The sequence below is a fragment of the Melanerpes formicivorus genome, unplaced genomic scaffold, assembly GCF_026170545.1.
Source record: "Melanerpes formicivorus ecotype bairdi unplaced genomic scaffold, bMelFor1.0.p_v2 SCAF_92, whole genome shotgun sequence".
Lineage (NCBI taxonomy): Eukaryota > Metazoa > Chordata > Aves > Piciformes > Picidae > Melanerpes > Melanerpes formicivorus.
In genome coordinates this window covers 2540544-2607867 of record NW_027142444.1, presented here as the reverse complement: position 1 = coordinate 2607867, position 67324 = coordinate 2540544, and the positions used below count along the sequence as shown (strand labels likewise).

The window sequence follows — 67324 nt, the reverse complement described above, 5'->3', positions numbered from 1 at the left end:
GGAGGCTGCTGCCTTGTTCCTGCTGATAGCCAAGGTGAGGTGGCCATCGATGCCCATCCTGTGGGCAAGGCAGTGGAGGAGTCAGGACTCCTTCCTTCAGCTCTCTCTCTTCACCTCTCTCTGCTTGTGAGCCTGGTGGGACCCTCTGGCATCTTATTCCTATGCAGGGTGAGGCCAGGGGAGGCCACCAAGGTGATCCAAGGGCTGGAGCAGCTCTGCCGTGAGCACAGGCTGAGGGTGCTGGGGATGTGCAGCCTGGAGAAGAGAAGGCTCCAAGGGGACCTTAGAGCTGCCTGCCAATAGCTGAAGGGATCCTGCAGGAAGGCTGCAGAGGGACTTCTCATGAGGGTGTCTGGAGACAGGACAAGGGGGGAATGGTTTGAAGCTGAGGCACAGCAGGGTTAGAGTGGAGCTGAGGAAGAAGCTCTTCAGTGTGAGGGTGGCGAGACTCTGGCACAGGCTGCCCAGGGAGGCTGTGGCTGCCTCCTGCCTGGGGGTGTTCAAGGCCAGGTTGGATGAGACCTTGAGCAACCTGGGCTGGTGAGAGGTGTCCCTGCCCATGGCAGGGTGTTGGAGTGATGATCTCTGGGGTCCCTTCCAACCTGGGCCGTTCTATGGAATCCCCACCAGCAGCACCCGCTCTGAGCGTGCATTCTGCTCTCCTGGAGCAGTTGGGCTCCGTGGTAGTGGCTGGGAGGGATAACAAGGCACTGGCCTCCCCCTGCCTGCAGTGCACAGAAGTATTTGGCAACCAGAAACCAGAGCAGGCAGAATGAAAAGAGCTGAAAGCAAAAAGTGTTGGATGCCAGAGACATTCAGTCCTCCTTGAAGCGCTGCCTGGCAACGGAGGTGGACTCGGAGTCAGCCGGAGGCTCCCGCTGCAAGCACACAGGACCAGGGGCTTGGCACACACTGGGGCTCAGCTCATCCCAGGGAGGGCATGGAGGGGCTGGAGCAGGTCCAGAGAAGGGCAGCCAAGGGGAAGGGTCTGGAGAACAGGGCTGGGGAGGAGCAGCTGAGGGAGCTGGGGGTGTTCAGTGTGGAGAAGAGGAGGCTGAAGGGAAACCTCACTGCTTTAAACACCCCCAGGGAGGGGACACCCACAGCCTCCCTGGGCAGCCTGTGCCAGTGTCCCCCCCACCCTCACTGTCATCAACTTCTTCCTCATCTCCAGCCTCAATCTCCCCTCTCCCAGCTCAAATTCATTGTCCCTCCTCCTGTCACTCCCAGCCCTTGTCAGAAGTCTCTCCCCAGCTCTCCTGGAGCCCCTTCAGGTATTGGAAGGCTGCTCTGAGGTCTCCCCAGCCCCTTCTTTTCTGCAGGCTAAACAAGACTCCCTTGGGCTTCAAGAGCTGCACAGCAGGCTAGGGGAGGTGGAGACCTCATTGCTCTCTACAGCTCCCTGAGAGGAGGCTGGGGCCAGGAGGAGCTTGGTCTCTTCTCCCTAGTCTCAGGGGATAGGAGGAGAGGCAGTGGCCTGAAACTGTGCCAGGGGAGGCTTAGGTTGGAAAGGAGGAACAATGTCTTTGCTGACAGAGTGGTCAGGGGTTGGGAGAGGCTGCCCAGGGAGGTGGTGGAGTCCCCATCCTGCCTGGAGGTGTACTAGAGAGCTGTGGCCATGGTGGTGTTGGGTTGGTGGTTGGACTGGGAGGATCTCAGAGGTCTCTTCCCAGCTTAATGTCTGCAGCTGTGTAGGATTTGATGGAGCTGCAGGAGTAAAACTCCAAACTCCCCACTCCTGTGCTTGCCTGCCTTCCCCTCTGGGTCCTCTCTGGGCTGTCAGCTCCTCACCAAAAGAAGCCCTTCTAGAGAAGTGCTGAAGTGGTCAGAGCTGATGTGGAGATTGATTGAAGGGGACAAATAGACAAGGATGAAACCCTGCTTGTGAGAAGAGCTTAATAGGCAGAAAATGGTCCTCCTGCAGCCCCAGGGCTGGTTGGAAAGCACAGAGAGGGGAAGGGAAGTTTCCTCTTGGCATGACAAAAAAGCTTAAATTCAGTAAAAGAGCCCAGAGTGGTTCTGGCTGTGTCCTGAAAAATGTCACCATGGCCCCACCACCACCTCAGAATGGAGGCAGCAGTGTGCCCAGGGGGACAAGAAGGCCAAGGGCATCCTGGCCTGCAGCAGGAACAGTGTGGCCAGCAGGAGCAGGGAGCTCATCCTGCCCTGTGCTCAGGACTGGTCAGGCCACACCTGGAGTCCTGTGTCCAGCTCTGGGCCCCTCAGGTTAGGAAAGATGTTGAGCTGCTGGAAGGTGTCCAGAGAAGGGCAACAAAGCTGGGGAGGGGTCTGGAGCACAGCCCTGGGAGGAGAGGCTGAGGGAGCTGGGGTTGCTTAGCCTGGAGGAGGCTCAGAGGAGACCTTCTTGCTCTCTCCAACTCCCTGAAGGGAGGTTGCAGCCAGGTGGGGGTTGGTCTCTTCTCCCAGGCACCCAGCACCAGAGATGCCCTCCAGAGTAAGAGAGAGCTCTGTGTTAGGTGACCTTGCCTGCCTGAGGTGCAGGAGCCAAGGGAGGGTGTTTAGAAGCATCACTGGGAGCAGCACGTTGAGAAACCAGGGGCAAACTCCTGCTGATGAGTGGGGAAGGGGCTGTGGGGCATCAGCACAAGTGATGCCTCCAGCCCAAGGCAGCATTGCCCAGCTTGATAGTGAGGGTGGGGAGACACTGGGGCAGGTTGCCTGGGGAGGTCCTGGACTGGAGCAGGTTGCCTGGGGAGGTCCTGGACAGGAACAGGTTGCCTGGGGAGGTCCTGGATTGAAGCAGGTTGCCTGGGGAGGTCCTGGACTGGGGCAGGTTGCCTGGGGAGGTCCTGGACTGGAGCAGGTTGCCTGGGGAGGTCCTGGACTGGGACAGGTTGCCTGGAGAGGTCCTGGATTGAAGCAGGTTGCCTGGGGAGGTCCTGGACTGGGACAGGTTGCCTGGGGAGGTCCTGGATTGAAGCAGGTTGCCTGGGGAGGTCCTGGATTGAAGCAGGTTGCCTGGGGAGGTCCTGGATTGGAGCTGATTGCCTGGGGAGGTCCTGGACTGGAGCAGGTTGCCTGGGGAGGTCCTGGACAGGAACAGGTTGCCTGGGGAGGTCCTGGATTGAAGCAGGTTGCCTGGGGAGGTCCTGGATTGAAGCAGGTTGCCTGGGGAGGTCCTGGACTGGAGCAGGTTGCCTGGGGAGGTCCTGGACTGGAGCAGGTTGCCTGGGGAGGTCCTGGACTGGGACAGGTTGCCTGGGGAGGTCCTGGATTGAAGCAGGTTGCCTGGGGAGGTCCTGGATTGAAGCAGGTTGCCTGGGGGAGGTCCTGGACTGGAGCAGGTTGCCCAGGCAGGTTGTGGATGCCCCCTCCCTGGAGGTGTTCAAGGCCAGGCTGGATGAGACCCTGAGCAGCCTGGGCTGGTGGGAGCTGTCCCTGCCCATGGCAGGGGGTTGGGACTGGCTGACCTTGTAGGTCCCTTCCAACCCAACCCATTCCATGAATCTAATCATCTCCCAGTCAGGACAAGTGAGGAGGCACTTGGCACTGTGCAGGGGGTGACTTTAGGATACTCAGTGATGCCACAAAGCCTCCTGGCATCTCCATGCACGGCAGGAGCTCTGCCAGCACTGAGCTGGGCAGGGCAGGTCCCGGCAGAGGCAGCCAGAGCAGGAGCTGGGCTGCTGTCGGGCTGGCCCTGCCAGCTGGTTGTGCCAGGACCTGTCTCTGGCTGTCTCTAAGCTCCCTGAGCTTTGCCTCTGCTGCTGGAGATTGATTCTTTGCCTTTGGGAACCCGAGGGGAAGAGTTGTGCTCCTAATTGGCCTGGGCTGAACTAGGGCAAGCTGCTGCTGTTCTCCCCTTGCACCAGGGATGTGTTTTGTAAGCTGCCTGCGGCTGAGCGCAGGGATGGGAAAGGCAAGAGGAGATGTTCAGAGGGGTCACCTAGAGAACCCCAGGCTGGATTGGGTGGGAAGGGACCTTCAGAGCTCCTCCTGTCCAACCTCCTGCAGACAGCAGGGACACCTGCAGCTGGAGCAGCTTTGCTCAGAGCCCCAGCCAGCCTCCCTCGAGATGGCTCCAGGGATGAGGCATCCACCACCCCCCTGAGCAGCTTGGGCCAGGGGCTCACCACCCTCAGTGTCAAACATTTCTTCCTTCTCTCTAGTCCAGGTCTCCCTCTTTGAGTTCAAACCATCCCCCCCTTGCCCTGTCACAGCAGACCCTGCTCAGAGGTCTGTCCCCAGCTCTCTGATCATCTCCTTTAAGCACTGAAAGGCCACCAGCGGATCTCCCTGGAGCCAGGTTCTACACATTGGCCACACCAACCCCAGGCAGTGCTGCAGGCTGGGGTCAGAGTGGCTGAGAGCAGCCAGGCAGAGAGGGACCTGGGGGGTGCTGGTTGATAGTAGGCTGAACATGAGCCTGCAGTGTGCCCAGGGGGCCAAGAAGGCCAATGGCATCCTGGCCTGCATCAGGAACAGTGTGGCCAGCAGGAGCAGGAGGTCATTGTGCTCTGTGCTCAGCACTGCTCAGGCCACACCTTGAGTCCTGTGTCCAGTTCTGGGCCCCTCAGGGTTAGGGAAGATGTTGAGGTGCTGGAAGGTGTCCAGAGAAGGGCAACAGAGCTGGGGAGGGGTCTGGAGCACAGCCCTGGGAGGAGAGGCTGAGGGAGCTGGGGTTGCTTAGCCTGGAGAAGAGGAGGCTCAGGGGAGACCTTCTTGCTCTCTCCAACTCCCTGAAGGGAGGCTGTAGCCAGGTGGGGGTTGGTCTCTTCTCCCAGACAGCCAGCACCAGAACAAGAGGACACAGTCTCAAGCTGTGCCAGGGGAGGTTCAGGCTGGATGCTAGGAAGAAGTTCTTCTTGGAAAGAGAGATTGGCCATGGGGATGTGCTGCCCAGGGAGGTGGTGGAGTCCCCATCACGGAAGTGTTTAAGAGGGGACTGGCTGAGGCACTTGGTGCCATGGTTTAGTTGATGAGATGGTGCTGGGTGAAAGGTTGGACTTGATGATCCTAAAGGTCTTTTCCAACCTGGTTAATTCTATTCTATTCCTATCCTATCCTATCCTATCCTATCCTATCCTATCCTATCCTATCCTATCCTATCCTATCCTATCCTATCCTATCCTATCCTATCCTATCCTATCCTATCCTATCCTATCCTATCCTACAATGATTCCAAAGCCTTCAGAGCAGCAGCAGCAGCAGCTGCAGCAGCACCTCCTGAGGCTGGTGGTGCTGTGTCCCAGCAGCTCCTGAGCTGCCAGGCTGGGGTAGCAGGGAAGGTGATGGTCACGGCTGGGGCAGGCTGGCGGCGGTGCTGATGCTCAAAGGTCGGCCGGAGGGAGGGCTGCAGAGTTCACCCTCCACACCCCCCACCCCCAGGCTAATTGCTCTGCTCCTCAGCTGTCCACCACTGAGCACACAGTGTTCAAGTCCAGAGATTAAGATGAAAATATGTTCCCCTTGCTCAGGAGAGGACATAAACAAGGGCCAGCAACGCCCCATTAACCTACAGCACCGCCGTAAAGAGCCTGTGGCCGGGGCAGCCACGGGGGACCTGTGACCCTGCATGGGCCTTAATGGGGCTCTTGAACCTTATCAGCTGGCCTAAGTGCACCTAATAGCTAATTAGCCAAAAAAAAAACCCCACCCAAAACCAACAAAGGAGGGAGGGCAGCAAGGGTGATGTCTTGTGAGACCCTCACCCGCAGCGCTGTGCCCACGTCTGGGCTCCCCAACACGTGGAGCAGGTCCAGAGGAGGCCACCAAGACGATCAGAGGGCTGGAGAACCTCCCCTGTGGGGGACAGGCTGGGAGAGTTGGGGCTCTATCTGCCTAGAGTAGGCTCTGGGGTGACCTTGGAGCAGCCTACCAGGACCTGAAGGGGCTGCAGGAGAGCTGGGGAGGGGCTTTGGACAAGGGCTGGGAGTGCCAGGATGAGGACAATGGCTTTGAGCTGGGAGAGGGGAGACTGAGAGTGGAGATGAGGAAGAAATTGATGACAATGAGGATGGGGAGACACTGGCACAGGTTGCCCAGGGGGGCTGTGGCTGCCTCCTCCCTGGAGGTGTTCAAGGAGAAGTTGGATGAAGCCTTTCGTGCTGGTGGGAGGTGTCCCTGCCCATGGCAGGGGGTTGGAACTGGATGCCCTTGAAGGCCACCTCCAAGCCAGCCCATGCTAGGGTTGTGTGTGTGCTGCATGCCCAGGGTTGTGTGTGCTGCCTCTCCTGATGCAACTCAGTGAGCCAAAGGCTGGGAGTGGTTGTGGAACGACCATCTGATGTGGGACCAAGCATCAGGGTAACAGCCTTCAAGTACCAAACCCACTTCAGAATGACTGCAGGGGGCTCATTCACCCTGCCTTCAGCAGCTCCAGGGGCTCTGCAGTCCCTTCTCTGCCAGCCTCCTCCATGCCCCAGCCCCTTGCTGAGCTCCACGCTGCTTTTTGAAGTGATCTGCTGTGGATTTCTTTGCTTTGGTAGAGGAATCCTAGTTGAGGATGCTGAAGCCTGTTGAGAGCCCTCAGTGCAGGGGGAAGCTGCAGCAGACTCACAGAATGGTTTAGGTTGGAAGGGACCTTAAAGATCAGCTGGTTCCAACCTTCTCTGCCAGCCAGCAATTGAGCTGTGCCTCCTTGGTGCTCAGCTGTGCTGGCTTTAGGGGAAGCTGCTGGCCCCAGGGGCTGCTTGGGGCTGACCCTGTGAAGCTGAGCTCCCATGTCAGCGTTTTCAGGCTTCATCCTTTCCACCCAGGTTTGTTTCAGACGTGGTTGAGGGGCAGGGCTGGAGTCCCAGCTTGCTTTTGCTAAGTGCAAGGACAGTTTGCATGCTGAAGGTTAGGTGTGGGCTTGCAGGTGTGTTTTGGAGCTGTGCTGCAAGGTGCATCTGCTACATCCAAGGCATCAGACACTCCCCATGGGATCCTGGGGGGCATTCAGAAGAGGGAGGTTCTCCTCCTCCTCTACTCTGACCTCAGCTGGAGCGTTGCATCCAGTTCTGGGCTCCCCAGTTGAAGAGGGACAGGGATCTGCTGCAGAGAGTCCAAGGGAGGGCTGCAAGGATGCTGAAGGGAGAACTGCAGCCAGTTCTGGGCTCCCCAGTTGAAGAGGGACAGGGATCTGCTGCAGAGAGTCCAAGGGAGGGCTGCAAGGATGCTGAAGGGAGTCCTGCATCCAGTTCTGGGCTCCCCATGTCAAGAGGGACAGGGATCTGCTGCAGAGAGTCCAAGGGAGGGCTGCAAGGATGCTGAAGGGAGTCCTGCATCCAGTTCTGGGCTCCCCAGGTCAAGAGGGACAGGGATCTGCTGCAGAGAGCCCAAGGGAGGGCTGCAAGGATGCTGAAGGGAGTCCTGCATCCAGTTCTGGGCTCCCCAGGTCAAGAGGGACAGGGATCTGCTGCAGAGAGTCCAAGGGAGGGCTGCAAGGATGCTGAAGGGAGTCCTGCATCCAGTTCTGGGCTCCCCAGGTCAAGAGGGACAGGGATCTGCTGCAGAGAGCCCAAGGGAGGGCTGCAAGGATGCTGAAGGGACTGGATGCCTTTGGGTCTTGGGATGGTGGCCATGGGTGTCCTCAGGTTTTCATTTCCAGTGATGTTTTGCTTCACCCAGCAGGGATTTCTGCTCATCTTTTACTCTGGAGCTAATGAACTTTGCTTGGGCCTTAATTTCCTTCACCTTAAACGAGCAAAGGAGCTTTGCTTGGGCCACGACAGGAGATGTCGAGCAGCTCTTGGGGCTGTTTGGTCTGGAGAGGAGAAGGCTGAGGGGGATCTGATCAATGTCTGTCAATAGCTGAGGGCTGGGGGGCAAGGGGAGGGGGCCAAGCTCTTTTGGGTGCTGCACAGTGATAAGCCAAGGACCAATGGATCCAAACTTGAGCAGAGAAGGTTTCAGCTCAACATGAGGAGAAACTTCTGTGCTGTGAGGGTGCCAGAGCCCTGGAGCAGGCTGCCCAGGGGGGTTGTGGAGTCTCCTGCTCTAGAAGCCTTTCCAACCCCAGCTGGCTGCCCTGGGTGATGCTGCCCTGGCAGGGACTGGCTGACCTCTGGAGGTCCTTTCCAAGCTCTGCTGTGCTGCTGTGATTTCCTTGGCCTTACCTGGGCAGCCGTGGTGGGTTGACATTTCCCTTCCCTCCCTACCCCCCACCATTAAGCCTTCTCCCACCTTGTTGGGGTGTTTTTTTGTGGTGCCCTCAGTGCACTGATGCCTGACCAAATGGGTTGAGTCACGCTCTCCAGGTCCAGGTGAGACAACCCTTCTGTTAAATATTCCTGGGCAGTGCTCCTGACAGGCCAATGGGAGCCTCAGCCTGCTTGGCAGGGAGGAGGTGGGGGGGAAAGAAAAGCCCCCCAGCTATGGGATGCTTGTGACAGCAAACCCCCCTCCAACCAGCTTGGTTGAGACTGGTTTTATGCCCTATAAAGCAGGGGGTGAAGGAGCTGGGGCTGAGCAGAGGGCCAGGAGGGTGCTGAGGGTGCGCAGCAGCCGGGGGCTCGGCAGGGCTCTGTGTTTTCCCCCTCTCGGGCTGGTGCCTGGTGCCTGTTTTTTCACAAGGGCTGCAGATTGCTGCAGCATAGCTCAGGACTGTAGGAAGAGGCAAGTTCCACCTGAACTTTACTCCCAGCTTGAACTTTTCAGGAGTTAAAGTGAGAGGCAGAGGAAGGGAGAGAGAGAGCAAGAGAGACCGACCCTCGCTCGCGCCCCTCCGCCGGCAGCGCCTAGGATGTCAGATGGAACGGCCAGCCAAGAGAAGCAGCTGAATGGCTTTGGGGAGAAGGGGAAGGAGAGGAGCCTCACCTCCCTGGTCATCTCCCAGGCTGTTAACCGCAGCATTTTCACCTCTGCAGTCTCCCCTGCCGCCGAGCGCATCCGCTTCATCCTGGGCGAGGAGGATGACAGCCCCGCGCCCCCCCAGCTCTTCACCGAGCTCGACGAGCTGCTGGCCGTCGATGGGCAAGAGATGGAGTGGAAGGAGACTGCCAGGTGGGTTTGGGGGGGGCTTGGCTCTGCAAGGGAGGGGCAGCTGGACAGGGGAGCTCGTGGGGGCACAGATGGCATCGGGCTGGAGAGGCCCCTCGGAGGTCCAAGCCCCTGGCAGGCAGCAGGGAGACCTCCAGCTGGAGCAGGCTGCCCAGGGCCACGTCCAAGTGATGGATTCACAGGATGGGTTGGAAGGCATCAGCCAGTTCCAACCCCCTGCCATGGGTAGGGACACCTCCCACCAGCACAGCTTGCTCCAGGCCTCATCCAGGTCTTGAACACCTCCAGGGAGGAGGCATCCACAACCTCCCTGGGCAACCTGTTCTAGTTTCTCTCCACCTCACTCTCATCAATTTCTTCCTCATCTCCAGTCTCAATCTGCCCTCTCCCAGCTCCAAGCCATTGTCCTCATCCTATCACTCCCAGCCCTTGTCAGAAGTCCCTCCCCTGGAGCTCCCTTCAGACACTGGAAGGCTGCTCCAAGATCTCCCTGCAGCCTTCTCTTCTCCAGGCTGAGCAGCCCCAACTCTCTCTGGGGGTGTTTAGCCTGGAGAGGAGGAGGCTCAGAGGAGACCTTCTTGCTCTCTGCAACTCCCTGAAGGGAGGTTGTAGCCAGGTGGGGGTTGGTCTCTTCTCCCAGGCACCCAGCACCAGAACAGGAGGACACAGTCTTGAGCTGTGCCAGGGGAAGTTTAGGCTGGAGGTGAGGAGAGAGAGAGATTGGCCACTGGGATGTGCTGCCCAGGGAGGTGGTGGAGTCCCCATCCCTGGAGGTGTTTAGGAGGAGCCTGGCTGAGGCACTTGGTGCCATGGTTCAGTTGATCAGATGGTGTTGGGTGGTAGCTTGGACTTGATGATCTCTGAGGTCTTTTCCAACTTTATTGATTCTTTGATCTTCTTTACCTGCAATTTGACTTGGTGCTTCAGCACCTCCCCCTTCACCCCCCCTTATCTCTCTCTGATTTGACTTCTTGGCCACTTGGGGAACCTCCTGAAGGACTTTTCACCTTTTACTCTTTAACTTCTGCCTTGGAGCTCATCCTTTTCTCCTTTTATTGCTTTCCTAACCTGGGGAGGCTGTGGATGCTCCCTCCCTGGAGGTGTTCCAGGCCAGGCTGGATGAGGTCTTGAGCACCCTGGGCTGGTGGGAGGTGTCCCTGCCCATGGCAGGGGGTTGGGACTGGATGAGCTTGAAGGTCCCTTCCAACCCAACCCACCCTATGGATCTCTGACTCAATAGCTCAATGCTTCCACCCTGTCCCCTGTCCCAGCCCTGCTGGTGGCAGCAGATGCTGCCCTGCTCTGTGCCTGCAGGGGTCCTTGGGGGGAGGTTGTAATGCCAGTGGCAGTGCTGGTGAGACCTTTGTGTGCCACTTCTTACCAAGCAGTCTTCTCAGTCTGCCCTTGAGACTGTGGCTGTGGGGAAGATGTTTTCCTCCACTCCACCAAGGTCACAAAGCTCTGCTGCTTCTTGAGGGGTGCCCCAGGGGTCCTCCACCCCAACCTTTTGGAGGACCCTGGGTGGCACATGGTGAAAGCACAGAATCTCTGGGGCTGGAAGGGACCTCTGGAGATCATCCAGCCTGACCCCACTGCCAGAGCAGGGTCACCCAGGGCAGGTCACACAGGAACACAGCCAGGTGGCTCTTGAAAGGCTCCAGAGGAGGAGGCTCCACAGCCTCTCTGGGCAGCCTGCTCCAGGGCTCCAGCAACATTCATAAGGTCTCCTCTCAGCCTTCTCCTCTCCAGACTAACCAGCCCCATGTCTCTGAGCCTTTCCTCATCACACAGAGCTGTTCCAGGCCCTTCATCATCCTCCTAGCTTCCCTTGGACACTCTCCAGTCTGTTCCTGTCCCCAGAACTGGACACAGTACTCCAGATTTGGTCTCCCCAGGGCAGAGCAGAGGGGGAGGAGACCCTGCCTTGACCTTCTGGCCACACTCCTCTGAATGCCCCCCAGCAGACCATTGGCCTTGGCCACATTCCTGTGCTCTTGGTACCTCCAGGGAGGTTTCTCTTCTTCTCTGGCAAGTGGTTTCTGGGCTTAGGTGTCCTCACATGTCTCCAGAAGTGCTAGGTGGAGCAGGTTCTCCCTCTTTGAAGAGGCAGCTTCATGAAGACACATGCCATGCTTGAAGCACCATGTGGTGCCCAAACTTGACCCAAGCTCCTGGCTTTGGAGCTCTTCTCTTCAGATAGGGATCTTGGCCAGGCTGAGGATGTTGTCAGTATCTTCCTGAAATGACCTCATCTTGCCCAGCCAAGCCTGCTGAAAGCTGAGCTGCAGCTCCTGCTGCGGGACACAGCCAGCTGCAGCTGGCCAGCTCTGCACTGCAGCAGGCAGAGGAGCTGCAGCTCTTCACTCTGCCACCTGAAGCAGTGTGGAAGGGAAAGGAAGGGGCTGGCACTGGAAGGGTCAGGCAGAGGGGGCCACCCCCTCCAGAGCCCTTCTGGGCAGCAGAAAAATGACTGCCACAGTCACAGCAGGGACAGCTCCAGCTGGAGCAGGCTGCCCAGGGGCCACATCAAGTTTGACCTGGGATGTCTCCAGGGATGGAGCCTCAGGCACCTCCCTGGGCAGCCTGTGCCAGTGCCTCATCAACCTCATGGTGCAGAGCTTCCTCCTGATGTCCAACCTGACTCTGCCCTGCTCCAGTTTCAGACCACTGCCTCTTGTCCTACCCCCACAGCCCCTTCTCAGCAGTTGGAGCCCCTTCAGGGACTGGAAGGTTGCTCTAAGGTCTCCCTGCAGCCTTCTCTTCTCCAGGCTGAACAGCCCCAACTCTCTCAGCCTGCCCCCACAGGGGAGGCTCTCCACCCTCTGATCACCTTCATGGCCTCCTCTGGAGCCACTCCATCAGGTCCATGGCTCTTCTGTGTTGGGAACCCCAGAGCTGGACCCAGTGAGGACCTTTAGTTGCCCATCCTGGTTCTTGAGGCATGTTCTGTAGTGCAGCCCCAGCTGCAGCTGTCCCTTTGCCCATGGGGACGTTGCTGACAGCAGGGGAAGTCACCCCAGGGGCAAGGCTTGAGGATGTCACCTTCCCCTGTGTGGGGCATGGTGCTGCTGGGGAAGGACTCTCTCTAAAGGTCCAGTTAGGGTACACAGAATCATAGAATGGTTGTCAGGCTTGGAAGGGACCTCAAGGATCAGCCAGCTCCAACCCCCCAGCCCTGGGCAGGGACCCCTCCTATTAGACATCAGAAACAGAGCAGGAAAGGGGAAGGTTTGGTGCTGCTGAGAGGTCAGCTGAAGCTCTGGGGCACTGGGGGGGGTGTGGTGGTGGTGCTCATAGAATCATCACAGTAAGGGCTTGGAACTAGGTGATCTTTAAGGTCACCCCTCCAACCCATCCCAACCCATCCCAAGCCATTGTAGGATTCTCTTGGTGGCAGGCACAGGATTCTTCCTTCCCCCCCACCCCACAAACAGTGTCTGCAGGGAGGCTGAGCCAAGCACTTCTGCTTCCCACTGGGGCTGGTGTCCCAGGCCCCTGGCTGCAGCAGAGCCACGGGCAGGGTCAAGGCTAGAGGTGGAGGTGACAGCTCCTGCTTGCCTGGGGGGGGTTAGGGCTGTAAAGAGTATTTTGCACAGGGGAGGATTTAACCTTTGCTCTCCTCTCCAGGCAGAGAGGAGCTCTGTGGGGCTGCTGTTTCAGAATCTGCTTTGTTAAATCATTAAACAAAAGCCAGAGAGTGGAGGGAACTTGACCACAAGAAGTTCCCTCTGAGCACGAGGAGCAACTTCTGTGCTGCTTTGAGGGTGGGGGAGCACTGGAGCAGGCTGCCCAGAGAGGCTGAGTCCCCTGCTCTGGAGCCTCCCAAGCCCCACCTGGATGTGTTCCTGTGTGAGCTGTGCTGGATTCTGTGCTCCTGCTCTGGCAGGGGGCTTGGACTGGAAGACCTCCTGAGGTCCCTTCGAGCCCCTAACATCCTCTGAGCTCCTGAGGTCCTTTCCAGCCCCTAACAACCTCTGATCTCCTGAGGTCCTTTCCAGCACCTAACATCCTCTGAGCTCCTGAGGTCCCTTCCAGCCCCTAACATCCTCTGAGCTCCTGAGGTCCTTTTTAGCCCCTAACATCCTCTGATCTCCTGAGGTCCTTTCCAGCCCCTAACATCCTCTGATCTCCTGAGGTCCTTTCCAGCCCCTAACATCCTCTGATCTCCTGAGGTCCTTTCCAGCACCTAACATCCTCTGATCTCCTGAGGTCCTTTCCAGCCCCTAACATCCTCTGATCTCCTGAGGTCCTTTCCAGCACCTAACATCCTCTGATCTCCTGAGGTCCTTTCCAGCCCCTAACATCCTCTGATCTCCTGAGGTCCTTTCCAGCCCCTAACATCCTCTGAGCTCCTGAGGTCCTTTCCAGCACCTAACATCCTCTGATCTCCTGAGGTCCTTTCCAGCCCCTAACATCCTCTGATCTCCTGAGGTCCTTTTTAGCCCCTAACATCCTCTGAGCTCCTGAGGTCCCTTCCAGCCCCTAATATCCTCTGATCCTCACATCCTGTGATCCAGCTGAGGTGACACACTGCAGCTGATGAAACCTTTGCCCCTCAGCCATGGCTTTGTGACCTTGGAGGGGTGTGGGGGAAACCCTTGGCCCTCCTCTGTGTGCTGTGGATGGTTCAGCTGCCTTGCTGCTGCCAGGGGAGCTGTCCTGAAGGAGCCAGCAGCAGCTCTAACAAAGCCTCTTTGCCCTCCTGCAGGTGGATCAAGTTTGAGGAGAAGGTAGAACAAGGTGGGGAGCGCTGGAGCAAGCCTCATGTGGCCACCTTGTCCCTGCACAGCCTGTTTGAGTTGAGGACCTGCATAGAGAAGGGCTCCATAATGCTGGATATCGAGGCCTCCTCCCTCCCACAGGTGGTGGGTAAGTAAAAGCTGCCCTGCACCTTCCCCTCAGCTCCTCCCTGCCTGTTTCTCAGGGAGCTGTAGAATGGTTTGGGCTGGGGAGTTCTGGGGCTCCCCAGCTCCAGAGAGACAGAGACCTGCTGGAGAGAGCCCAAGGGAGAGCCAGGAGGAGGATTTGGGGACCTGAGCATCAACCCTGTGAGGAGAGACTGAGAGCCCTGGGGCTGTTTAGTCTAGAAGAAGAGAAGGCTGAGAGGGATCTGATCAATGTCTATCAATAGCTGAGGGCTGGGGGCCAAGCTCTTGGTAATAAGCCAAGGACCAACAGGTTCAAACTTGAGCAGAGAAGGTTTCAGCTCAACATGAGGAGAAACTTCTGTGCTGTGAGGGTGCCAGAGCCCTGGAGCAGGCTGCCCAGGGGGGTTGTGGAGTCTCCTGCTCTGGAGCCTCCTTCTCTGGAGCCTTTCCAACCCCACCTGGATGCATTCCTGTGCAGACTGCCCTGGGTGATGCTGCCCTGGCAGGGGGCTTGGCCTGGCTGACCTCTGGAGGTCCCTTCCAACCTCTGCTGTGCTGTGCTGCTGTGAAGAGACCTTTACAATCCTGAAGTCCAACCATTCACTGGGCACTGCCAGCTCAGCACTGAGCCATGGCCCTCAGCACCACATCTCCATGGCTCTGAAACCCCTCCAGGGATGGGGACTCCACCACTGCCCTGGGCAGCCTGGGCCAGTGTCTCCCCACCCTGCCTCTTAAGAATCCCTTCCTCATCTGCAGCCTAAATCTCTCCTTCTCAAGCTTCAATCCATTCCCTCTCGTCCTATCACCCCAGCCTGTAAAACCATCCCTCCTCAGCTTCCTTGTAGGTGCCCTTTGAAGGCCAGGGGTCTCAGGACAGAGGTAGCCTAATAAGTCCCTCCCCAGCTTTCTTGGAGCCCCCTGCAGATCCTGGAAGGCCACAATGAGCTCTCCTGGGAGCCTTCTCCTCTCCAGCCTGCACAACCCCAACTCCCTCAGTCTGTCCTCATAGCAGAGGTGCTCCAGAGGTCCCCTTGGAAGGGCAGGGGTCTCAGGACAGAGGTAGCCTAAACAGTCCTTCCTCAGCTGCCTTGTAGGTGCCCTTTGAAGGGCAGGGGTCTCAGCATGTCCCACCTACTGCAGGACACTGAGCTGGCTGCTTGCAGCCAGGAGCCAGGGTGGGCACCACAGGCCAGGGAGCTTTGTTGGGGGGTGGTGCTTGCCTGCAGCCCTGATGGAGAGTGCAGAGCAGGCAGGGCACAGGCTGCTGCTGAATGCTTTGTGGTCAGAATAGCTGTGGCCTGGGATGACACTGGGTGACATTGCTGAGAGCTACAGCCTGTGTCTGGTGACGTGGGGGAAGGCATCCCAAAATAAACCTGGGAAGGGAGGCACGCAGTGGGGGGAGACACTCACCCAAGCCTTTGACTCCAGGAGCTGGGGGGGTGAACAGAGGCAGAGGGGCAAAAGAAGCAGTTTTGGTTTACTGCTGGAGCCCTCAGAGGCTGGAACAGGTTGCCAGGAGAGGCAACCTTTGGAGGTAGAAATGGGGAGACTCAGCTTGGATGTGAAGAAGAAGTTGTTCCCCAGGAGGGTGGTGAGAGCCTGGCACAGGTTGCCCAGGGAGGTGGTGGCAGCCTCCTGCCTGGAGGTGTTTGCAGCCAGGCTGGATGTGGCTGTGAGCAACCTGCTGCAGTGTGAGGTGTCCCTGCCCATGGCAGGGGCTTGGAGCTGGCTGAGCCTTGAGCTCCTTTCCAGCCCAAAGCATTCCATGCCCTGAAACACTGAAGATGAGCTCAGGGCAGAGACAAAGCTCACCTGCAGGTTCCTCCCTTCTCCCCTCTCTCCCTCTCTCCCTCTCTCCCTTCTCCCCTCTCTCCCTCTCTCCCTTCTTCTCTCTCTCTCTCTCTCTCCCTTCTCCCCTCTCTCCCTCTCTCCCTTCTCCCCTCTCTCTCTCTCTCTCCCCTTCTCCCCTCTCTCTCTCTCTCCCTTCTCCCCTCTCTCCCTCTCTCCCTTCTCCCCTCTCTCCCTCTCTCCCTTCTCCCCTCTCTCCCTCTCTCCCTTCTCCCCTCTCTCTCTCTCTCCCTTCTCCCCTCTCTCCCTCTCTCCCTTCTCCCCTCTCTCTCTCTCTCCCTTCTCCCCTCTCTCTCTCTCTCCCTTCTCCCCTCTCTCTCTCTCTCCCTTCTCCCCTCTCTCTCTCTCTCCCTTCTCCCCTCTCTCTCTCTCTCCCTTCTCCCCTCTCTCTCTCTCCCCTCTCCCCTCTCTCTCTCCCTTCTCCCCTCTCTGTGGGGCAGCACAGAGGGGCTGCTTTTCCTGCCTGAGTGGGTCACCAACTGTGCTGCACATTCTACCTCCTTTGCCCCCTTCATACCTCTCATTATTAGCACAAATGGAAGCTCCTGGTAGACAAATCAGAGCTGCCACTTGCCCTGGGGGGACAGCTCCCTAACTGGAGGAATCGAGGGGACAACTTAATGTGAGGTTTAATGGACCAGAGAGAGGCTTCACAGATCTGCCTGGGGTTTGGGTTGGGTTTGGGGTTGGTTTTTTTGTCCCTTCTCCTCTGGGATGGGGGAGTGGAGAGGAGAGGATTGATGGGGAGTGAGCAGCCTGCAGTGGGCTTCGTGCTGGTGATGCAGATGAAGGCAAAGCCTGTGACAAGTGGAGCAAGTTCTGCCTTCTGGAGTTGCCATCACTTTGCTCAGAGTCCTGAGGAGTGATTTAATTAGAGCCCCTCATCTCCAGGACTTCCTCCTGTCACTGAATGAGGCTCTACTGAGGGCCTGGGAGGTGAACTCAGCTCTGTATTGAAAGCTGATCCAAGTTTGGCTTGGAGGTTTTGGGGGAGCAAAGTGGAGCTTGCAGTGTGGTTTGGGGGAGGAGGAAGAAAGCTCAGAGAGCTCAGCAGGGAGGGAAGCCCCTGGAGAGCCCTCTCTGTTGCTTTGTGTTCTGGCAGAGGCTGGAGGAGAGCAGCTGCTCAGCAGAGGAGCAGAGTTTTCCAACCTTATTGCTTCTAGGACTATGGTTCAGCTGATGAGATGGTGTTGGGTGAGAGGTTGGACTTGATCTCAAAGCTCTTTTCCAACCTTATTGACTCTCTGGTTCAGCTGCTGAGATGGTGCTGGGTGAGAGGTTGGCCTGGATGATCCCTGAGCTCTTTTCCAACCTTATTGACTCTCTGACTCTCTGGTTCAGCTGATGAGATGGTGTTGGGTGAGAGGTTGGACTTGATCTCAAAGCTCTCTTCCAACCTTATTGACTCTCTGGTTCAGCTGATGAGATGGTGTTGGGTGAGAGGTTGGCCTGGATGATCCCTGAGCTCTCTTCCAACCTTATTGACTCTCTGACTCTCTGGTTCAGCTGATGAGATGGTGTTGGGTGAGAGGTTGGATTTGATCTCAAAGCTCTCTTCCATCCTTACTGACTCTCTGCCTCTCTGGGTCAGCTGCTGAGGTGGTGCTGGGCGAGAGGTTGGCCTGGACGCCTCCTGAGCTCTTTCCCAAGCTGGTTCATTCTGTGCTCTGACAGAGATGATTGTGGACAATCAGATCGAGACAGGGCTGCTGAAATCCGAGCTGAAGGACAAGGTGACCTACACCCTGCTGAGGAAGCACAGGCACCAGACCAAGAAGTCCAACCTGCGCTCCCTGGCCGACATCGGGAAGACCGTCTCCAGTGCAAGTAGGATGTTTACCAACCCTGATAATGGTAATGCAGAGGCTAACTGGCTATAGCCTTCCCCTTCCAAAGCAAACTTCCCATCCCCACCTCCACCACCACTAACTGCGTGGCCCTGACAATGCTTCTCTAACCTGGGAGCAGCACGGAGAGACCTGCGCTGACCCCGTGTCAGTGGTGGGCTCTGGGAGCTGCTCTGGCCCTGGCATGCTGCTCCTCCCTGTATCTTCACTGGACTGAGTGGGGCAGGAGGGGAGGGAGGGGAGGCCTGGACCTCAGAAGGTTGAGCATCTGCAGCAGGTTGCCCAGAGAAAGTTCTGGAGCCTCTATGACAGGAAGGATCTGGAGGTGCTGGAAGGTGTCCAGAGCAGGGCCAGGAGGAGGAGCAGAGGGCTGGAGCTGCTCTGCTGTGAGGACAGACTGAGGGAGTTGGGGTTGTGCAGTCTGGAGAGGAGAAGGCTCCCAGGAGACCTCATTGTGGCCTTCCAGGATCTGCAGGGGGCTGCAAGAAAGCTGGGGAGGGACTTTTGAGGGTGTCAGGGAGGGATAGGACTGGGGGGGATGGAGCAGAGCTAGAAGTGGGGAGACTCAGATTGGATGTGAGGAAGAAGTTGTTCCCCATTGGAATGGTGACAGCCTGGCACAGGTTGCCCAGGGAGGTGGTGGAAGCCTCATCCCTGGAGGTTTTTAAGGCCAGGCTGGCTGCAGGAGGCACAGGGGAAGGCAAGAGAGAAGCTGTTGCAGCTGGTGGTGTAGGAGGTGGTGTGGGAATGATGATAGGAAAGAGCTGGTGAGACACTGGAACAGGTTGCCCAGGAGAGGCAACCTTTGGAAATAGAAGTGGGGAGACTCAGATTGGATGTGAGGAAGAAGTTGTTGCCCATGAGGGTGGTGAGAGCCTGGCACAGGTTGCCCAGGGAGGTGGTGGAAGCCTCCTGCCTGGAGGTGTTTGCAGCCAGGCTGGATGTGGCTGTGAGCAACCTGCTGTGGTGTGAGGTGTCCCTGCCCATGGCAGGGGGTTGGATCTGGCTGAGCCTTGAGCTCCCTTCCAACCCTGACAATTCTAAGACCAGGGTGGATGAGGCCTTGAGCAACCTGGGCTGGTGTGAGGTGTCCCTGCCCATGGCAGGGCTGGGGGGGTTTGGAACTGGCTGATCTTTAAGGTCCCTTCCAACCCAAAGCGTTCCACGCCCTGGAAACGCTGGAGCTGAGCCGAGGGCAGAGCCGAAGCTCTCCTGCAGGTTCCATTTCTGCAGCAGATGGTGTCAATGGCCCTCCTGGTCACAGAATGACCTGACAGTGACATCTGGCTTGCATTTTATTGCCATTCAATCATGGTCCAGTGTGGGTAAAGCTGATTCCCATCTCGCTTTGTCCATCCCCAAGCCGTCTCGTGGTGCGTGCCGTGACTGCCTCTCGGTGCGGCTAAGAGCCTGCCGTGCTTGTGTTGGTGTCTCTGTGTGTGTGTGTGTGCTGCATGCAGACAGCTAGAGAGGCCCTGGCAGTCAGCCTGACCCTCCCCACGCTGGGATTTGCTGTCCTCTCACTGGTGGTAATCAACAGAAAAAAGGGGGGAGGGGGTTGATAAAGAGGAGTCTTAAGCCTATTGTCATGTCTGGGCCTGGTGGCAGCTGCCTCCCGCTGCAGTCTGCACATCTGTCCAGGAGTCCTCATCTCAACTACCCAGCAAGGAAAGCAAGCCCAAGAAACTGCTTCCTTCTTGGTGCACTGTGAGGCCTCTCAGCTCTCTGTGCCCTGCTTCTAAACCAGGCCCTAACCTTCCTCCCTAACCTCTCCTCTTCCTTCAGCAATATCTCCACCTCCTCGGCACCCCTGGCTTTGGCAGCAGCTCTGTGTGTGCATGGGCAGAGGATTGTTGCTGCCAGTGGTGCATCCTGTCCTGTGTGAGTGCCTTGGGGGGGATGCAGCATTGAGTGGACAGCACCAAAGTCCCAGGGGGTGAAGCAAAAGAATGCCCTGGGGGTCCTCACTGGGCACCCTGGGTGTTGTGCACAGCCTGTGGAGGGCTGGATCTGAGAGGGGCCCAGCTGAGGTGTGGCTCCTCAAGCCCCTGCTGCTGATTTCCCATTCTGGACATCACATCTGCAGGAGCCTCAGGGGGTTTTGTCCTTCATCAACCAAACACTTGAGGTCCCCTCAGGGATGCCTCAGTCATGTCAGGACTGGGCACCCAGTGAGTGTCTGGGGTGTGGTTTCACTTGGGATTAAGGAAGGAGAAGAGAAGGCTGCAGGGAGACCTCAGAGCTGCATTTCAATAGCTGAAGGGGACCTCCAGGCAGGCTGGGGAGGGACTGCTCAGAGGGGGACAGGATGAGGGGCAGTGGTTTGAAACTGGAGCAGGGCAGAGTTAGGTTGGACATCAGGAGGAAGCTCTGCACCAGGAGTGGGGGGAGACCCTGGCACAGGCTGCCCAGGGAGGTGGTTGAGCTCCTCTGCCTTCCCACCTCTTCCCAAGAGGCTTTGTCTGGGCTGGGATGTTTGGGAGCAGTTTGGCTTTCTGCTCTGGCTGCCCTTCTTGGAAGGAGGGACTTGGATAAGGAGCAACCTGGGCTAGTGGGAGCTGTCCCTGCTCATGGCCAAGGGGGTTTGGAGCTGGATGATCTCCCAGGTCCCTTCCAACCCAACCTAACCCAACCCATTGCAGGGTTCTGTGGCATGGATCCTGCTCATGATTTCCCTTCTCCTGCCTTTTGCTCAGGGCAGTTGGGATTGAAACCCCAATGAAATGATGTCAGGTCTCATCAAGGGGATTTGGGAGACCTCAAGGCTGGGAATGCCTCCTGGGCTCTGGACCTGGAGGTGTTCAAGAAGTGTGTGCCCGTGGCACTTGGGGACGTGGTGGAGTGGCCATGGTGCTCTGAGGTGGAAGGTTGGGCTGGATGATCTTGGATGCCTTTTCCAACCCAAAAGGACTCTACAAGATCACCCTTGGGGTGCCTGCACCATGCTGGCTGATGCCCTGAGAGGAGGACAGCTCTGGAGGTGCCTTCCAGCCCCTGACTCCCTGTGGTCCTAGGGCTGAATTTGGTGGCAGCTGAAGGAGGGGAGAAGTTTAGGCTCAGAAATGAGGCAAGCTTGGGAAACCCTCCCCAGCTGCTGTGCAGGAGCTGGAGGCACTGCAGGCTGAGGTGTGCATTTCCAAGCCCCAGCTGCTCTGCTTGTGTCTCTGTGTGGTCCCAGCTGGCTCCTCCAGGGACGTGTCCCCCCCTGAGACCCCCAGCACAGCCTGGGGCTGCTCAGCATGGCTGCCACTGCAGCTGCCTGACTTTTGATGGCTGGGAAGCTCCTTCTGAGACACCTTGAGCTGCAGTCAGTCAGTCTCTGCAAGGTGGAGCTGCCCTGCTCCAGAGCTGTTGCCTTGCAGAAAGGCATCCCTGGGGCTGCCCAAACCTTCTGCCTCCTCCCTGCCTTGCTTGTGCAGTTCCCTTTCTTCCTTTCCTTTTGGGTTTGGTTTCTTTTCCCCCTCCCATTCTTTCCTTTTGACTCTTGCTCTCTTCCTTCTCCTCCTCCTCCTCCTCCTCTTCCTCCTCCTCTGCTGCTGCTCCTGTCTGCTGCTTGCCCCCCTCCAAGCACGCAGCCCCCTGGAGAGCTCAGTGCCCTGCCTGGCCACCCGCACGGCCGACGACGAGATCCAGGTGCAGCGCAGCCCCAGCGTGGGATGGCTCAGTAAGTGAGGGGCAGGGAGACACCTGGGGGGTGGGGAGGGGCTGGTGGACATGGGAGGAAGAAGAAGAAGAGGAGAAAGAAGAGGAAGAAGAAGAAGAAGAGCAAGGGGGAACTGGCACCACCCAGGCTTCTAATGCTGGCTGCTGCGTTAACAGTGGGGAGGCTGCAGATGGCTGGCTGCTGCTCTGCTCCTCTTCTCACCTCCATCATCATCATCATCATCATCTCCTCCCCCTGCTCTGTTTCATCCTCTTTTGCCTTTTTTCCCTCCTTTCCTCTGGGATGGAGCAGGTAGGTCAGGCTGTGCTCCTCTGCAGGGGATGGCTCTGCCCTTGGGCTTCCTGAGTTGTGCCACCGGTGCTGAGTCCTGAGTGCCACTGAAACATTCTCATTGCCCTGGAGGGGGAGGTTTAGGTTGGACAAAGGAGGTTGGAGCCAGGTGGGGGCTGGTCTCTTGTCCCAAGGAACAAGTCACAGGACAAAATATTCAAGCTGAGGCTCAAGGAGGCCCTGGGCAACCTGGTCCCTGCTGGCTGTGGGGGGGGTCAGACTGGGTGAGCTTTGGAGGCTCCTTCTGGCCCAGCCCATTCTATGATTCTAGGAGGAAACAGCCTCAGGTTGCACCAGAAGAGCTTCAGGTTGGACATGAGGAACAATTTCTCCCCCAAAGAGCCCTGGGTCAGGCTGCCCAGGGCAGTGCTGGAGTCCCCATCCCCAGGGGGTGGTGGGTTCAAAGCTGTGGGGATGTGGTGCTGAGGGCCATGGCTCAGTGCTGAGCTGGCAGTGCAGGGTTAGCAGCTGGCCTGGATGAGCTCAAAGGCCACTTCCATCCAACCCAATTCCATGGAATTCCATACAAAAGCAGACTCCCTTGGTCTGGGAGAGCTCACCAGCTTGCTCCCTGGCTCCTCTCTGCCACGCTTCCCTCTACTGATCCTCGGGAGAGCATTGCTCCTCAGGAGCCATGCTGGCCACAGAGGAGTGTGATGGGCCCCCAGGAAGGCTCAGCCTACTGCCCTGCTGCCACCAGGACCTTCCTTGCAGGCCTGGGAAGCTGAGGCTCTCCCCCATGAAGCTCAGGCTGTTGGTAGGGTGAGGTGATGCCACGCAGGGCTTTGGACTGCTCACCTCACTTCTTGCCCCAGGACTTGCCTGAGCACAGCCAGGGAGAGGCTCAGCTCCCCTTTCCCAGGCAGACAGCGACCTGAATTCAGCCTAAATCAGGAAATTCTCCTCCTGAGGCTGGCCATGGTGTGCCCAAGGCTCTGGCTGGGGCACAGGTTGGGTCTTGCATTTCTAGCAGGGCCCTTGCTGGGCTTTTTCCTTTCTGGGCTTTGCTTGGTGGTCAAGATAAAAATCAAGGATTTGTTGGGGGTGGGTGGGAAAACTTCCCAGTGCAGGCTGGGCTGCTGTCAGGTTCCTTAGGTCAGCAAAGCTGGTGAAAGGTGAAGCTTGTGGCTGCCAGCCTGTGTTCCAAAGATGGTCAGAGTGGGACCAGTCTGAACTTGAGGCCCTTGTGAGGGCACCTTCAAAGGATGATCCTGCAGAGGCAGCTGACTCTGCAGGGAGAGCAGTCATCCTGTGTGCTGTGGAAGCTTGGGCTGGCAGCAGGAAGGGCAGAAGGTGCTGCAGGAAGGTGGAGAGAGAGGAATCATCCTCTCAGCAATCCCCACCTCAGCCTGGGAGAGCTGCCCCAAGAGTGGGACCTGGGGGAAGGAAGAGAAGCTTGGGGGAGTGTGCTGCCCAGGGAGGGGGTGGAGTCCCCATCCCTGGAGGGGTTCAAGAGGGGCCTGGATGTGGCCCTTGGTGCCATGGTGTAGCCATGAGGTCTGTGGTGACAGGTTGGACCTGATGATCTTGGAGGTCTCTTCCAGCCTTGGTGGTTCTGTGAGTTTTGGGGTTGGTGTCTTCAGAGCAGGGCCAAGCTGATGAGGAGGGGGAAAAGGGAGGGGCAGTGAGGGCTGTGTGCTGTGCCAGGTGGATGGAGTTAGGGCTGATGTGCCCCCAGCTGGTGGTGGGGCTGGCTCTCAGAAAGGGGGCAGGTGCAGGCTTGCTCTCTCCTCAGGCTCAGGACCTCCTTCCTGGCAGGAGCTGTGCCACTGGCTGGAGCAGGAGTGCTGGCACACTGCAGAGGAAGGGTCAGGGAGGGGAACCTCCTCATCTGGAGTGCTCCAGCGTGGCACAAGGAGCTTCCTGGGAGCCCTTTGGCCAAAGCTTGCAGGTGCCTTCTGCACAGGAGAGCTGAGGTGAGGGCTTTGCAGGCTGGGGTGACCGTGGGGGTCCCAGCTGGCTTTGTGGCTAGGGCCTGGGCAACCTGGCAGCAGCAGGGTCTGCCCCAGCTGGAAGCAGGGCAGCATCGTGCTGCTGCTTTGCTTTTCCTCCCACAGGCAGGCATTATGGCAAGTCCTTGGACTCTCTTGCTGTCCTGAGAGCCATGGGGCTGCTGGGGGTCAGAGGTGACCGAGGGTTACAACATCTTAACCTCCCATGGGCCATGTGAAGCCACAGGAAGCAGCCTGCCAGGGTCTGAGACTGCCCACACCAACCTCCCCTGGTCGAGGAAGGGTGCTGCTGTAGCCTGAGCCTCTGTGTCCTTCTGGCTGGCTGCAGGCAGGAGCTGTAACTGGTGTGCTGACATTGTTCTTGCAGGCAGCCCAGCCATGGCTCACAGAAACCTCACTTCCACCAGCCTCAACGACATCTCTGACAAGCCTGAGAAGGATCAGGTAAGCCTTCAGACTCAGCCTTTGCTGTGCTTAGCAGCTGGGGGGTTGAGGAGCAGGAAAATGAAGCAGAAGGAGCAGGGGGAGCTGGGTCCTGAGGCTGGAGCCTGCATGCTCTGAGCAGCAGCCCTTGAGAACAGGAGGTGACCCCCATGAGACAGGAGGGGAGAGTTCCACCTGTGGGTGTGTTTGGGGTCCTCTTCCTGCTGAGGAGGTCTGCAGGGAGCTCAGGTCCTGCAGGCCAGAGCAGGAGCTGCTGCAGTGGGGGAGCAGAAGGTGCTCCCTGTGCACCACCTCAGCAAGAGCTCTGTGCTGGCAAGGAACCATGGAAGAGCAGCTCCAAACCAGCAGAGGAGTAAACAGAGCTGCCCTCCAGTGCCAGGCCCCCAGCAGTGTGCCCAGTTCCTTAGCCTAGGGTGATGTTCTTTGTCCTTTCTGGGAGCTGAAGGCTCTGGGGGGGTTGGGGGGAAGGCTGAGTTGGGTTCAACTGGTGCCTGAATGAGAGCTCTGTGCAGAGTCCAGGAAAACCTTTGTCTTGCCTCAAAGGAAGTGTTGGGCTGTTGGGTTTTTTGCTTCTCAAAGCCTGGCTGTTTCTTTTGGAGACTCTCTTTTCCCCCCCTCACCAAGTCTCTCAGCCTTCTCTAGCCCTGAATGCAAATGAGAGCTCCTTTGGAAAGGCAGTTGAGCCGTGGGCCAGCTGGGCAGGGCTCTGCTCCTCCAAACCGTGCCTGCCTGGGGGCTTCTGGAAGGGCAGCTCAGCCTTAAAGGCACCCAGCAGCAGCAGCAGTGGGGAAAAGTGAGTGCAGAGTCATTGAAAGCATCCCAGAATGGTTAGGGGCTTGGAAGGGACCCCTGGAGGCCATCCAGTCCAAGCCCCTTGCCAGGGCAGAGTCACCTAGAGAAGGTCACACAGGGACACAGCCAGGGGGGGCTGGAATGTCTCCAGAGATGGGCTCCTGGGGGGCATTCAGAGGAGCGTGGCCAGCAGAGCCAGGGAGCTTCTCCTCCCCCTCTAATCTGCCCTGCTGAGACCTCACCTGGGGTATTGCATCCAGCTCTGGGCTCCCCAGCTCAGAGGGACAGGGATCTGCTGGAGAGAGGCCAAGGGAGGGCTGCAAGGATGATTCAGGGACTGCAGCACTGCCCTGTGAGGAGAGGCTGAGAGCCCTGGGGGTGGTTAGTCTGGAGAGGAGACTGAGAGGGGATTTAATCAATGGCTATCAATAGCTGAGGGCTGGGGGTCAGGAGGGAGGGGACAGGCTCTGCTCACTTGCACCCTGGGATAGGACAAGGGGCAATGGATATCAACTCCAGCACAGGAGGTTCCACCTCAGCATGAGGAGGAACTTCTGCACTGTGAGGGTCCCAGAGCCCTGGAGCAGGCTGCCCAGAGAGGTTGTGGAGTCTCCTTCTCTGGAGCCTTCCAAGCCCCATCTGGATGTGTTCCTGTGTGACCTGTGCTGGATTCTCTGCTCCTGCTCTGGCAGGGGGCTTGGACTGGAAGACCTCCTGAGGTCCCTTCCAACCCCTAAGATGTGTTCCTGTGTGACCTGTGCTGGATTCTGTGCTGCTCTGGCAAGGGGTTGGACTGGAAGACCTCCTGAGGTCCCTTCCAGCCCCTCACATCCTGTGTGATCTGTGTGCTGGAGTCTCCAGCACCTCTCTGGGCTTTGTGCTCCCTTCTTTAGCAGGGGGCTTTGGACTGGATGATCTCCAGAGGTCCCTTCCAACCCCTTAGATGTGTTCCTGTGTGAGCTGTGCTGGATTCTGCTCTTGCAAGGGCTTTGGGCTGGATGATCTCTGGAGGTCTCTTCCCACCCCCACCTTTCTCTGCCTGTGTGCCAGTCTCAGCTGTCCCTCCCTGCTGAGGTGCCTCTGGATGGCTGTCAGGGTTTGAGGGGAGGGCTGGGTGCAAAGCCAGCTGTGCTGGGGGTGCCACTGCTGAAATGCAGGAGGGCAGCCAGCTGGGAAGCCTGCTGCAAGGTTTTCAGCTGGCAGAGCAGTCAGTGCCTGCCTGCCTGTAGTGAAAGCCATTACTGGAAAGCAAACTGGTTCCAACAAGCCTCTTGGTTAATTAGCCCACGTCCTGCTGATGAACTTTGCACAATGGAGCCCTTGTGCTGCCTGCCTTTCCAAGGCAGCCTGAGAAATCACCCCAGATCTCCCTCCTTGGTCCTGGCTGACTGCAGCCTCTGTCTTGCTGGAGTTGTGGAGAGGCCTGGCACCCTTCTGGAGCAGAGCTTGGCTTGCCATGGAGGAGGTGAGGGAATAACCCAGCCTGTAAGGACAGCAGGAGCTGGGCAGAGAAGAGAATTTCCCCCTCCCTCCTGGGCTGGGACACCTGCAACCAGAGCAGGTTGCTCAGAGCCCCAAACAACCTGAGCTGGAATAGCTCCAGGGATGGGGCAGCTGCCACCTACCTCCCTGGGCAGCCTGGGCCAGGCTCTCACCACCCTCATGGTCCTTTGCTTCAGCTCCTGTCATGTTTGGGCTGAGCTGTCCTTTGACAACCTGCCTTGGAGTTTCACTCTGCCTTGTCCCAGGTGAGACAGCTCAAAGCAGCCTGAGCCCTTCTTCCCCTGAGCAGCCTCCTGGCTAGGACAGGTTTTGAATCCTTTGGCTGTCATGGTTGGGGTCAGAGCCAAGTCAGCTCTCAGGTGACTTAGTCTTAATGGTGGGACAATATTGCAGCTTGGTTCCAGCTTTGGCTGTGAGCAGCAGTGGTTGAGGAGGCTCAAGTGAGGAAGCTGGGGAAGCTCCTGCTGCTCTTCCCACTCCTGTCCCCACCTCCTCCTGTGAGAAAGCCTTTGGTTGTGCTCTGTTCAAATGTCCTTGGCAGCTGCCAGGGGCTGCACTGCCAGGCCTGGTGTGAAACAAAAGGGCCAGGGGAAGAAAAATGGCTTGATCAGGGAGCTGGCTTGCTGAGCTGCTGCAGTGGCATCTGGAAGGGCAGGAGATGTTGGGAGAAGGGGAGGAGATGTTGGGAGAAGGGGAGTTTCCTCACCTGCTGTTATCTCCCCTTTGCACATGGGACAAAGCCCAGCTGGGCATGAATGTGGTCAGTCAGAGGGAGGCACAAAAGCCTCCTGCTGCTGCTGCTGGTGTGTCACTGTTTGTTCACCTTGGTGTTGCCATACCAACAGGGAAGCCCTGCCAAAGCCAGCTCTGAAGTTCAGGAAGAGCTTGGCCCCGTTGAGAGAAAGCCTCCTGCCTGCCCCCAGGATGGGGAGGGTGCTGGGGGGGATCCCAGGGCTTGGAACAAAGTCCTGTGGCTGCTGGTGGGAGTGATTCACTGCTTTTGCTGCTTCAACATCTCCTCAGCTCCAGGGGCAGGGGCAGGCATTCCTCACTGTGAGCTCTGTCAGCCTGCATGACCTAGATTCACTCCCTGGAGCTTTGAGCTGGACTGGGGCTGCAGCCTCCAGCACAGATCCTGAGGGGAGGGAGAGCCTCAGTAAGTTTGGGTGGCTGGGATGTCATTCCCTTGGGCTTTTCACTTCCAGCTTTTGGGAAGCTGCCTGGAGGGGGCTGTGGATGGTCTCTCCCTGGCAGTGTTCAAAGCCAGGCTGGTGGGAAGTGTCCCTGCCCGTGGCAGGGCTTTGGGGCTGGATGATGTTCTAGGATTCTGCCCTTGCACCACTCCAGGCTTGGGGCAGAGTGGCTGGGAAGTTGCCTGGCAGGAAAGAACCTGGGGGTGCTGGTGGACAGCAGCTGAACATGAGCCAGCAGTGTGCTCAGGAGGCCAAGAAGGCCACCAGCACCCTGACCTGGGAGCTTTGAAATGGTCTGGGGCTGCAGCTTCCAGCACAGATCCTGCCCCCATCCTGAGGGGAGGGAGAGCCTCAGCAAGTTTGGGTGGCTGGGATGTCATTCCCTTGGGCTTTTCACTTCCAGCTTTAGGGAAGCTGCCTGGAAAGGCTATGGATGGTCCCCTCCCTGGCAGCAGTGTTCAAAGGCAGGCTGGATGGAGCCCAGACCTCCCTGGGCTGGGCTGGTGGGAAGTGTCCCTGCCCATGGCAGGCGTTTGGGGCTGGGTGATCTTCAAGGTCCTAGGATTCTACCCTTGCAGCACTGCAGGCTGGTGGGAAGTTGCCTGGCAGGAAAGAACCTGGGGGTGCTGGTGGACAGCAGTTGAACAGGAGCCAGCAGTGTGCTCAGGTGGCCAAGGAGGCCACCAGCACCCTGACCTGCCCAGGGAGGTGGTGGAGTCACCGTCCCTGGAGGGGTTCGAGAGGGGACTGGATGTGGCACTTGGTGCGGTGGTTTAGTCATGGGGTCTGTGGTGACAGGCTGGACTTGATGATCCTTGAGGTCTCTTCCAACCTTGGTGATACTGTGATGCTGTGCCCTGGGTTGCTCCCCTGGGGCTCATCTTCCCAGTGTCTGTGTCTCAGCAGACTCGGAGGGGATGCTACCTGTGGGCCCAAGGTGAGCCGGGAGGCAAAGCTGGGCAGCTTTTCTTCCACCTTCCTAAGGAGAACTGCTTGGTTTGTTTGGTTTTCTTCTCCTCTCTCACTGCTGCAGCTGAAGAACAAATTCATGAAGAAGCTGCCTCGAGATGCTGAGGCCTCCAACGTGCTGGTGGGGGAGGTGGACTTCCTGGAGAGCCCTTTCATCGCCTTCGTCCGGCTGCAGCAGGCGGTCATGCTGGGGGCTCTGACTGAGGTCCCTGTGCCCACCAGGTGAGAGAGGAGAGTCACACAACTGCCAGGGCTGGAGGGGACCTCAAGGCTCAGCCAGCTCCAGCCCCCCTGCCATGGGCAGGGACACCTCACACCGCAGCAGGTTGCTCACAGCCACCTCCACCCTGGCTGCAAACACCTCCAGGCAGGAGGCTTCCACCACCTCCCTGGGCAACCTGTGCCAGGCTCTCACCACCCTCATGGGGAACAACTTCTTCCTCACAGCCAATCTGGATCTCCCCACTTCTATCTCCAAAGGTTGCCTCTCCTGGGCAACCTGTTCCAGTGTCTCACCAGCTCTTTCCTATCATCATTCCCACACCACCTCCTACACCACCAGCTGCAACAGCTTCTCTCTTGCCTTCCCCTGTGCCTCCTGCAGCCTGCCTGGCCTTAAAAACCTCCAGGGATGAGGCTTCCACCACCTCCCTGGGCAACCTGTGCCAGGCTCTCACCATTCTCATGGGGAACAACTTCTTCCTAACATCCAATCTGAGTCTCCCCACTTCTAGTTCTGCTCCATCCCCCCCAGTCCTATCCCTCCCTGACACCCTCTGAAGCCTCCCCAGCTTTCCTGTGGGCCTGTAGACAGCAGGGTAAGGCTTTGAAGCTCTGAATGCTGAGGTGCAGAGAGCTCAGCGATGCTGGGAGTGAAGGAGAACCTTTAACACCATTAAGCCACTTTCAGCTCCTTGGATTCCTCCCAGAACATCATTTGAGAACACAAACCATCACTTGACACAGCCTCAGCCCCTTGAGAGGCATGGCTCAGCCCACAGCTTGCACTCTGTGCTGGAAGCCCTGGAGACCCTTCCCATAAAGGCTGCCTGTGGGCAGTAAGGAGCTGGAAGGTGCCTCCTGAGCTCCATCATTGCGAGGCCAAATGTGCAGCACAGCCTCTGGATCTCCAGTTAAGCTCTTCAAGGCTGGATTTCTGCCCAGACCTTCCACCAGTGGCCCTTTGGGTGGTGGTGGGCTGCAGGGTGTCACCTCCACTCCCCACTTGTTTGGGAGGCCACTGACAGCCCCTGGATCTCCAGCTAAGGGCCACAGCTCTTCAAGGCTGGATTTCTGCCCAGACCTTCTGCCAGTGGTCCTTTGGGTGACCCTGAATGGGAGCAAGCTGTTTGCCTCCTCAGGTTCCTCTTCATCCTGCTGGGACCGAAGGGCAAAGCCAAGTCCTACCATGAGATCGGCCGAGCCATCGCCACGCTGATGTCGGACGAGGTGAGTGCCATCCCCTCTCCTCCCTGAGCCTGCCTTCCCCCAGGCTGCCCTTCAGCACCCCACAATGCTGTCCTTCCAGGCCTGGGCATGGGCATCCCCATGCAGCTGAGCCTCCTCCTCACACACTGGGCTACAGAGGGGCCTGGAGCAGCTCTGCTGAGGAGAACTGGGGCTGGGTGCTTTGGCAGAGGAGCAGCCTGAGGGGGAGCTCAGCAGAGCTGAGCAATGCTTCAAGGCTGGGTGGCAGGAGGATGGCACCAGGCTCTGTTCAGAGGTGTCCAGAGACAGGACAAGGCATAGCAGGCACAAACCTGACCATCAGGAGCTCCATCTGAACAGGAGGAGGAACTGCTGTAATGTGAGGCTGCTGGAGCCCTGGAGCAGGCTGCCCAGAGAGGTGGTGGAGTCTCCATCCCTGGAGAGATTCCAGCCCCACCTGGGTGTGTTCCTGGGGGACCTTCTCCCTTGGTAGAGGGTTGGTCCAGAGGGCCCTTCCAACCCCTCCTGCTCTGTGCTTCCAGCTGTCCATGGAGCTGTTTCACCTGGCTGGCTCCATGCTGTCCCTTGATGCTTCCTGAAGAATGATTCAAGTTGTTTGTGTGGAACCAGGTGGCCAAGAAGGCCAATGGCATCCTGGCCTGGATCAGGAACAGGGTGGCCAGCAGGAGCAGGGAGCTCATCCTGCCCTGTGCTCAGCACTGGTTAGACCACACCTGGAGTCCTGTGTCCAGCTCTGGGGCCCTCAGTTTAAGAAGGACATTGAGCTGCTGGAAGGTGTCCAGAGAAGGGCAACAAAGCTGGGGAGGGGTCTGGAGCACAGCCCTGTGAGGAGAGGCTGAGGGAGCTGGGGTTGCTTAGCCTGGAGAAGAGGAGGCTCAGGGGAGACCTTCTTGCTCTCTCCAACTCCCTGAAGGGAGGTTGTAGCCAGGAGGGGGTTGGTCTCTTCTCCCAGGCACCCAGCACCAGAACAAGAGGACACAGTCTCAAGCTGTGCCAGGGGAGGTTCAGGCTGGATGTTAGGAAGAAGTTCTTCTTGGAAAGAGAGATTGGCCATTGGGATGTGCTGCCCAGGGAGGTGGTGGAGTCCCCATCCCTGGAGGTGTTCAAGAGGGGATTGGATGTGGCACTTGGAGCCATGGTTTAGCTGTCATGAGGTGTTGGGTGAGAGGTTGGACCTGATGATCTCTGAGCTCTTTTCCAACCTTATTGATTCTCTGATTCTATGAAGCAAAGGCCTGCAGGGGCTGCCTGTGGGGCCTGGGCTGCAGAAAGCTCCAAGCTCTCCTCCCTGGAGCCTCTCTTTCCCTGCCAGGTCTTCCACGACATCGCCTACAAAGCCAAGGACCGGCAGGACCTGATCGCTGGCATCGATGAGTTCCTGGACGAGGTCATTGTGCTGCCCCCTGGAGAGTGGGATCCAGCCATCAGGATAGAGCCCCCCAAGTCTCTGCCTTCTTCAGATAAAAGGTACAGGCAGGAGGCAGGCAGGTCTAGGGCAGTGGAGGGGTGATGGGGAGGGCAGGTGCTTCAGGTAGCCCAGGTGCATGGAGCTGGGACCTGTAGCTCTGTCTTAGGCTGAACATGAGCCAGCAGTGTGCCCAGGTGCAGTGTGCAAAGCTCACTCAGTCCAATCCCCTGCAGTCAGCAGGGGCATCCTCCACGAGGGCAGGTTGCTCAGGGCCCCAGCAAGCTTGATGGCATCCTGGCCTGCATCAGGAGCAGTGTGGCCAGCAGGAGCAGGGAGCTCATCCTGCCCTCTGCTCAGCACTGCTCAGGCCACACCTTGAGTCCTGTGTCCAGTTCTGGGCCCCTCAGGTTAGGAAAGATGTTGAGGTGCTGGAAGGTGTCCAGAGAAGGGCAACAAAGCTGGGGAGGGGTCTGGAGCACAGCCCTGGGAGGAGAGGCTGAGGGAGCTGGGGTTGCTTAGCCTGGAGAAGAGGAGGCTCAGGGGAGACCTCATTGCTCTCTCCAACTCCCTGAAGGGAGGTTGTAGCCAGGTGGGGGTTGGTCTCTTCTCCCAGGCAAGCAGCACCAGAACAAGAGGACACAGTCTCAAGCTGTGCCAGGGGAGGATCAGGCTGGATGCTAGGAGAAAATTCTTCCCAGCAAGAGAGATTGGCCATGGGGATGTGCTGCCCAGGGAGGTGGTGGAGTCCCCATCCCTGGAGGTGTTGAGGAAGAGCCTGGCTGAGGCCCTTGGTGCCACGGTTTAGTTGATGAGATGGTGCTGGGTGAGAGGTTGGACTGGATGATCTCTGAGGTCTCTTCCAACCTGGTCTGGTCTGGTCTATTCTATTCTATTCTGTTCACCAGGGCTTCCTTCTATATCTTCAGGGCTTCCTTGCTAGCTGGAGGATGCTCTTGCAGCTTTGTACCCTCTGAGGTGATGTTGTGGGCACGTGGCGACGTTCACAGTGCTCACCCAGACCCCTTGGGGTTCTGCTTGGTCTTTCCAACACGTTCCATGGAGCTGTGGCTGCTGGCAGGTCAGCCTTTGAGGCTCCTCTGGACCAGCTGGCTTCAGGAGAGGTTGTGGAGCACTTCTCTTGTGTGGATTGTGTGGTGGGACTGCTCATAGGGGGGGGTCTAGAGACAGGACAAGGGGGACTGAAGCTGAGGGAGAGCCAGGTTAGACTGGAGCTGAGGAAGATGATCTTCAGTGTGAGGGTGGTGAGAGGCTGCAACAGGCTGCCCAGGGAGGCTGTGGCTGCCTCCTCCCTGGGGAGGGTGTTCAAGGCCAGGCTGGATGAGGCCTTGGGCAACCAAGTCCACTTGAGAGATGTTGCAGCAGGTGTTGGACCTGGTGACCTCTGAGGTCTTTTCCAACCTTATTGACTCTATGATCTCTTGAGGTCCCTTCCACCCTGAGCCACTCTAGGGCCCTATGATTGTGTTGTGTGGAGCCCTCAGGCTGTGAGCTGCTCTCTGCTTTGCTTTCTTGGCCAGGAAAAACATGTACTCTGGTGGGGAGAACCTGCAGATGAATGGAGACACTCCTCATGATGGGGGCCATGGAGGTGGAGGCCATGGGGACTGTGAAGAGCTGCAGAGGACTGGCAGGTGAGTGGCACACAGGCTCAGCTACTCTCACTAGAACCTTAATTACTGTTGGGAGACTCAGAGTGGCTGCACTGCTCTCTGCAGCTCCCTGAGAGCAGCTTGCAGTGAGCTGGGGCTTGGGCTCTGCTCCCTAGTCCCAGGGGACAGGAAGAGAGGCAATGGCCTGACACTGTGCCAGGGCAGGCTCAGGTTGGAGAGCAGGCAAAAAGGTCTTTGCTGCCAGAGTGGTCAGGGGTTGGCAGAGGCTGCCCAGGGAGGTGGTGGAGTCCCCAGCCCTGGAGGGGCTCCAGAAACCTGTGGCCATGGCACCTGGGGACTGTGTCCAGTTCTGGTGCCCCCAGATATGGAACTGTTGGGGCAGGCCCAGAGGAGGCCACAGAGGTGATCAGAGGGTGGCAAAACCTCCCCTGTGGGCACAGGCTGAGAGAGCTGGGGCTGATCAGCATGGAGAAGAGAAGGCTCTGGGGAGACTTCCAGTGGAGAAAGCTTCCAGTACCTGAAGGGGCTCCAAGAGAGCTGGGGAAGGACTTGGGGCAAGGGAGACCTTGGAGCAGCCTCCCAGTACCTGAAGGGGCTCCAAGAGAGCTGGGGAAGGACTTTGGACAAGGGAGACCTTGGAGCAGCCTTCCAGTACCTGAAGGGAGCTACAGGAGAGCTGGTGAGGGACTTGGGGCAAGGGAGTCCTTGGAGCAGCCTTCCAGTACCTGAAGGGAGCTACAGGAGAGCTGGAGAGGGACTTTGGACAAGGGAGACCTTGGAGCAGCCTTCCAGTACCTGAAGGGAGCTACAGGAGAGCTGGGGAGGGACTTTGGACAAGGGAGACCTTGGAGCAGCCTTCCAGTACCTGAAGGGAGCTACAGGAGAGCTGGGGAGGGACTTTGGGCAAGGGAGACCTTGGAGCAGCCTCCTAGTACCGGAAGGGAGCTACAGGAGAGCTGAGGAGGGACTTGGGGCAAGGGAGTCCTTGGAGCAGCCTCCCAGTACCTGAAGGGGCTCCAGGAGAGCTGGGTAGGGACTTTGGGCAAGGGCTGGGAGTGAGCCAGCAGGAGCCTCCTCTTGTCCCTGCAGGTTCTGTGGAGGTCTGATCAAAGACATCAGGAGGAAGGCTCCGTTCTTCGCCAGCGACTTCCTGGACGCCTTGAACATCCAGTCCCTCTCAGCCATCCTCTTCATCTACCTGGCCACAGTCACCAATGCCATCACCTTTGGAGGGCTGCTGGGGGATGCCACAGAAAACATGCAGGTCAGCAAGAGCCTTCTGCAGCAGCAGGTCTGGCGCTGGCCTCCTGCTGCCTGTGGCCAGGGGGGTGCTGGAGGGCCGATGAAGCTTGGGGTCTGGGGGCAGCTGAGGGAGTTACAGGGGGGGTGGGGGTGGGAGGAGACCTCCAGGGTCACAGACTGGGAGAATGCACTGGCTTGGAAGGGACCTCCAAAGGTCATCTGGTTCCAAGCACCCTGCAGTGAGCAGGGATGGCCCCAGCTAGACCAGGCTGCTCTGAGCCCCATCGAGCCTGGGCTTGGATGCCTCCAGCCTCCCTGCTCCAGTGTCTCCCCAGCCTCACTGGCAAGAGCTTCCTCCCCATCTCCAGTCTCAGTCTCCCCTCTTCCAGCTCAAAACCACTGCCCCTCCTCCTGTCACCACAAGCTCTTGTCAAAAGTCCCTCCCCAGCTTTCTTGCAGTCCCCTTCAGGTCCTGGCAGGCTGCTGTCAGGTCTCCCTGCAGCCTCCTCTTCTCCAGGAGCACTCCCAGCCTGGAGGAAGATTCAGCAGCTGATGGAGAGCCAAATTCCTCCTCCTCTGTACAAACCCAGTTTGCCTCTTCCAAAACTCAGCAGTCCCCAGCGCTGGAGGTGTGCAGGAAACCTCTGGCCATGGCACTTGGGGCCATGGTTGGGTGGCCATGGTGGTGCTGGGCTGCTGGTTGGACTGGATGGCCACAGAGGGCTTTCCCAACCCAAAGCATTCTGTGACCACAGGCTCACAGGAGGTTAGGGGTTGGAAGGGACCTCCAGAGCTCATCCAGTCCAAGGGCCCTGGCAGAGCAGGAGCACAGGATCCAGCCCAGCTCACACAGGAACACATCCAGATGGGGCTGGAAAGGCTCCAGAGAAGGAGACTCCACAACCTCTCTGAGCTGCACCAAGGGAGGTTCAGGTTGGGCCTGAGGAACAATCCCTTCCCAGCAGGGGTTGTCAGGCACTGGAAGAGGCTGCCCAGGGAGGTGGTGGGGTCCCCATCCCTGGAGGGATGTCAGAGGTGTGGATGTGGAGCTGAGGGCTGTGGGGCAGTGGCAGTGGCTCAGCAGCAGTGCTGCTGGGGCTGTGAGCTCTGGGTGAGAGGTTGGACTGCTGATCTCAGAGGTCTCTTCCAACCTCCACAGCTCTGTGGTCCCAGGTGGCTGTGCCACACCACTCAGAGTCACTCAGGACTGTGCAGGAGAGGGCAGGAGCTGCTCCTGGCCAGGGCAGCTTACAGCACATGGCTGGGCCCTGATCCTTATTCCCCTGTTTCCTTGCCCCAGTGCTGGAGGAAAGGGAGGTGCAGGAGAGGTGACTTGTGTCCCCTGTCTCCCCAGGGTGTGCTGGAGAGCTTCCTGGGCACAGCAGTCACTGGTGCCATCTTCTGCCTTTTTGCTGGCCAGCCACTCACCATCCTGAGCAGCACAGGACCTGTCCTGGTCTTTGAAAGGCTCCTCTTCAACTTCAGCAAGTAAGTGTGGGGCTGGAGGAGCAGGGGGGGATGCCTCCCACTGATGGCAGGCTGGGCAGGGGAAGTGAAACATCTCCTTGCACCTCTGGGGAGGCTGCATCCACATCAGGGATCACCCCAGGGTCTCCAGGGGGGGCTCCTGGGCCCAGCCTTGTCCTTGATGAGCTGTTTGCAGGCACTGTGCTCTTCCTGCCCAGCTGCTGCAGGGCTTGCCCTGGCTGCCAGAGACAGTCCCATTCTGTGGTCTGCAGGGAGGTCATCTGTAGATGACACAGAGACCACCCCCAGCCCCTTGACTTTGGGATGGTGTCATGCCAGGAGATCATTTTGGGTTGCACAAATCCCACCCCAAACCCCTTGGTTTGCCAGGAGATCATTTGAAATGACACAGAGAACACCCCAAAGCCTCCTTGGTTTGCCAGGAGATCATTCTATGTTCTCCAGCAGCCACCCCAAATGACTTCATTTGCAAGGAGATCACTTGAGATGACACAGAGACCACCCCAAAACCTCCTTGGTTTGCCAGGAGATCATTTGAGACTGCACAAACCCCACCCCAAACCTCTTGGTTTGCCAGGAGATGATTTGAGATGACACAGAAAACACCTCAAGGCCTCCTTGATTTGCCAGGAGATCATTTTAGAGTGCACAAACCCCACCCCAAAGCCCTTGGTTGGCCAGCAGATCATTCTGGGTTCTCCAGCAGCCACCCCAAATGCCTTCCTTTGCAAGGAGATCACTTGAGATGACACAGAGACCACCCCAACCCCCTGGATTTTGGGATGGTGTCTTGCCAGGAGATCATTTTGGGTTGCACAAACCCACCTCAAACCCCTTGGTTGGCCAGGAGATCATTTTAGGCTCCCCAGAACCCACCCCAAATGCCTTCATTTGCCAGGAGATCATTTTAGATGACACAGAGACCACCCCAACCCCCTGGATTTTGGGATGGTGTCTTGCCAGGAGATCATTTTGGGTTGCACAAACCCACCTCAAACCCTTTGGTTTGCCAGGAGATCCTTTGAGGCTCTCCAGCACCCCACCCCAAACCCCTTCATTTGCCAGGAGATGCTTTGAGGCTCTCCAGCAACCCCCACCCCAAGCCCTCCTGGGCCACTGGTGGCTATTTTTAGAGGTGGCCTCTTGAATTATTCAGCTGGAGGTGGCTGTGGCTGGCACTCAGGCAGGAGCCATGGTGGGGGGTGAGTGCCTTTAATTGTGTCTCCTTCCTCGTGATGGTGAATCTCCACGGGGAGCTAGGCAGAAATAATGGAGAAGATGGCACCAGGGCTCTGCTGAGAAGGCCACACACAGGGTGGAGAGGCCTCTGGAGCTGCAGAGCTCCTGCTCAGGCAGACAAGTGGCCTTCCATGGCACCTCTCACACACAGCTGGGCTCCTGGTGCAGGTGGTCTGCAGGGCCCCCCTGGTGCAGGTGGTCTGCAGGGGCTGAAAGAGTTGAGTTTGTTCAGCCTGGAGAAGAGAAGGCTGCAGGGAGACCTCAGAGCAGCCTTGCAGTACCTGAAGGGGCTCCAGAAGAGCTGGGGAGGGACTTTTGACAAGGGCTGGGAGTGACAGGATGAGGACAATGGCTTTGAGCTGGGAGAGGGGAGATTGAGACTGGAGATGAGGAAGAAGTTGATGACAATGAGGGTGGGGAGACACTGGCACAGGTTGCCCAGGGAGGCTGTGGATGTCCCTTCCCTGGAGGTGTTCCAGGCCAGGCTGGGTGAGGCCTGGAGTGACCTGGGCTGCTGGGAGGTGTCCCTGCCCATGGCAGGGGGTTGGAACTGGATGAGCTTGAAGGTCCCTTCCAACCCAACCCATTGTAGGACTCTGTGCACACCCTTGGCACTAGTCATGGCAGGGTCTGATTCTGCTGCTGCTCTGCCCAGCTTGGAGCTCTTTTCTAGGCAGTGCTGTTGGGTTTGAAGCCTGCATGACCTCACACTGCACTCTGCTGTCAGACACAGCTCTGCTCATGCCAAGCTGAGGAGAAGGTCATCCTCACCTCCCCCTGCAAGTGGGCTGTCCACAGACAGGCAGTGAGGAGCTGGAAGGTGCCTCCTGAGCTCCATCATCACAAGGCCAAATGTGCAGCACAAGCCAGAGCTGAGAGCCTGCCCAGGAGTCACAGGGAATCAAATCCTGATGGGCATTCTGCTCCACACCAGCCCCAGGAGAAACCCAAAGCAGGGAGCTCAGCATGGGCAGGGCAGGGCAGAGCAGCAGAGGTGGAAGAGGGGACAGGGTGGAAGCACTGAGCTGATGATTGATAGATCCATAGGGTGGGTTGGGTTGGAAGGGACCTTCAAGCTCATCCAGTCCCAACCCCCTGCCATGGGCAGGGACACCTCCCACCAGCCCAGGCTGCTTAATCATAGAATCAACCAGGTTGGAAAAGACCTCAGAGATCATCAAGTCCAACCTCTCACCCAACACCATCTAATCAACCAAACTGTGGCTCCAAGTGCCACATCCAGGCCTTCCTTGAACACCTCCAGGGAGAGGACATCCCCAGCCTCCCTGGGCAGCCTGTTCAGTGTCTCCCCACCCTCAATGCTAAGAGCTTCTCCCTCATCTCCAGCCCCAATCTGCCCTCCTCAACCTCCCATTCATTCCCTCTCATCCTCTCACTACAAGCCCTTGTGGGAAGTCCCTTCCTCAGACACAAGAAGTCAGGGAGGGTGAGGTCCATCTCCCCAGCCAGGTGTGGTCACCCTGCACTGAGCTTTTCTGGGCTGTCAGGGAGTGATAGAGCAGAGCAGAGGTGGAACAGGGGACAGGGTGGAAGCACTGAGCTGATGATTGATAGATCCATAGGATGGCTTGGGTTGGAAGGGACCTTCAAGCTCATCCAGTCCCAACCCCTTGCCATGGGCAGGGACACCTCCCACCAGCCCAGGCTGCTCAGGACCTTGAGCCCCCCCAGGGAAGGGGCATCCAGGAGCTCCCTGGGCAACCTGCTCCAGTCAAAAGGCTGGCAACCAGGAGTGGCTGTGCTGGAGCTGCTTGCAGGCAGGGCAGAGCCCAGGGGGGTGGTGGAGTCCCCATCCCTGGAGGTGTTCAAGAGGGGATTGGATGTGGCCCTTGGAGCCAGGGTTTAGTAGCCATGAGGTGTTGGGTGCCAGGTTGGACTTGCTGATCTCTGAGGTCTTTTCCAACCTCACTGATTCCATGAAGAGGGGCAGCACACAGCAGGGGAAAAGCAAGATGGGAAAACATCACTTTTTTGGGGGGGGTGTTTGGGGAAGGAGAAGCTGAAGGCTATTTTTACCCCTGAGAAAGGAGGTGGTGCCAAAAGCCATTGTCCTAAGCACTGCCAGAGCAGGAGGCCAGGGCTTTGCCAGGGAGCCTCTCTCAGAAGGAAATGGGAAGCCAGGGCTGTGATCTTTATTATTCTTTGGCATCCAGTTTGTGGTTGTTGATGTTGACAGCAGCCTGGGCCCTGCTGGGAGCACAATTAGAGAGCATCCCCAGCTGCCACATCATTTAAAGTCTGACTCCCTGGCTGCAGAGAGTTCTGGAAAAGCCTCCAGGACCCAGCCAGGCTTCTAGGGACTTTTCCTGCTGCTGCTTTGGTTCTCTGCTGCTGCCTCTCCCCCTCCTCTGCTGCTGCTGCTTCTCTTCTCTCCTCTCTCCTGCTGCTGCTTCTCTTCTCTCCTCTCTCCTGCTGCTGCTTCTCTTCTCTCCTCTCTCCTGCTGCTGCTTCTCTTCTCTCCTCTCTCCTGCTGCTGCTTTGGTTCTCTGCTGCTGCCTCTCCCCCTCCTCTGCTGCTGCTGCTTCTCTTCTCTCCTCTCTCCTGCTGCTGCTTCTCTTCTCTCCTCTCTCCTGCTGCTGCTTCTCTTCTCTCCTCTCTCCTGCTGCTGCTTCTCTTCTCTCCTCTCTCCTGCTGCTGCTTCTCTTCTCTCCTCTCTCCTGCTGCTGCCTCTCCTCTCTCCTGCTGCTGCCTCTCCTCTCTCCTGCTGCTGCCTCTCCTCTCTCCTGCTGCTGCCTCTCCTCTCTCCTGCTGCTGCCTCTCCTCTCTCCTGCTGCTGCCTCTCCTCTCTCCTCTCCTCTCTCCTGCTGCTGCCTCTCCTCTCTCCTCTCCTCTCCTGCTGCTGCCTCTCCTCTCTCCTCTCCTCTCCTGCTGCTGCCTCTCCTCTCTCCTCTCCTGCTGCTGCCTCTCCTCTCTCCTCTCCTCTCCTGCTGCTGCCTCTCCTCTCTCCTCTCCTCTCCTCTCCTGCTGCTGCCTCTCCTCCCTCCTGCTCTTGTCCCCCCTTGTTCTTCCCTTGCTCTCAGGACACCTCCCCCGGGCAGTGCCTGAATGCCTGCAGGGCCCCGCGGGCTCCCTGGGCAGGCAGCTCCCGGTCCCGGGGGGCACGGGTGGGGGGCCAGGAGCAGCTGTGGCTGTGCCTCAGCCCATCCTCTCCCTGCCCTCCCCCCGTCCCCCTGCAGGGACAACGACTTCGACTACCTGGAGTTCCGCCTGTGGATTGGGCTCTGGTCAGCGCTGCAGTGCCTGATCCTGGTGGCCACCGACGCCAGCTTCCTGGTCAAGTACTTCACCCGCTTCACCGAGGAGGGCTTCTCCTCCCTCATCAGCTTCATCTTCATCTATGATGCTTTCAAGAAGATGCTCAAGCTGGCAGACCATTACCCAATCAACTCCCACTTCAAGGTGGACTACATCACACACTACTCTTGTGCCTGCGAGCCATTGGACCCAGGTGAGAGGCTGGCTCGGGCTGGGCAGAGCCCGGGGGCCTGAGGCTGAGCCCATCCAAGTGCCAGGCTCTGCACATTGGCCACAACCACCCCAGGCAGTGCTACAGGCCTTGGAAGGGACCTCAAAGATCAGCCAGGTCCAGCAGGGACACCTCCCACCAGCCCAGGTTGCCTCATCCAGGCTATCCCTGAACACCTCCAGGGAGAGGGCATCCACAACCCTCCTGGGCAGCCTGTGCCAGTGCCTCCCCACCCCCACTGGCAGGGATTTCTTCCTGCTTTTCCAAGGTTGAAGATCTCAAAGGTCTCTTCCAACCTCCAGAGTGCTGTCACCCCAAGGCAGACCCCCCAGGAGCACAAGGATGGTGCTCTGCCTCTGCCCTGCCATCTTCTAGAGGACATGGAGCCCCTCCATCGCCCTTCAGATGGAGCAGAACTAAACCCAGCTCCCAGAGCTTGCAGAGCTCCCAGGTTTCATCACCACCACAAGCACCCAGCTGCCAGGCACAACCAGCAGCCAGAAGCTCTCTCTTGTTGGCCAGCTCACCCTGAGAGAGCCTCAAGTTTACTTTGAGCCCCAACCAAGCTCCTTACTCACTCCTCATTGTTTGCAGGATCCTAGGAGTGGTCACAGCTTCCCAGCTGGGCCGAGGCAAAGAGCTTCTGTTTGCCTTTGAGCTCTTGCAAGCCCTTGTTCCTGGTTGTGCTGCCAGGCCTTGGAGGTCTGCTGGCTCTGGCTGCCTGGCAGCCCACACTCCAGTGCCAGGCAGGGCTGAGCTCCCTCATGCTCCAGCAAGGAGCTGTTGGTGCTTTTCCACTCCCCCAGGAGATGGAAGCCACCCATGTTTGGGCACCACCCTCAGCAAACCCAGCTCCACAGCAGCACCAAACAGGGCAGGAGCGACCTGAGCCACCACTCCTGCCCCTTCCCAGACCTCCCAGAGGAATGTCCTTCAGAGCTAAGGGCCACAGAGATGCTAGGAGACAAGGCCTGGTGGGAGGGGTCCCTCTGCATGGCAGGGGGTTGGAACTGGATGATCTTTGAGGACCTTTCCAAGCCAAACCATTTCTGTGGTTCTTTTGAGTCACTCTGAAGCAGCACCTGGGACTTGCCTCACTTGAGCAGAGGCTGCAGGCAGGTTGATGGGGGTCAGGAAGGCTGCAGGGGTCGACATCCCTTTCCTTTCCTGGCTCCAGGCTCTTGGCATGCCCCTCTCTGTCCTCTCTTGCAGTCAATGGCTCCTTGTTCAACGGGACCACGGTGCCCTCGGCCGCTGAGCTGCCCTACTCCTACTCCTCTGAGCTGGTGAGTGCTCCTCAGCAGGGCAGGGCCTGCGTGCTCTTGAAGTCTCCCAGGTGCCAGGAGCTGCTGCTGGGCCCTGCCAGTCGAGCAGGAGTGGGTCACATGAAGGAAACCCTCATGCTGACTCCCTGGGGTCACCTTGGGAAGCTGTGACCCAAATCCTTGCACCCAGGGCTGGGATGGCAGAGGGACCTTGTGGCCACCATGCCCTTGGGAAGGTCCTTTTGCCACCCCCTTCTTTCATTTTCCTGGAGCTGTCTTTTCCACAGCTCACACAGTCCCTTGGTGAGCTTTGGGTGCTGAGGAGGCCAGGGCTGGCATGGCAGAGGGCTGTTGTGGCCACCATGCCCTCATGGCACCAAGTGTGTGGTGCAGCAGACAGGCTGGAGGGAAGGGATCCAGCCAGAGGGAGCTGGGCAGGCTGGAGGGAAGGTATCCATCCAGAGGGAGCTGGGCAGGCTGCAGAGCTGAGCCCATGAAAACCTCGTGAGGTTCAACAAGAGCAAGGGCAAGGTCCTGCAGCTGGGTCAGGGCAATCCCAGGCACTGCTAGAGGCTGGGCAGGGACTGGCTGCTTGAGAGCAGCCCTGAAGGACAGGACCTGGGGGTGCTGGGGGAGGAGAAGCTCAGCAGGAGCCAGCAGGGAGCACTTGCAGCCCAGAGAGCCAAGCAGAGCCTGGGCTGCAGCAAGAGAAGTGTGGCCAGCAGGGCCAGGGAGGGGATTCTGCCCCTCTGCTCCACTCTGCTGAGACCACAGCTGCAGCTCTGGGGCCAGCTCTGGAGCCTCTGTGCCAGGAAGGCTCTGGAGGTGCTGGAAGGTGTCCAGAGCAGGGCCAGAAGGATGAGCAGAGGGCTGGAGCTGCTCTGCTGTGAGCACAGCCTGAGAGAGTTGGGGTTGTGCAGGCTGGAGAGGAGAAGGCTCCCAGGAGACCTCATTGTGGCCTTCCAGGATCTGAAGGAGGCTGCAATAAAGCTGGGGAGGAACTTTGGAGGGTGTCAGGGAGGGATAGGACTGGGGGGGATGGAGCAAAACTAGAAGTGGGGAGATTGAGATTGGCTGTGAGGAAGAAGTTGTTCCCCATGAGGGTGGTGAGAGCCTGGCACAGGCTGCCCAGGGAGGTGGTGGCAGCCTCCTGCCTGGAGGTGTTTGCAGCCAGGCTGGATGTGGCTGTGAGCAACCTGCTGTGGTGTGAGGTGTCCCTGCCCATGGCAGGGGGGTTGGGGCTGGCTGAGCCTTGAGCTCCCTTCCAGCCCTGGCAGCTGTGTGACTCTGTCTCTCCTTGCCCTGCAGTACAACTCCACCATCGCTTGGTCCTCTCTGACAGCCAAGGAGTGCTTGAAATATGGGGGGCAGCTGGTGGGCAACAACTGCCACTATGTCCCTGACATCACCCTCATGTCCTTCATCCTCTTCTTTGGCACTTACACCTGCTCCATGGCCCTGAAGAAGTTCAAGACCAGTCGCTACTTCCCCACCACTGTGAGTATCTTCCTGCACCCCAGCAGCTGGCTGTGCACCCTGCCACAGCCCCCAGGGCAGCCCTGCCCCTGCTGCTGCTGCCACACAGGCAGAGGCAGGCACCTTCTGCAGGGAAGAGAGGGTAGAGTCATGGGGTGGTTGGGGCTGGGAAAGCCCTCTGAGGTCATCCAGTCCAGCCAGCAACCCAACCCCACCATGGCCACCAAACCATGGCCCCAAGTGCCATGGCCACAGGGTTCTGGAACCCCTCCAGGGATGGGGACTCCACCACCTCCCTGGGCAGCCTCTTCCAACCCCTGACCACTCTTACAGCAAAGAAATTGTTCCTCATCTCCATCCTAACCCTCCCCTGGCACAGTTTCAGGCCATTGCCTCTCCTTCCTTCACCTGAGAGTAGGGAGAAGAGACCAAGCCCCAGCTCATTCCAGCCTCCTCTCAGGGAGCTGCAGAGAGCAATGAGGTCTCCCCTCAGCCTCCTCTCCTCCAGACTGAACACCCCCAGCTCCCTCAGCCTCTCCTCATAGGGTTTGGTCAACTCTCCTCAAGCCACTAAAGGGTGGTCAGGGGTTGGGATGTGCTGCCCAGGGGAGGTGGTGGAGTCCTCATCCCTGGAGGTGTTCAAGAACCCTGGGGCCATGGTGGGGCTGGGTTGAAGGTTGGGCTGGCTGAGCTCAGAGGTCTCTTCCAGCCCTGCTGATTGTGTGATTCCATGAGGATGACAACTTCAGGCTGCCACTGCTCAGACCCCAAAGGTGGACTGGGCTGGGCTGGACTTGTTGTGCTGGTCTGTGGCTGTGAGCTCTGCTCAGAGCTGTTGTTGCCCCTGGGTTCCCATGGCTGCAGATCCCCTGAGCTGCATTCCAGCCTGGATGGAATTTGCTTCCTTTTCATTAAAAAGCAAAGAGGTTCAACTGTACCACAGAGGAGCAGCAGCAAACAGCCCTGCAGGAGAAATCCCTGCCTGACACAGTGCCAGCCACAGGGAGCAGGTCCCTTGGAGATGGAGGGTGGTAAAAAAAGGCTTTGGTAGAGCTGGAAGCCACCAGCTCACACACACCTGCCAGGGTGACTTCAGCTGGGGAGCTAAACCAAGCAGGAGGAGCCCAGAGGTGCCTGCAGGCTGGCCCTGGGCAGCCTGATGATCCCTGCTGGCTGCAGAGGGGTTGGCCAAGAGGACCTTGGAGGCTCCCTTCCAACCCAGTGCAGGCTGTGAAGTCTCTAAGGCTCCACAGCCAGCTGGGGGCTGTTGGCTGCTGTCACCAGCAGTGAGGCTGCCTGGAAGCCCTCCCCTGGGGGGCTCTTGGCAAAAGCAGTTTGGCTTTCCTGGAGCTTGCTTTCCTGCTTCCTTTGAGGCTTTCATGGCTCCCAGGCAGGAGCCAGGGGCTGTGTAGGCAAATGGCAGCAGGCATGGAATGGTTTCTGTTGGAGAAGCCCTCTGAGGTCATCCAGTCCAACCTTCTGCCCTGCACCACCATGGCCACAGGTGCCAGGGCCACAGCTTTCTGGAACCAGGGCTGGGGACTCCACCACCTCCCTGGGCAGCCTCTCCCAACCCCTGACCACTCCTGCAGCCAAGACATTTTCCCTCCTCTCCAACATAAGCCTCCCCTGGCACATTTTGAGGCCATTCCCTCTCCTCCTATCCCTTGAGACTGGGGAGAAGAGCCCAAGCCCTCCTCATTCCAACCTTCTTTCAGGGAGCTGTAGAGAGCCATAAGGTCTCCCCTCAGCCTCCTCTCCTCCAGACTGAACACCCCCAGCTCCCTCAGCCTCTCCTCACAGGGTTTGTTCAGCTCTCCTCAAGCCACTAAAGGGTGCTCAGGGCTTGGGATGTGCTGCCCAGGGGAGGTGGTGGAGTCCTCATCCCTGGGGGTGTTCAAGAGGGGCTTGGATGTGGCACTTGGAGCCCTGGCTTAGCTGTCAGGAGGTGTTGGGTGATAAGTTGGACTTGATGATCTCTGAGGTCTTTCCCAACCTGGCTGATCCCATGGTTCTGACCTCCCCCTTCTCTTTCAGGCCAGGAAGCTGATCAGTGACTTTGCCATTATCTTGTCCATCCTGATTTTCTGTGGCATAGATGCCCTGGTAGGTGTGGACACCCCAAAACTCATCGTGCCAAGTGAATTCAAGGTAGGTCTGTGCCAGCTTGCCAGGCTGGCCCTTGGCAGAGGCTCCCTTCACCCACCCTCACAGCAGCAGAGCAGCCAGGCCACCCTGGGCCCCAGCTCTGATCCCTGCTGGGAGCCTCTTGGCTGGCTGGTGTGCTGGTTTGGAGCACTTTTAATTGGGCTGGTGATGAACTCCAGTCAGGTGAACTCCAGCAGGCAGTAATGCAGTGGAAGCTTAACAGCTGAGCCTGTGCATGCCTGAGCTATCCATGCTCTGAGCCAGGACAAGGCCAAGATCATTGCAGGAGATGGTTCTGTGCTCAGTGGCCTTCCAGGAGCTGCAGGGGGCTCCAGGAAAGCTGGGGAGGGACTTTGGAAGGTGTCAGGGAGGGATAGGACTGGGGGGGATGGAGCAGGACTATAAGTGGGGAGATTGAGCTTGGCTGTGAGGAAGAAGTTGTTCCCCAGGAGGGTGGTGAGAGCCTGGCACAGGCTGCCCAGGGAGGTGGTGGAAGCCTCCTGCCTGGAGGTGTTTGCAGCCAGGCTGGAGGTGGCTGTGAGCAACCTGCTGTGGTGTGAGGTGTCCCTGCCCATGGCAGGGGGTTGGGGCTGGCTGAGCCTTGAGCTCCCTTCCAGCCCTGGCACTTCTGTGATTTATGTCCCAAATGGATGATTTCTCTCCTGCCTCCATGCTTTGAAGCCCCTGGGGCTACAGTTCATGGGCAGGATGAAGCCCCCAGTGTCTCCCAGCAGCCCCACTGCTGGAAGGTGGCAGCCTGTGGGGGATGCCATGGCTCCTAGCCCCCACCTCTAACACCAGCTTCTCTCCTCCTTGCTCCTCAAAAGCCAACCAGTCCTGAGAGGGGTTGGTTTATCCCCCCTTTTGGGGGGAACCCCTGGTGGGTGTACCTGGCAGCAGCCATCCCTGCACTCCTGGTGACCATCCTCATCTTCATGGACCAGCAGATCACAGCTGTCATTGTCAACAGGAAGGAGCACAAGCTCAAGGTGGGTGTGCTTCATGCCTTGCCTGGGGGCAGGAGGTGTGCTGGAGCTGGAGGAGGGCCTGTGGCAGGGCTGGGGAGCCCTCAGCAAGGCCACTGCTGGTTCTGCACAGCAGTGTCTGCTCCCTGGGGTAGAGCACTGCTCTTCCTCCATGGAGAAGAGGCCAAGGGAAGGATGGGGCTGTTGTTTTTGATGCTGAAGCAGGGGCAGGGTGTCAGTGGGTGCCCATCCCACCCCTGCTGGCCAGCCAAAGCAAGCAGCACAGCTGGGAGGAGCACAGTGAGGACTATTCAAGACAAGCCTGGGTTGCTTTCCCTGCTGGGTCACCAAGAGGTCCAGGGCCTGTGGGCTGCCCAAGAAAATCAAGCACAGCAGGAGTGGGACAAAGGTGAATCTCCTCTGAAGGCTGAGGGGAGACCTCAGTGCCCTCTGCAGCTCCCTGAAAGGAGGCTGGAGAACAGGGCTGGAGAACAGGGCTGGGGAGAGGCAGCTGAGGGCCCTGGGGGAGGCTGAGCTTGGAGCCAGGTGGGGCTTGGTCTCACCTCCCTGGACTCAGGGCATAGAAGGAGAGGCAATGGCCTGAAATGGTGCCAGGGGAGGCTTAGGTGGGAGATGAGGAACAATTCCTTTGCTGCAAGAGTGGTCAGGGGTTGGAAGAGGTGGTGGAATCCCCATCCCTGGAGGGGTTCCAGGACCCTGTGGCCATGGCACTTGGGGCCATGGTTTGGTGGCCATGGTTGGGTTGCTGGCTGGACTGGATGACCTCAGAGGGCTTTCCCAGCCCCAACCACCCCATGACTCTACCCTCTCTTCCCTGCAGAAGGTGCCTGCCTCTGCCTGTGTGGCAGCAGCAGCAGGGGCAGGGCTGCCCTGGGGGCTGTGGCAGGGTGCACAGCCAGCCCTGTTCTCCAGGCCCTTCCCCAGCTCTGTTGCCCTTCTCTGGACACCCTGCAGCCCCTCAGTGTTCTGTTTGCTGGCAGCAATCCCTCAAGTCAACCTGGACAGCCAGGAAGGCAAGCTGAGCTGCTCAGCTGAATCCTCAGCATGCCCTCAGAGTTCAGCTCTCCTCAAGGCACCAAAGAGTGGTCAGGGTTGGAGGAGGGTTGAGAGCTGGACTGCTCTGAGGGCTTTCCCAGCCCAAAGCAATGCTATGACTCTAGGAAGTATGTTTTGGTGCAGGTGGAGCTCTCTGATCATCTTCACCTCCTGAGCTGCTGTGCCTCTGTGCAAGGCCCTTGGGGCACTGCAAGGCTTGGCTTGCACCACCTCAGCCTTGCAGTGGGCACAGGCTGCTTGGGCTGCTGCAAGCCTGCTCTTCTCCTCTGCTCCCTTCATCCCTTTGCTCTCACAGCTGCCAGAGCTGGGCCCCTCACCTCTTCTCCCTGCTGGAACAGCTCCTTCACCCTTTTAAGGAGCATTTTGTCCTGCTCTGTGCCTCCTTGTGGCAGTTTCTGTGGGCCAGGAGATGTGGTGGGAGGAGAAGCTGCTCGTTTGGTGTGCCTCAACCCCCAGGCTACAGCCCTTGGCTGTCCTGGAGGTGTGTCAGGCTGCTGAGGCTGAAGGCTGTCTGTCTTCCTTCCCAGAAAGGTGCTGGCTACCATCTGGATCTGTTCTGGGTGGCCATTCTGATGATTGTTTGCTCCTTCATGGGCCTGCCCTGGTACGTGGCTGCCACTGTCATCTCCATCGCTCACATTGACAGCCTGAAGATGGAGACAGAGACCTCAGCCCCTGGAGAGCAGCCCAAGTTTTTGGGAGTCAGGTATGAACAACCAGGAAGCCCTCAACGGCCAGGGGGGGCCCAGGGAGGTGCTGGAGTCCCCAGCCCTGGAGGGGTTCCAGAAAGCTGTGGCTGTGGCACTTGGGGCCGTGGTTGGATGGCCTTGGTGGGGCTGGGGCTGATGGTTGGACTGGCTGAGCTTAAAGGCCAACAGCTCTGTGATTCTGTGGAGTCTGGAGTGATTCCAAAGCCACCTGGGTGGCTTCTTGTGTGACCTTCAAGGGAGGGCTGTGAGGATGCTGCAGGGACTGCAGCACTGCCCTGTGAGGAGAGGCTGAGAGCCCTGGGGGTGCTTAGTCTGGAGAGGAGAAGGCTGAGAGGGATCTGATCAATGGCTATCAATAGCTGAGGGAGGGGACAGGCTCTGCTCACTTGCACCCTGGGACAGGACAAGGGGCAGTGGGTATAAACTGCAGCACAGGAGGTTCCACCTCAGCATGAGGAGGAACTTCTGCACTGTGAGGGTCCCAGAGCCCTGGAGCAGGCTGCCCAGAGAGGTTGTGGAGTCTCCTTCTCTGGAGCCTTCCCAGCCCCATCTGGATGTGTCCCTGTGTGAGCTGTGCTGGATTCTCTGCTTCTGCTCTGTCAGGGGCTTGGACTCAATGATCTTTGGAGGTCCCTTCCAACCCCTGACACCCTGTGATTCCCTAGGTGGCCCTGCCTTGGCAGCAGGGTTGAACTGGATGATCTCCAGAGGTCCCTTCCATCCTCTGCCACTTCCCACCAGAGCTTAGAGCAGTCCTGGGTGCTTTGAGCACTCAGGCTGAGGTCTCCTCCAGACACCCAAAAGCTTTCCAGGGGTTCACCTCCAGACACCCAAAAGCTTTCCAGGGGTCCAGCTCCAGGCACCCAAAAGCTTTCCAGGGGTTCACCTCCAGGCACCCAAAAGCTTTCCAGAGGTTCAGCTCCAGGCACCCAAAAGCTTTCCAGGGGTCCAGCTCCAGACACCCAAAAGCTTTCCAGGGGTTCACCTCCAGGCACCCAAAAGCTTTCCAGAGGTTCACCTCCAGGCACCCAAAAGCTTTCCAGGGGTCCAGCTCCAAGCACCCAAAAGCTTTCCAGGGGTTCACCTCCAGGCACCCAAAAGCTTTCCAGGGTTCACCCCTCAAACACCCAAAAGCTTTCCAGGGGTCCAGCTCCAGGCACCCAAAAGCTTTCCAGGGGTTCACCTCCAGGCACCCAAAAGCTTTCCAGAGGTTCAGCTCCAGGCACCCAAAAGCTTTCCAGGGGTCACCTCCAGGCACCCAAAAGCTTTCCAGGGGTCACCTCCAGGCACCCAAAAGCTTTCCAGGGGTCCAGCTCCAGGCACCCAAAAGCTTTCCAGGGGTCCAGCTCCAAGCACCCAAAAGCTTTCCAGGGGTTCACCTCCAGGCACCCAAAAGCTTTCCAGGGTTCACCCCTCAAACACCCAAAAGCTTTCCAGGGGTCCAGCTCCAGGCACCCAAAGGCTTCCCAGAGCAAGCTGTGGTGGCCATGGGACACCACAGAGTTCTCCTGGAGTATTTCCTGCTGCTCTCTCTCCTCATATCTATGAGACTGAGCAGCTCAGGTCTTTGGTAATTCCTTGGACAGATCCTGCCCCCCTGCTAGCAGAAGCTGCTTCAGCCAGGTCAGAGCAGGGTTTCCCAGGGCTGCAGGAGATGATTTAAGTGCAGCTTGCTGTATCCATGGCACTGGGGGATTTGTCATGTAAAACCTGTCAGGCCTGCAGCAATGACCTGGACTCCCCCAGGCCATTCCTCTTGGGCTGCCTTAATTAAGTGCTGTGAAGTGCCTTCAGCAGGGGAAGGGGGGCAGCAGGCCACTTGCTGAGGTGATGAAGCAGCAATGGAATGAGCTGGCTCTCAGAGCCCTGGGAGATGCCTGGCAGAAGGGTTTGGGGATGTAGGGAGCAGCTGTGGGTGCCCCAGGGACCATTTCTGCAGGCTGCTGAGGGACTGGGAGGGGGCTCAGAATGCACAGCTGACCTGAAAGTGGGGAGCTGGTGATCCATGGCCTGTTTGCATGCTGTGAACCCTGCCATGCAGCACACTGGGGGGGCTGGGAGAGACCTCTGAGGTCATCCAGCCCATTCGGGTCACCTCTGAGCCCTGTCCCTCAGCACCACTTCTACAGTCAGAGAGTTGCTTGCCTTGGAAAAGCCTTCTAAGATCACTGAGCCCAACCATCAGCCCAACACCACCATGGCCCAGAGGGTCCTCTACACAGCTTGGAAACCCCTCCAGGGATGGAGACTCCACTGCTGCCCTGGGCAGCCTGCTCCAGGGCTTGCCAACCCTTTTGGGGCAACAAGTTGCTCCTCACACCCAACCTCACCCCTCCCCTGGGGCAGCTCGAGGCCACCTCCTTCCAACAGGGGAGATAAAGCCAACCCCCACCTTGCTCCAACCTCCTTTCAGGGAGTTGGGGAGAGCCAGGAGGTGTCCCCTGAGAGGGGAAAACCCCAAAGCTGCTTCTGGTGGTGAAGGTGTGAAGGCTGCTCCTCGCTGTGCTGAGCCACAGAAGGCAAACCCAGAGCAGCAAAGCCAAGCTGGGCTGGGGCTTGAAAGGAGAGGTGGTGTGAGGCTCCCTCCAGGCACCTGCTGGCTGCAAAATAAACCCAACCCTGAGCTGCCAGGCTTGGTGCTGCTGGTTGGGCAGCTGAAGCCACCCTTGCTTCCCCCACTGCTGTTGTTTCAGGGAGCAGAGAGTCACTGGGATCATCGTGTTCATCCTGACTGGTGTCTCTGTCTTCATGGCTCCCATCCTGAAGGTAAGGACATCAGCCCCCTGGCTGCTGGGCTAGGAACTGGCTGGAGGCTGAGCCCAGAGAGCGCTGGTGAATGGTGCCACAGCCAGCTGGCAGCCAGGCCCCAGTGGTGTGCCCCAGGGAGCAGTGCTGGGCCCCAGCCTGTTCAATATCTTCATTAATGATCTGGAGGAAGGGATTGTGTCCATCAGCAGTGAATGTGCAGCTGACAGCAAGCTGGGGGCAGGAGTTGATCTGTTAGAGGGTAGCAGAGCTCTGCAGAGGGACCTTGCCAGGCTGGGCAGATGGGCAGAGACCAAGGGCAGGAGATTGAACACATCCAAGTGCCAGGGGCTGCACATTGGCCACAACAACCCCAGGCAGTGCTACAGGCTGGGGGCAGAGTGGCTGAGAGCAGCCAGGCAGAGAGGGACCTGGGGGTGCTGGTTGATAGTAGGCTGAACATGAGCCAGCAGTGTGCCCAGGGGGACAAGAAGGCCAAGGGCATCCTGGCCTGGATCAGGAACAGTGTGGCCAGCAGGAGCAGGGAGCTCATCCTGCCCTGTGCTCAGCACTGCTCAGGCCACACCTTGAGTCCTGTGTCCAGTTCTGGGCTCCTCAGGTTAGGAAAGATGTTGAGCTGCTGGAAGGTGTCCAGAGAAGGGCAACAAAGCTGGGGAGGGGTCTGGAGCACAGCCCTGGGAGGAGAGGCTGAGGGAGCTGGGGTTGCTTAGCCTGCAGAAGAGGAGGCTCAGGGGAGACCTTCTTGCTCTCTACAACTCCCTGAAGGGAGGTTGTAGCCAGGTGGGGGTTGGTCTCTTCTCCCAGGCAGCCAGCACCAGAACAAGAGGACACAGTCTCAAGCTGTGCCAGGGGAGGATCAGGCTGGATGTTAGGAGGAAGTTCTTCCCAGCAAGAGAGATTGGCCATTGGGATGTGCTGCCCAGGGAGGTGGTGGAGTCACCATCCCTGGAGGTGTTCAAGAGGGGATTGGATGTGGCACTTGGTGCCATGGTTTGGTTGATGAGATGGTGCTGGGTGAGAGGTTGGACTAGATGATCTCTGAGGTCTCTTCCAACCTGGTTAATTCTATTCTATTCTATCATCATCACCTTCCCTGCTTCCTTCTGCTCTCAAGCCAAAGCAGGGCCATAGCAGCTGCCAGGCTGGTTTGCTGCTGCTGCTGCTAGAGGAGCTCAGCACTGAAGTGTGGGAAAGGAGGTGATGAGAATTCCTTGCTGCAGCCTCCCCCATGTTCTGCAGGCTTCAATGCAAGCCTCTTGGGAGCTAGAAATGGCCTTGTCCTGGTGTGCTAGGTGGTGGCAGTGACACTGCCGTGGTTGCATCAGGTTGCCTTTTACTCTGCACTCTTCTGCTGTGCCTGTGGTTCATGGGCAGCTGTGGGTAAGGCTTGAGAGCTGCTTCTCTCTTCTGTTCTTCTGCTGTGCCCATGTCTCATGGACAAGGCATTGAGGACACAGCTTCAGAGCTTCTCTCTCTCCTGTCCTGCTGTGCCCATGTCTCATGGACAAGGCATTGAGGACACAGCTTCAGAGCTTCTCTCCCTCCTGTCCTGCTGTGCCCATGTCTCATGGACAAGGCATTGAGGACAAAACCTGAGAGCTTCTCTCTCTCCTGCCCTGCTGTGCCCATCTCTCATGGACAAGACCCCAAGGATAAAGCTTGAGAGCTGCTCTCCTGCTCTTCTGCTGTGTCCACATTTCCTGTTCCATGGCTGCATGCCAGCAACCTGCAGGGCTTGGAAAATCCCCCCCTGCCTAGAAGAAGTGGTGGATCAGCAGCACATCTGCCCAGAGCTTTGGCTAAACTCAGGGGAAAACTAATTTAGGAGATGAAGGAAGCAGATTGAATTGTGCTGCTGCCTCCAGAAGCACACTGGCCATGCTGCTGAGCTTGGCCTGGCTGTGCTGGGTTAGGAGTGGAAATGTGATTGTGGTGCTGGCCAAGCCCCTGGGGACACAGACCACTTCCACCAGCTTGCAGGCTCTGCTCCTGGCCTCCAGCTCTGGGGGTTCTCCCTCCTCAAAACCCCCTTCTCCCAGAGGCACCAAGTGAGCCAGCACCCAGTGAAGAGCCCCAGGGGTGTGTGAGGTGTGTGCACACTCAGGTCATAGAATGGTCAGGGCTGGAAGGGAGCTCAAGGCTCAGCCAGCTCCAAGCCCCCTGCCATGGGCAGGGACACCTCACACCACAGCAGGTTGCTCACAGCCACCTCCAGCCTGGCTGCAAACACCTCCAGGCAGGAGGCTTCCACCACCTCCCTGGGCAGCCTGTGTCAGGCTCTCACCACCCTCATAGGGAACAACTTCTTCCTCACATCCAATCTGGATCTCCCCACTTCTAGTTCTGCTCCATCCCCCCAGTCCTGTCACTCCCTGACACCCTCAGAAGTCCCTGCCCAGCTCTCTTGTTGCCCCATTCAGACCCTGGAAGGCCACAGTGAGATGCACACAGAGAGCTTTACAGCTGCCTCCTCACCTCTTCCCCTGCTCCTTTCCCCCCCAGCAGCTCTCCTCCGTGGCCACCCACCAGCAGGCTCTCAAGCTTTAGCCACTGCCCTTCTCTGGCTGTGCTCCAGCAGATGGGAGCCTGGCAGGGAGCTGCAGGGGAGGAGAAGGTGGCTTCCCCAACTCACTGTGCCCCTGCCCTGGATTTCTGAGGCTGTTTTCACAGCTAGGAAATGTTTGTGCCTGGGCAACAGCTTCCTGCCCTGCAGCGCCAGGGCACTCCTGTGCCCTTCGCTCGGTGCCTGCCGGCTCTCCTCCTGCTTGGTGGCTGCTGTGACCTCTCCCTGCCAGCTCTCCCTTCCTCTGCCCCACTGGGCTCTATTATGTCCCCTGCCTGTGTTGCTTCATTCATCAGCCAGTCCCTGGGCCGTGCTTCCCCCGGCGTGGGGAGGACGCCTGAGGACGAGGCGGCACGCTCCCGGCCCACGTGCCAGCCAGGGCCTGGCAGCCTTTCAGGACCTTTCACAAGCTCTGGTGGCAAGCTCTGCTGCTCCCCAGAGCTGCTCTGCTGTGGCCAGGTCCCCTGCCCCACAGGGCTGCTCTGCTAATGCGCTGCAGCCTGCTCCTGCCGGCGGCGGCTTCGGCGCTGGCAAAGCCGAGCGCAGCGAGCAGGCACAGCGCAGAGCCATCTCCTCCTGCTCTGGGGGGGGCTTGGGGGGCTGGGGCTGGGCTGGGCTGGCGCTGAGGGGGCAGATCTCCACTGCAGTGTCCCCAGCCCCTCAGTGAGGACAAGGACAGGCACTTCCCTATCGACAGCGAGGCTCCTGGGCACCTTTAACATCATCCAGGCCAGCCCTTAGCCCAGCACTGCCAGCTCACCGCTGAGCCATGGCCCTCAGCACCACAGCTGCAGGGCCTGGGAGCCCCTCCAGGGATGGGGACTGCACCACTGCCCTGAGCAGCCTGGGCCAGGGCTGGACAACCCTTTCCATGAAGAAATTGTTCCTCATGTCCAACCTTGAGGCCATTTCCTCTTCTCCTCTCTCTTGTTCCTCGGGAGGAGAGCCCAACCCCACCTCACTCCAACCTCCTTCCAGGGAGCTGCAGAGAGCCATGAGGTCTCCCCTCAGCCTCCTCCAGGCTGAACACCCCCAGCTCCCTCAGCTGCTCCTCCCCAGCCCTGTTCTCCAGAGCCTTCCCCAGCCCTGCTGCCCTTCTCTGCTCACTCTCCAGCCCCTCAATGTCCTTCTTGGTGTGAGGGCCCCAAAACTGACCCCAGGACTCGGGATGTGGCCTCACCAGTGCCCAGCACAAGGGCAGGATCACTTCCCTACCCCTGCTGGCCACACCATTGCTGCTCCAGGCCAGGCTGCTGGTGGCCTTCTTGGCCACCTGGGCACCCCCTGGCTCATCTTCAGCCACTGCCAACCAGCACCCCCAGGTCCTTTGCTGCCATGCAACTTTTCAGCCACTCTGCTCCAAGCCTGGAGCATTCCTGGGGCTGGTGTGGCCCAAGGAAGCAGAGCAATGCAGTGGCAGGAGGAGCTGGGAACCCAGGAGCTCCCAGGAGGAGCTGGGAACCCAGGAGCTCCCAGGAGAGGGAAGGGAGGAAGGCAGGCAGGGCAGCTTCGGTCACAGCTGGCACACAGCTTTGGTGCCCCTGTGCCCCAGGTCAAAGGCATGGAGTGGGGCTCCAGGCTTCCAGGGGTAGGAAGGCCGAAGACCGTGGTGGGAAGGTGGTCAAACACCGAGTCACCGCCGCAGGGTTTGCCGGCTGGAGGCAAAGGCTGCTCCAGCAGCCCGGCGGTGGAGCCTTGGCTGAGCTGCGGCTGCCGTTCCGTGGCAGCCTCTTGCCACTGCACCGAGCTGGCCGTCGGGGACAGAGCCCTTGCCATCCTTCTCGCTCCCGACCGCCACACAAAGGCTGTTATTCGGCTCCCGTGGGTGGTCCCTGCCGACTCCTGCCGGTCCGGTCACGCCAGGCTGGCTGCACGCAGCTCCTGGCAGGGGCGAGCAGCAGCCCCCCGCCCCAAGGCCGGCAGCCCCCCGGGGGCTTTGTGCAGCTGGGGAGGAGCTGTGTGCTGCAGGGCGGAGGGAGGGACAGATGCTGCTGGGAAGCATGGGTGCTGGTCTGCCAAGCACCTTCTTCTCTCCTGAAGGGAGGTGTCCCCAAGGGCAGCACCAGCGGGGGAGGAGCGCTGGAGGCAGCTGAGGTTGGGGTTGGAAAGGAGAGGTCCTGGCAGTGCAGAGAGCAACTGGTGGTCCTCTCCTTGTGAGAGGCTCTGGGTTGGGCTGAATGCAAGGGGGGGGGGGGGGGGGAGGTCAGGATGTGGTTGGCACGACTGGCATCCCCCAGGAGGGATGCAGGGGCATGGCCCAGCCTGCTGAGCTGGAGGCGATCGTGCTGCCTCCTCTTCTGCTTCTCTGCCTTCTGCTCCCAGTCTCACCAGGTGAAAAGCTGAACTGGGACATCTTTGCCCCACCTCTTGTTTCACCTGCTGCCTGGCTGGCCCTGGGTGGCTTCCTGCCATGTGGCTCTTGGAGCAGATGCCCAAGGCCCAGCGAAGTGAGGGAGCCCAGGGCTCTTTGGGCCCTGCCCTGCTGGGCACCGCCGGGGCAGCGCCAGCGCCCTTGCAGCCCTCAAAAGCCCAGCAGAAGGCTGGCTGGCTTGCTTTGTGGCCCCACCTTGGCCACTCAGAGAAGCAGTCTGAGTCCCTCAGGGGCCAGGAGTGTATCATAGTATCAGTCAGGGTTGGAAGGGACCACAAGGATCAGCTAGTTCCACTCTCCCTGCCATGGGCAGGGACACCCCACACTAGATCAGCCTGGCCAGAGCCTCGTCCAGCCTGGGCTTAAACACCTCCAGGGACAGGGCCTCGACCACCTCCCTGAGTGGTGTTAGCAGGGGGTGTGGGCAGCTTGCTGACTGAGTTTCTCCTGCTCTTCCTCCTGCAGTTCATTCCCATGCCGGTGCTCTACGGCGTCTTCCTCTACATGGGGGTCGCTTCCCTCAACGGGGTGCAGGTGAGTCCCCCCCAGCTCTCCTCCACAAGCCTGGCAACCATGAACCATCACAAGGGTCCCTTCCCTACCCCACCCTACCCCCACCACCTTGCCCTTCAAACCACAGAATGGTTTTGGTAGGAAAAGACCTTCTAAGATCATCCAAGGCACCCACTGCCAGCTCACCGCTGAGCCATGGCCCTCAGCACCGCAGCCGCAGGGCCTGGGAGCCCCTCCAGGGATGGGGACTGCACCACTGCCCTGAGCAGCCTGGGCCAGGGCTGGACAACCCTTTCCATGAAGAAATTGTTCCCCATGTCCAACCTAAACCTCCCCTGGGGCAGCTTGAAGCCATTTCCTCTTCTCCTCTCTCTTGTTCCTCGGGAGGAGAGCCCAACCCCATCTCACTCCAACCTCCTTCCAGGGAGCTGCAGAGAGCCATGAGGTCTCCCCTCAGCCTCCTCCAGGCTGAACACCCCCAGTTCCCTCAGCTGCTCCTTCCCAGCCCTATTCTCCAGACCTTTCCCCAGTTCTCTTGCCCTTCTCTGGTCACTCTTCAGCCCCTAAACGTCCTTGGGCTCCATAACTGACCCCAGGACTCAGGATGTGGCCTCACCAGTGCCCAGCACAGGGGCCATCCCTGCTGGCCACACCATTGCTGCTCCAGGCCAGGCTGCTGGTGGCCTTCTTGGCCACCTGGGCACCCCCTGGCTCATCTTCAGCTGCTCTCAACCAACTTCCCCAAGTCCTTTTCCTCTGGGCAGTTTCCAGCCACTGTGCCCCAAGCCTGGAGCACTGCCTGGGGCTCCTGTGACCCCTTCTTCCTCCCCACCTCCTCTCCCTCCCCAGGAAGCCCCAGGGAGGGTGGCCACTGTTTACAAACACTGCCTCGGGCTGGCTGGCCCCAGATGGAGACCAAAGGGCAGCGATCTGCTCAGCAGGCCAGCAGCCAAGGCTGGCTTCCTGCAAGCAGTGGGGAGCTTTGGGTTGCCCCAGGGTCCATCTTGCCCCCCCAGCCAGCTCAGATGCTTGCAGAGCCCCCAGGCTTGCTGCTGGGGTGGCTTGGGGGCAGCTTGGGGGGAAGGAAAAGAAGGGGAGGTGAGTGGTGGCAGCAGGCTGACTGCAGCAGGCTGAGGAGCAGGAACACTGCTGCTTGCCAGGGAGGGGAAGCCAAGGCCCCTGGCTGGGAGGCTGAGCAGCCCTTATGTAAGGAAGCCTTTCTCCCAGCACAGAGCCTCTGGCTGGCCCCAGGGAGCTGGGATTGGGCCTCCTGGCACCCCCCTTAATTGTGGCCTTTCTTCAGTTGTGCTCTGCTGGGCAGAGACTGCCTGGCCCTGAGCACCATGAGAACTTCCTCAGCTGTCCTTTCAAACCTCCCCAGCTTGCATTCACTTGGGGGTGTGTGTGTGTGTGGGGGGGGGGGGGTTCAGTCTGGTCTCAGCAGCAGGCAGCAAGCCCAGGTTTGCCCAGGGGACAAGGAGGGGATTGTCCTGTTCAGCCCAGGGGGTTGGTTCTTCCTGGAGGGGGTTTCCCCTCCTTCCCAGCCCAGGTTTGCTGGGGCACTGGGCAGCTTTTTTCCCTCAGAGCAAGGATGGTTTTCAGTCCAAAAAGAAGAAGAAAATCTCAGTTTTGGGTGAAATCCAAGGGCCATCCAGGCCAGCACCAGGGCTGCTGGCAGCAAAGCTGCCTGCCTGGTGTCCCCAGCCCTCAGCTGGGGCTGTTCTGTTCCCTGCTAACATGATGTCTGCCCTCACCTCTGGTGACTCCTCCATCCAAGTTATGTGGGGAGGGGGCAGGGGAAAAAGGCTTCATCTGGGGCCAGCCAGTGTTTGTAAACAGTGGCCACCCTCCCTGGGGCTTCCTGGGGAGGGAGAGGAGGTGGGGAGGAAGAAGGGGTCACAGGAGCCCCAGGCAGTGCTCCAGGCTTGGGGCACAGTGGCTGGAAACTGCCCAGAGGAAAAGGACTTGGGGAAGTTGGTTGAGAGCAGCTGAAGATGAGCCAGGGGGTGCCCAGGTGGCCAAGAAGGCCACCAGCAGCCTGGCCTGGAGCAGCAATGGTGTGGCCAGCAGGGGTGGCCCCTGTGCTGGGCACTGGTGAGGCCACATCCCAAGTGCTGGGGTCAGTTTTGGGACCCTCATGCCAAGAAGGACATTGAGGGGCTGGAGAGTGAGCAGAGAAGGGCAGCAGGGCTGGGGAAGGCTCTGGAGAACAGGGCTGGGGAGGAGCAGCTGAGGGAACTGGGGGTGTTCAGCCTGGAGGAGGCTGAGGGGAGAGCTCATGGCTCTCTGCAGCTCCCTGGAAGGAGGTTGGAGTGAGGTGGGGTTGGGCTCTCCTCCCGAGGAACAAGAGAGAGGAGAAGAGGAAATGGCCTCAAGCTGCCCCAGGGGAGGTTTAGGTTGGGCATGAGGATCAATTTCTTCATGGAAAGGGTTGTCCAGCCCTGGCCCAGACCTCCTTCCATGGGGGAGCAATGTGTGTGGGGGGCTTTGTCTCTTGTTTGCCTGCCTGGGGCTCCATGTCTGTCTCCCCCCCAGTTCATGGACCGTCTGAAGCTGCTCCTGATGCCTCTGAAGCACCAGCCTGACTTCATCTACCTGCGCCACGTCCCGCTGCGCAGGGTCCACCTCTTCACCTTCCTGCAGGTGGTGTGCCTGGCCCTCCTCTGGATCCTCAAGTCCACCGTGGCTGCTATCATATTCCCTGTCATGGTAGGGGATGCTCTCCCTCACCTCTCCCCTTTCTCAGCCTGCCCCTTCCACCCCTGCTCCCAGGCTCCCCCAGATGACCACACCTGGAGTATTGTCTCCAGTTTGGGGCTCCCCAGCTCCAGAGAGACAGAGACCTGCTGGAGGGAGCCCAAGGGAGAGCCAGGAGGAGGATTTGGGGACTTGAGCATCAACCCTGTGAGGAGAGACTGAGAGCCCTGGGGCTGTTTAGTCTAGAAGAAGAGAAGGCTGAGAGGGATCTGATCAATGTCTATCAATAGCTGAGGGCTGGGGGGCAAGGGGAGGGGGCCAAGCTCTTTTTGATGGTAATAAGCCAAGGACCAACAGGTTCAAGCTTGAGCAGAGAAGGTTTCAGCTCAACATGAGGAGAAACTTCTGTGCTGTGAGGGTGCCAGAGCCCTGGAGCAGGCTGCCCAGGGGGGTCGTGGAGTCTCCTCCTCTGGAGCCTTTCCAACCCTACCTGGCTGCATTCCTGTGCAGGCTGCCCTGGGTGATGCTGCCCTGGCAGGGGGGGTTGGACTGGACTTAGGTCCCTTCCAAGCTTTGATGTGCTGTGAAATAGGGCAAACCAAGCTGCCCATGCCCAGCCAGCAGCTCAGGGCTCTGTGGCACTGCTGTAGGGCTGCATGGGCTCAGCCTTGCCCTGGCTGCCTTCACATCAATCTCTGGAGGGAAAGCAGCCTGGCAAGTTAATTTTTTTCCCCAGCAAGGTGTAGTTAACTTTGAGCCTCCCTGGCTGCCAAGGGTAGGTTCAGCCTGGGTTCTCTTTGAGCTGCATGAACCAACAGGAGGTGCAGGGTCCTTGCTTTTTCCCCAGTCCATGCAGAGAATGTCTCCCTGGCTTTTCAGTAACACACAAGTGCCAAAGCCTGGGGTGAGGCTCAGCTCTGAGAGGTGCTCCAAGGGGAGGGGAAAGGATTGACTTGAGCAAGAGCAAGGAAGAGATTTCTTATTCCTTGAACTTGGGTGGAGAGGTAATGATGCTGATGATTTCTGTCTCACATCAGAGGATGGCATGGAAGGGTGGTGGCATGGAAGTCTGAGAAGATGGAGCTTTGGTGGCATGGCAGTTTGCTGTGGAGGTTTGGTGACAAGGAAGTTTGGTGGCATCTAAGGTTGATGATGTGGAAGTCTGGTGGCATGAAAGTTTGATGTGAAAGCTTGGTGGCCTGGAAGTTTGATATGGAAGGTTGGTGCCATGGAAGTTTGCTGTGTAGGTTTGGTGGCATGGAAGTTTGGTGCCAGGGAAGGTTGATATGGAGGTTTGGTGCCATGGAAGTTTGGTGCCAGGGAAGGTTGATATGGAGGTTTGGTGCCATGGAAGGTTGGTACCATGGAAGTTGGCTGTGTAGGTTTGGTGCCATGGAAGTTTGGTGCCATGGAAGTTTGCTGTGTAGGTTTGGTGCCATGGAAGTTTGGTGCCATAGAGGTTTGGTGCCGTGGAAGTTTGGTGCCATGGCAGGTTGATATGGAGGTTTGGTGCCATGGCAGGTTGATATGGAGCTTTGTGCCATGGAAGTTTGGTGCCATGGAAGGTTGATATGGAGATTTGTGCCATGGAAGTTTGGTGCCATGGAAGTCTGATATGGAGCTTTGTGCCATGGAAGTTTGGTGCCATGGCAGGTTGATATGGAGGTTTGGTGCCATGGAAGGTTGGTGCCATGGAAGTTTGCTGTGTAGGTTTGGTGCCATGGAAGTTTGATATGGAGCTTTGTGCCATGGAAGTTTGGTGCCATGGCAGGTTGATATGGAGGTTTGGTGCCATGGAAGGTTGGAAGTTGGCTGTGTAGGTTTGGTGCCATGGAAGTTTGCTGTGTAGGTTTGGTGCCATGGAAGTTTGATATGGAGCTTTGTGCCATGGAAGTTTGGTGCCATGGCAGGTTGATATGGAGGTTTGGTGCCATGGAAGGTTGGAAGTTGGCTGTGTAGGTTTGGTGCCATGGAAGTTTGCTGTGTAGGTTTGGTGCCATGGAATTTTGGTGCCATGGAGGTTTGGTGCCATAGAGGTTTGGTGCTATGGAAGTTTGGTGCCATGGCAGGTTGATATGGAGCTTTGTGCCATGGAAGTTTGGTGCCATGGCAGGTTGATATGGAGCTTTGTGCCATGGAAGTTTGGTGCCATGGCAGGTTGATATGGAGCTTTGTGCCATGGAAGTTTGGTGCCATGGCAGGTTGATATGGAGCTTTGTGCCATGGAGGTTTGATATGGAGCTTTGTGCCATGGAAGTTTGGTGCCATGGCAGGTTGATATGGAGGTTTGGTGCCAAGGACGTTTGGTGCCATGGCAGGTTGGGGGATGTAGGCAGCAGCACCCAGAGGAATGCTGCCAGTCCAAGCTCAGGGAAGTCCTCCCCCTCTGCCCTTGCAGATCCTGGCCCTGGTAGCAGTCAGGAAAGCCATGGACTACCTCTTCTCCCAGCACGACTTAAGCTTCCTTGACGACGTCATTCCAGAGAAGGACAAGAAGAAGAAAGAGGATGAGAAGAAGAAGAAGAAGAAGAAGGGCAGTGTGGACAGTGACAATGATGATGTAAGCAGCTCCCTGCTCTTGGCTGCTCCTGGGGATGGTCCCAGGTCCTCCCCAGCTCTGGGGCTGGCTGTTTCCCAGCCTCTTTTGGAGTCGGTTGGGGGTTTTCTTCTTGCAGCAAACCAACCCCGACCCAGACCTCTTTTCCTCACTGCCTTCCCCTCTGCAGCTGGCAGCAGCCCAGAGTAGGTGGTGCTCACCTTGCCAAAAGCCAGGTCCCCCTTTGCACAAGGCACCTGCTGAGGTGTCCTGGGTGCCCCCTGCTAGAGCACCCTGCCCTGCTCAGCCTTCCCTCCTCTGCCTTCCTGCCCCCATCGTTGTCTTTTCTTTTAGGAGGAGAGTGGTTCTCAGCAGCAGCTCTCTTTCTCCTGCCTCTCTTCTGCCTGGTGCTTTGGGCTTTGATGGCTCTTCTGAGAAGCCCCACGGGATGGGACTTGTGCTGGCTGCTGCTGGTGACCTCGGGACCTGCCCAGCACACCTCCCCTCCTGCAGTGTCCTCCTGGCTTGCAGTGTGGCCTGAGCCAGCAGAACCGGCCCTGCTGGTGCCACTGCCCAGGCCAGCTCCACCTGCCCGAGCCTGCTCTGGGCTCTGCTCTACTTAAGAGGAGGAGAAATGTCCTCCAGTGCCTTTCAGCATTCTCCTCTCCAGCTTTAAACCCAAGTTTTGAACCCAAGTTTATACTGAACCCAAGTTTGTATGAACCCAGCCTTAAACCCCAAGTTTATCTTGAACCCAGGTTTAAACCCCAAGTTTGCATTGAACCCAGGTTTAACACCCAAGTTTGTATTGAACCCAAGTTTTAAACCCAAGTTTGTATTGAACCCAGGTTTAAACCTCAAGTTTGCATTGAACCCAGGTTTAACACCCAAGTTTGCATTGAACCCAGGTTTAACACCCAAGTTTGCATTGAACCCAGGTTTAACACCCAAGTTTGCATTGAACCCAGGTTTAAACCTCAAGTTTGCATTGAACCCAGGTTTAAACCCCAAGTTTGCATTGAACCCAGGTTTAACACCCAAGTTTGTATTGAACCCAAGTTTGAAACCCCAAGTTTATACTGAACCCAGCAGCATCACCTCCTGAGCCACAGCTCCTGTATCTCTGGTGGGCTTTGAGCTCTCTCCTCTCTTCTCCAGCTCGTGGTGAATCTCAGGTTCAGGAGTTGACCTCCTTGCTGCTACAAGTTGAGCCTTAACTCTTCTCAGGTGGTTTCTCTTGCAGCACTTTGGCTTTGACAGAGCTTCCTGCCCTGGGGGCTCCCTGCTTGGATTGCTTTCACCTTTTCCCTTCCAGAACTACATCCCCACCAAGTCAGTGCTGTGGGGTTTTGGGGGGGGTCAGAGCTCTCCCCTCCTCCTGGGCTGGACTCAAACAGGAGTTGAGACAGCCCAGCTGCAGGGCCTGTCTGACCCTTGTAAAACTGAGAAGAAAACCTGGCTTTTAGGTAAATCACAGCAGGCTAAGATGTCCTGGTGAGCTTCTCAGAAGCCAACCCCCTTCTCTTTCTGCTACAGATGAGCTTCCATTGGTATTCCCTGCAGCCAGCTCCAAGCTGGACTGGGTGGTGGTGGAACAGGAGCTGGTGAGGTGGGGAGAGGGGAAGGCCAAGATCATCTTTTCAACCTGTTTCCCTTCCCAAGTGTGAAGGTGGGGTGCAGTGGGGAACCAGCTCAGCTGCCTTGCTGCTTCCTTAAGTCTCCCTTCTTTTCTTCTCCTCCTTCCTCCAGAGACCTCCCTGGAAGGCTGATTTGCATTTGGGGCAGACCATGAAAATGTTCTAAGACCTTTTGCACGTTTCTTTCACAGTCTGACTGCCCTTACTCAGAAAAAGTCCCAAGTATTAAAATCCCAATGGACATCATGGAGCAGGAACCTTTCCTAAGTGATAGCAAACCTGCTGACAGTGAGTAGAACCAACCTCTTGCATGCCTGCTTGACTCTCACTCCCACTGCCAACATAGAGACCTCTCTTAGTGGTGGCTTTTGGAGAGCTGCTTTCTCTTGGGGGGGTTGGGGGTTTGGCTTTTTCTTTCTCTCCATCTTCTTTTGGTTTTTCTAATCTCCAGGCCTGTGATTTAGGACAGATTTAGGGGTTTTTTTTGTGAGTTGGTTGGGGTTTTTTTCATCTCTCCTCATTACCAATCTGATGTTGTTCCTTCTGGTGCCTCCAGCTCACGCACTTGTAACCGGCTGCTACCAGGTCCCTGAGCCCCCTCTGCTCTTTCCCCTCTTGTTTTAACCCCACTGATGGTTCCACTGATTGGATTACTTTTTTTCCTCTGAGCAGCAGGTCCAAGTTCCCCCAAACCCCCACCCCCACCCCACTATCCCCTCGCTGTTTGTTTCCTTAGGTGCCAAGGTGCCACACAACCCCGCGCTTACAAGAAGCCCTTAAGCGCATCATTGATCATCACCAGTCGACCATTAACCTATTTCCCTTCTTAGGTGATTGGCTTTTGTGCTCCTCTGCTTCCTTTCACTCCCTTAATCAATACCCAGAATTGATGATTGCCACCTTGATTTTCAGCCCTTTTCACTTGCCCTGTGCTTAAGCCTTTGAAAGTGAGGATGAGCGACCAGCTCCAGTACCGTTAAAACACAAAGAGGAGGCTGCAGAGAGACTCAGGTTGGACCTGGAGTGATGGAACTGTTGTGGTTGGGAAAGACCTCCCAGATCATGGAGTCCAACCATTGACCCAACACCACCATGGCCAGTAGGGAATAGAATTGTCTGGGTTGGAAAAGCCTTCTAAGATCATGGAGTCCAACCTTTGACCCAGTACCACCATGGCCATTAAGGCATAGAATAGTTTAGGCTGGAAAAGACTTCCCAGATCATGGAGTCCAACCATTGACCCATGGCCATGGTGGAAGCCTCATCCCTGGAGGTGTTGGCAGCCAGGCTGGATGTGGCTGTGAGCAGCCTGCTGTAGTGTGAGGTGTCCCTGCCCATGGCAGGGGGTTGGAGCTGGCTGAGCCTTGAGCTCCCTTCCAGCCCTGACAATCCTGTGATTCTAAGCCACCTCTTTTCTCACCAAGAGAGGCTGGGTGTGGCAGGGAGGAGTACCTACAGGGTAGCTGAAGTGGGGTAGGTACAAGGTAAGTGGCCAGACCTAAAGGTGGTGAAGTGCTGGGAAGTGAGACTTTGGCCCTGTTGGGTTTTACCTTGGAGGAGAGAGAGCTAGCCAGAAGTGGAGCAGTGTGACTTCCAAGCTAGGAAGTCCACCTGGCAAGGCAGCCAGCAGTAAAAAAAGCCCAAACCCAGTGCTTTGCCAAGTAGATGAGACAGTGCTGGAGAAACTGGAGGCTGGGCTTGAGGAGCCACCAAGTGCTGCCAGGCAGGGACAAACTGAACTTCTCTTTCCCTCCCCACCAGGAGAAAAATCACCAACATTCCTTGAGCGCCATACGTCGTGCTGATGCAATTCCTTTCCTTCAGCCACACACCATGCCAAGGTAGGCACCCAGCACTGCCCTGCCTGGGGATGGGGGGGGAGGGGGCCCTCAAAAGCATCTCAGCTGCTGCACAGCACCCTGAAGGGTTCTGTCCCCTTGTAGGAGAACTCTGAAAGTGCACTTGGAGAATGAATTACAGAATTAAGCAGGTTGGAAGAGACCTTTGAGATCATGGAGTCCAACCTCTCACCCAACACCATCTCATCAACCAAAGCATGGCACTGAGTGCCTCATCCAGGCTCTTTGCAAACACTTCCAGGGATGGTGACTCCACCACCTCCCTGGGCAACCCATCCCAATGGCCAATCACTCTTGGGACCCTGCAGTAGCACAGAGGTGCAAATATAGAATCCTAGCATCATCCAGGTTGGAAAAGACCTCTGAAGTCATCACCAGGTTGGAAAAGACCTCTGAGGCCATCACCCAGTGCAACCTTCACCCCAACACTTCCAGTGCCAAACACAGGCTATGCAGCAGGACTCTACCTACTCTTGTGCCATGGTTTAGTGCATGAGATGGTGTTGGGTGAGAGGTTGGACTTGAGGATCTTATAGGTCTTTTCCAACCTGGTCTGATCTATTCTATTCTATTCTGCTCTATTCTATTCTGCTCTGCTCTGTTCTATGAGGAATATCATCCTAACATCCAGCCCAAACCTCCCCTGGTGCAGAAGATCCATTTCCCCACACCCCACACTGGGGGCTGGAGGTGGTCCCCACGCTGTAGGAGCTGGAGGGAGTCCCCACACTGACCTGGTCTTTCTCTTTCTCCACAGCCCTCCACGAACTCCAGTCAAAGTTGTGCCTCAAATTAGGATAGAAGTGGAGCCTGCAGACCATGGATACTTCTGGAGGAGCAAGGGAACAGAAACCACTTTGTGATTCGTCTATCCGACCTGGCCTGGGCTTTCTTTCGCCATTAGCCAAACACCCACCCGCTCCCCATGCTGCCCCTCGCCCCTCTTCACCCCCACCTTCTGACCAAGACTCCTTTGGGCCTCCTCTGTGGCTCCAGAGAGGTACCCACCACCACCACCACCACCACCCCCCCCCCCCACCCTTACCCCAGCAGCAGGAGCCGGCCTCGTGGCGTCGCCCTCTGGGATCCAGCAGAGCCAAACCGACCTCCGGGGGCGACTGGGTGGAAGCTGCTGGCAGGGAAGTGCTGCTCAGAAGTTGGCTCCTGCAGGGCCAGGCTTGGAGTTGGGGCAGGGAGGAAGAGGGAGAAGGTTGCCCTTGGCTCCCAGAGCAGACAAAGCCCTGCCACCAGACAGCCCTTTATCCTATGCAATGTGTTGGGGGGTTGGGGGGTTTGGGGTTATTTTTTGTTAAGGAGACAACTTAAATGGACTTAAATCTGTCAGGTACCTTGAAGAGTGTTATTATTATTATTATTATTATTATTTTGTGTTGGGTTGTTTTTTTTTCCCCTAGATTATTTTGTTTAAATTATGGGGAGCCTAACCTACAAATTTTGGGGGGGGCTTTTTGGGTTTTTTGGGGGGGGGGGTTGGTTTGTTGGGGTTTTTTGGTCAATTTTTTAACTCCTTTCTTGTTTTTTTTTTTAATTACTGTAAAGAAAAAGACAGAAAAAAAAAAAAAGGACAACAGCAACAAAAAGAAAAAACAACCAAGAAATAATTTTTTGGGGTTTTTTGGTTTTTTTCCTTTTCCTGCAGCAGGAAATTTATATAGTTCTGAGTAGTTCTACCTCTTATTTCTAGATGGCAGGCTTTCTGTAAAAAAAAATATTTGAATAAAAAAAAAAGGAAAAAAAAAAGAGAGAAGGGAGAAAAAAAAATAAAAAGAAGACAAAAAAGAAAAGAAGAAAAACAAAAAGAAGAAAAAAAGGAAAAAAGAAGAAAAAAAGGGAAAAAAAGAAGAAAAATAAAAAAGGAAAGAAGAAAAAAGTAAAGGAAAAAAAAAGAAAAAATGAAAGAAGAAAAAATAAAATAAAATAAGAAAAAAAGAAAGAAGGAAAAAAGAAAAAAGAAGAAAAAAGGAAAGAAAGAAGGAAAAAAAGGAACAAAAGTAAGAAACAGAAGAAAAAGGGAATAAAGAAGAAAAAAGAAGAAAAAAAGGAATAAAGAAAAAAAGAGAAGAAAAAAGGAAAAAGAAGAAAAAGAGAAGAAAAAAGAAAAAAAGAAGAAAAAAAAAGGAAAAAAGAAAATAAGGAAAAAGAAGAAAAAAAGAAGAAGAAAAAAAGGAAAAAAGAGAAGGAAAAAATATAAGAAAAAAGGAAAAAGCAGGAAAAAGAAAAAAGAGAAGAAAAAAGGAAAAAAGAGAAGAAAAAAGGAAAAAAGAGAAGAAAAAAGGAAAAAGAAGAAAGAAGAAAAAAAGGAAAAAGAAGAAAGAAGAAAAAAAGGAAAAAGAAGAAAAAAGAGAAGAAAAAAGGAAAAAGAAAAAAGAAGGAAAAAAGGAAAAAGAAGAAAAAAGAGAGGAAAAAAGCAAAAAAGA

General features: G+C 57.6%; 1 protein-coding gene across 4 annotated transcripts; it reads left to right on the top strand.

Moving 5' to 3' along the window:
• Positions 1 to 8498: 8498 nt before the first annotated feature.
• On the top strand, positions 8499 to 65731 carry LOC137455149 (electrogenic sodium bicarbonate cotransporter 1). 4 transcript variants are annotated; one of them, XM_068165716.1, is made up of 24 exons: positions 8499 to 8946; positions 13652 to 13812; positions 17340 to 17492; positions 21081 to 21176; positions 23826 to 23902; positions 28424 to 28581; positions 29721 to 29808; positions 31121 to 31275; positions 32755 to 32868; positions 33937 to 34111; positions 35444 to 35577; positions 40014 to 40285; positions 41516 to 41589; positions 42877 to 43065; positions 45082 to 45195; positions 46020 to 46181; positions 47762 to 47940; positions 50638 to 50710; positions 56110 to 56178; positions 58693 to 58866; positions 61253 to 61414; positions 63219 to 63315; positions 64789 to 64868; positions 65644 to 65731. In XM_068165716.1, exons 1-23 carry the CDS (start codon positions 8687 to 8689, stop codon positions 64830 to 64832), a joined length of 3180 nt encoding a protein of 1059 aa, XP_068021817.1. In that variant the 5' UTR covers positions 8499 to 8686; the 3' UTR covers positions 64833 to 64868; positions 65644 to 65731. The 4 variants fall into 4 exon arrangements, with proteins under 4 accessions (XP_068021817.1, XP_068021816.1, XP_068021818.1 ...); XM_068165715.1 differs by having other exon boundaries at positions 17340 to 17519; XM_068165717.1 differs by lacking the exon at positions 21081 to 21176 and having other exon boundaries at positions 8501 to 8946; positions 17340 to 17519.
• Positions 65732 to 67324: the final 1593 nt, after the last annotated feature.

What these genes read in the sequence shown, in the direction of transcription:
- LOC137455149 (XM_068165715.1), top strand. Translation starts at nt 8,687, where the DNA reads ATGTCAGATGGAACGGCCAGCCAAGAGAAGCAGCTGAATGGCTTTGGG. An exon ending in GAGGTCCCTGTGCCCACCAG is followed by an intron (nt 28,582 to 29,720) that starts GTGAGAGAGGAG and finishes TTGCCTCCTCAG; the next exon opens with GTTCCTCTTCATCCTGCTGG. An exon ending in CCACGCTGATGTCGGACGAG is followed by an intron (nt 29,809 to 31,120) that starts GTGAGTGCCATC and finishes TTTCCCTGCCAG; the next exon opens with GTCTTCCACGACATCGCCTA.